The following is a 71,190-nucleotide window of genomic DNA, read 5'->3' on the forward strand; positions in this document are numbered from 1 at the left end:
CAGGACATTGTGACAAACGTTACAATAAACACATAATACGCTATATATATACAGATGGTTTACATGAAAATATATGAATATCTTAATTAGAGCGATGTCTTGTGCTTTCAGGTGGACCATGTGGTGAACGGACACGCCGCTTCCAGGCAGCTGAAAGAGCAGGCGGAGAAGAGGTGAGCATCAGTCGCTCTGATGCGTTTCTGTTCTCACTCAGTCTGATCGCTGAGCTTTTCTCTGCAGTGGGAAACACGTTTACTCCTGCCTGAACCTCCATCTGGAGCACATGTCTGGAGACGCAGCACAGCTGGAGCAGCTGACGGCCGGCCTGCACATCTGGCCTGATTTCCACGGCAACCGCTCTCCTCTGGCCGACCAGACGTCACGGGGATCGGTGAGGAACGCTGTGCTTGTTACTGTGCTGATGAAAAAATATAATAGTTTTCACACCAGGCAGTTGTTCGGATGTTGTGGGTGGTTGCTAGGGTTGTTAGTGTAGTTGGTAGGCAGTTGCTATGGTGCTGCTAGAATGAGAATATTGAGAATGAACTCCAAATTAACATTTATAGTAATGACAATCTTTTTTTTTAATTATATTTTTGGGCTTTTTTCCTTTATTTCAGAGGACATAAATGTGGATTTAACAGGGACATTTGCTTAATGTCATGAAAATAATGTTAATAGCCCTAGAAAGTACTTTTTCCTTTACGTTCTAGAAAGAAAGATTTTCTTTACGTTTAATATAATTTCTTATTTTTAACCATTAAGAAAAAAGACACATCAGATAGTTTTAGCTTTTATAACTAATGTTTGCAGTGGTGGAGAGTTGATTGATGATGTCACTGCTGGTGTGTGCAGGTTGTGGGACTCACTTTATCACAGACACTGGATGATTTAGCTCTGCTGTATCTAGCAACTCTTCAGGCCATCGCTGTAAGACACACACCACACACACACACACTCTCTCTCACATACACACACACAAACACACTCTCACTCACACACTAACTAAGTGTTCAGTATTACAGTGTTAATGTGATTGTGTGTCTCTGTTGTATGAAGCTTGGCACCAGACACATCCTAGATACCATGAAAGAGGCAGGATATGACATCACAACCCTCTTCCTGTGCGGGGGGCTGAGCAAGAACGCGCTGTTCGTACAGACACACGCCAACACCACGGGTCAATGCTCACTCACACACACGCTCATATATCTGACATGACATGACCAACACCACGGGTCAATGCTCACTCACACACACACTCACTCATTTATCTGACATGGTAGAGACCTGCGCGGGACGGATTTTATCCCGTTCCTGCAAAAATATATGTTGTTTTCTCCCGCTGCCGCCCGCAACAATCAAGTTTCGTCCCGCTGCCGCCCGCAAAATCCCGCGGGTAAACGTATAAGTACTTTTTTTTTTAAATACATTGCATATTCTGCCTGCTACTCTGTGATTTTTTTCACTTGCTCCCCTGTTGAATATAAAAAATAAAATAAAAAATAAACGGAAAATAAACAAATGTTTCGTTTTATTTGCGTTTAATTCAATGGATGAACAAGAACAAGGAACTTAGAACAAATAAATACAGTAAAAAAGTAAGAAATGTACATAAATAAAAATATACCATAATGATTATAGTATAGCCTAATAAATTATATAATAATAATAAACCTGGATTTCTTTCATGTTCAAAAGTAGCCTATATATAGGGCCTAATACTGCTTAAGAATGCCACCCTTGCTTTTAGCAATTCCTTCAAACATTAAACAAAAACTATCCTTATTCCTCAATAACAAAATATACCAATTTTAAATATTTAGCTAAAAAAAAAAAAAAAACTGAATTAACTAAAACAATTTAAAAAAAAAATGTATGACTACTTAATGTGCCCATGCAGGAATAGCATGTCGTTCACTGATGAGGGCTTCAGATTAATCCGTCTCTGCTCCAGTATGCGACCGCAAATACTGAAAGCCCTCTCCGATGGTGCGCTGGAAGCTGGAATGCAAAGTACATGGCGTGTGTCATGCGGTGCAGACATTTTGCCTCTGTGTGGTAGGCTTGGCTGTTCTGCGCCTATGAACCACGCGAGAGTTAGTTTCCGACCATGTGCCTGTAAATCGTTTTTATTTTAGTTATCCTTGTTGGTTGTGCATTAGATAAATAACGGTTTATTTGTTTCTAGTTATTTTATTTTGTTCTATATTTCCCACAAATAATTTTATTTTCCCGCAACCCGCACACAATAATATCTTGCCGCCCGCACCCGCATTCACCCATCAAATATTGTCCCGCGCCGCACTCGGTTGCGCTGGGTCCCGGGGTAGTCTCGCAGGAGTGCAGGTCTCTACACTCAGGTATCTGACATGACATGACCAACACCACGGGTCAGTGCTCTGAGGGATGTGTGTGTGTGTTTCAGGGCTGCCGGGAGATGGTTCTCACTGCGGAACATGAAATCCACGGGGAGGAGTCGGATCCACTCCTCCCACCTTACATACACCTAAACCTAGCCAACTCCGCCCCCTGATCCCTAAACACACCCCTAATCCCTAAACCCAACCTTAATCCTACCCATCTCCACCCCTTGGATCTTGATCCGACTCCTCCCCGTGGATCTCATGTACTGCATTGAGGTGCTACTGGCTGCCGGTGGTCCTGTCGGCCGAACCAGAGGCCGTTCTGTTGGGAGCTGCTGTGATCGGAGCCTGTGCTTCATCTGACTGTGGCTCCATACAGGTACAAAACACACACACACACACACACACACACACACACACACACACACACACACACACACACACACACTCAGCCGCTGTGATCGGAGCCTGTGCTTCATCTGACTGTGGCTCCATACTGGTTCAACACACACACACACACACTATGGGTGGAACGGTACACAGAAGTCACGGTTCGATACAAGTTTGGTACAATGGAGCGAAAAGCAAAACAAAAATCCAGAAGGCAATTTTTTTTTAATTGTGCATGTCTCAGGCTGTACCACCTAGTGTATTACTACATTTCTCTCTTTCTCTGTGTGAAAGTAAAGGCATATAACCAGTTTATTTGTAGTGCATTGACAATATTTATATATAATTCATTTATTAATTAAATTAATAAAAAGAAAAAAAAGACATTGATATGTTTGGTAATTGTACCTGAATGAATTTAAAATTAATTTGATATTTCAGTTCAATATATTTGTTTTCCTTAATTTTAATTAACACTAACATTATTCTCATCTGAATTATAAAAAAATATATATTTCTGTATAAAATAATACTACCATTAATAACACATTTGATTTTCATTTTTAATCAATGTAGAATGTGTAACTAAAAACTAAACAGATTAGTGCTCTGAGGACAAGAAATGAAAACCAATGCAATATGATGAATGTCCAAAAGATGGCACTGACAGATTGTTTTTAAATGGGTTGGATAAATAGATAAGATAACAGCTGTCATGAGTCATGAATGTTTTGCTGGTCAAAACGGAAAAGATGTATAGTTCTGATTTTCCCCCTCCCGTTTATCTACAGCTCATATCTAGAATTCTAAAGTGAAATAAAGTAGCGCTGTAATAATGTTTTTATGAATTAACCGGAGAAAGTGAGAGAGAGCGAGTGACCTAATAGTGAGTAATTGAGTAACCTAATATTGAAGCTTGTTGGTTTAATTAATTGTAACTGACTGGGAAACCGAAGTTTTCCTAAACTTGCGATCTTAAAGGAGTGGGTGAAATGCTATTTCATGCATAGTGAGTTTTTTACACTGTTAAAGAGTTGGATTCCCATGCTAAACATGGACAAAGTTTCAAAAATTAAGTTGTAGGTTTGATGGAGTATTTCTGTGCCACAAATACTCCTTCCGGTTTGTCACAAGTTTAGGAAAGTTTTTTTCGAGTATGGGCGTGTGTGACGTCAGATGCGCCGGAATTTCCTTATACGGGTCCTAAAGGCACTTCTCCCGGAAGGGCGCGCGCGCACCTGTAGCCTAGAGCGAGAGAGTGAAGGCAGTATGCCCATCAAAGCGCTGTGCTCGGCTTTTGCAGATCGTCTAATGCTTAAGGATGGAGCAGTCTTGATAAAGGTTCACGGTCGTGCCTTGGAACCGCAGGCGATGAGTAAAACTGCTTCAAATGTCGTGTGTTGTGAACTATCGGCGTGTAAGCGCAGCAAGTAAACAACATGATCACGTATAGTTAATGTATCTATGGAGCATGCGATGTATTGTGTGTGTGTGTGTGTGTGTGTGTGTGTGTGTGTGTGTGTGTGTGTGTGTGTGTGTGTGTGTGTGTGTGTGTGTGTTTAAATACATTTGTTTAGCTGGCCACTGTAGGTGTCTTGTTGTTTATTGTAAAACCAAATCATGTCCTCATAAACCACGAGTAAACACACAAAAATGTTGTAAAACTCGCGCATGACACGGTGTTCTAAAAACGCCAAGTTCAAATAATTTCTACTTTTAAAAAACTCTCGAGACCTTGCGTTTTTCCCCCATTTCACTGCCCATCTCACGGGATCTGATTCGGGATCAAAAATGTATGGCTGAATCTGATTGTTAGCCATGGTTTGTTTTGGGATGTCACAGCTTCCAGACGCTCTCAACACAAATGCTTTGCGCGCTCGTGATTATTTAGCTCCGCCCACACCCGCTCAGTTTTTTCCGGAAAGACTCGGTACAGCCTATCTTTCTTTTATAAATATAATAAAACTAAAGACTTTTTGGAGATATGAAGGATGCAATATTACTCTATAGGAACTCAAGATTAACATGAGATTGACTGAAACTGAGTGTTTCACCCCCCCTTTAAAGAGGCCGGCGGGTCCTCTAAAGGCCTCATTATGCTTCTGCGTCAACTCCAGGGCGTAGCTACGCCGTCACTCCTACGGCGTCATGGCCGTTTTATGGTTCTGCGTCAAGTTGCGTTGCATCGTGGTGCATCTGACCAATCAGAGCGGAGGGGTCGGAGAGGGGTTCGTGGCAACGCAGAGGGGTCTGCGGGGGTACGCCGCCGATTTGACGCAGAAGCATAAAACAGGCCTAACTCTTGTGGGTCGCCACCACTCGCCATACTCGTCCTTAGTGCTGCTGTCTGTGACTCACTCACTGGACAGTCGTCGACCTGACAAAAAACTGCCTAAGGCGCGGGGCTACAGATTATGTGTCCCTAAAGAACCCGCGTATGTAACAGTAGTTCCGCATTACATTAATTAATTTGCATTTATTTTTATACCGTGTATTCTCCGTGTAAATTCATGCACCGAACCTCTTGTCTCTCTTCTCAGGAAGCAATGATGAAGATGAGCAGAAGCATGTCGTCAGACCAAACCCTGCTCTAGAAAGGTGCTATCCAATGATGTTTCTCGTAATAAAGCATTAATCCACATAGCAGAGATTTAATACAGTCATAGATCAGGATTCATGTCTCCTGCATGAGTAATGAATGATTATTGGTCTCTGTGTGTGAAGCTTTTACAGAAGGAAGTACGCTGTGTTTCTACGTCTTTATGATCATCAGAAGGAGTGTGTGGCGCTGATGGAGGATGATGGAGTTTGACACACAGACGGCCAGATTAAACACTAGAAGAGTCTGCTTCAAATGACCAAAAACACTAGATTTGTATTCATCTTAACATTATGTGTTCAGCCTTTTACACAAATGAGCAGGAGTGAGGAAAATATCACCAGATGAAACCACTTTATAAACAAGTGTTCGACCATAATTAGAATCAGTGTTGTAATATGCATTTCAGAGCAATAAAAGGCTTTTAAAAAATATATACTTTTGCAATATTTATTATTTTGTGTGTGTGTGTGTGTGTGTGTGTGTGTGTGTGTGTGTGTGTGTGTGTGTGTGTGTGTGTGTGTGTGTGTGTGTGTGTGAGTGAGTGAGTGAGGTTGTGTGTTGTCTTTTTAACTTTAGGGTGGGGTTCCTCGCAGGAGAATGATCATATATGGGGATCTGAGGCATCTAAACGATTGAACAGCCCTGCTCTAGTAGAAAGGAGTCACTTGCGCTTCAGCCTAGTTAGTGCTCACAGAACAGGACACAAAAATCTGAGGAAAAGGACCCAAGGTCTAGCGAGGACCAAGGAGCAGGACCGGAGCACAGAACGTTTTAATATTTTTATTAGTATAGAATGACTAACGTTTCGACCAGGGTGCGAACTACGGGGGAGCTAGGGGGAGCTCGGCTCCCCTTAATAAGACATGGGCTCCCCTGAAAACGTGATTCATGAAATTTTGGGGGGGTCTCAAAAAATATTGACTGTTTCATTTTTACGTGCAATTTCAGTTTTGTGTAATGTGATCATCGTGGAGAATTATGTCTAAAATAGCAAAATATCATTCATTCATGCATGTATGATGGCGATTTAAACCTAATTCACTTCAATAAAGATAACTGTACATGCTATTCATGAGCATCAAGGTGTGGTGGCGCTGTGGTGCAAATTCCAATCATGGTTAGTAGGCTACATGTTAACTCAAAGATTCGTAGAAAAAATAAAAACTGTGGAGGCCATTGATCTGCGCGCGAAGTCCTTGAAATCCATTCTGTGTTAAGGTAAGGCATGTTGTTCCCAATTATGTTGTGGCTGGGTTGTTATAGGTCTGCGTGACTCTCGTTGTCTTAGGCCAAATAGAACGGAGGAATTATGCGATTCTGTAGCCGTACCGTACTGAGAGTAAGTCTTTGGCAGCTGAGAGACTGAGAAGAGTCAACCGTACTGAGAGTAAGCCTTTGGCACCTGAGAGACTGAGAAGAGTCAACCGTACTGAGAGTAAGCCTTTGGCACCTGAGAAACTGAGAAGAGTCAACCGTACTGAGAGTAAGCCTTTGGCACCTGAGAGACTGAGAAGAGTCAACCGTACTGAGAGTAAGCCTTTGGCACCTGAGAGACTGAGAAGAGTCAACCGTACTGAGAGTAAGCCTTTGGAACCTGAATGTATCGAATAGAATCGAATGTAGCTCTTTAATGAGATCTAGTAATGTAGCTAGTTTTATTTAAGTTACTTATAAGCCATAAGCAATCGTCGATTAAAAGAGTATTTGGGGATGGCAGTTTGCTGTTTGACTTATCAATTTGTGTCGATAAAGTATAATAGGGTGAATCATGTATATAGTGCTTGCATAGTGCATATAATTGTAGCTGTTATGTATCTTTGGAAGTCCTTGAAATTAATAGGTTTCAAAGCGCAGCGCAGCGTTCCGCGTCCTGTCTAAAAGGTGCTTCAGTCCTCGGCGCGTGCAAGTGCACGAACCCCAACCCCCCCCTGTATGTAGATAGATAGATAGCCTATATATACACACACACAAACATATACACAAAAAAAAAGTGTACATGCAGACCCGCTAACAACATGTCTATAATTAACTAAGAATGTGAATTATAAAAAACATGAATTATAGAAAGCATGAAAGGCCCAGTTGCTCATTAAGGCCATTTGGTTCTACTGTGTTAAGAGTGAAAATCCAGAAAGCGTCCCGTTGTAGTAGGGACTTCACTATGTCACCTCCTCGCTGGGAGGGTAGAATTTTTTCAATACCCAAAAATTTTAAGGACGCACTGGAACCATGATTAGCTTGTACATAATGCCTCGCAATTTCATAGTCCATATTTCTGTTACGAATTGCTGCTTTGTGTTCTGCAATGCGTAGTTTGAGGGGGCGTTTAGTCTGACCTACGTACACCAACCCACATGGACATTTCAACATGTAAATCACATGGGTGGTGTTACAATCTTGTATTTTTTACCTGACTGGGGATGGAAAAATTGCTTTGTGTCATTTGAGTTAGAGCAATGGGTGCAGTGCCCACATCTGTAAAAACCCAAAGGGAGGAGCCGGTAACCACGTAGGTTTTGGTGGAGGGCTCATGGTCTTGTGAACCAACCTGTCTCTCAGTGAGCGAGGGCGCTTAAAAGTACTACGTGGCGATTCTGCGCATATAACTGTAAGAGCTGGGTCACTCTGCAAAATGTGCCAATGTTTCTTAATGGCATGTTTTATTTCTCCGCCAATATGGGAGAAATCTGTGGAGAAGCAGAGTCTTTGCCCTGAGGCGCGTTTGGTTTTAACTAGGAGATGTGCTCGTTGCGTCAGTCTGGCTCGTTCAAATAGCTCAAACTCGGCATCACTACTACAGTTCCTTCTAAGCCGTAAAAATTGGCCAATAGGAATATTTTTAAACAGTTGTTTGGGATGATGGCTGTCAGCTCTGATGAGGGTATTCCTACTAAGAGGTTTACGATAAATCAATGTCTCTAAACCTCCTTGAGAATTTTTGTAAATAGTCAGATCCAGAAAGTTAATATTGTCTGTGGAGTAGTCTACTGAAAATATCAGGAAGGGTGTGGTAGAGTTAATATAGGCCATGCATTTATCCAAATCAACCGAAGTCCCCATCCAAATGAAGAAAACATCATCAATATATCTCTTCCAAAGCAGAATCTGGGGGACATAAACCGTGATATAAGATTTTGGCCATATTGCCCATTATTTATTTCCTGCGTGACCTGTAAAGTCACGTCCACAAACCTCTTGCGTATTGTTTGGTCACACCACAAGGTGTCACTGTGGCCTCAATGCTTCAGCACTGCAACTTTGAGATCGATTGCTATGTCTTAGGTAAAACACGCCCCCCTCATTAGCATACATAGCAATAAATGTATACATAAATAAATGCATAAATAAATAAATGTAGACATAAATAAATGTACAAATAAATAAATGTAGACATAAATACATATATACATAATGTGAAAATAAATAAAATTGAAAATAAATAAATGCATAAATAAATAAAAAATAAAAAGAAATGTGGACAAAATATAATTATACATAAATGTGGAAATAAAAGTATAAATAGTCATTTATTTATTTATTTTTACATTTATTCGCATATTTATTTGTTTATTTATTCATTTATCTATTCATTTATTCATTTTTAATTTCTGCAAGTTTGATCCTCCATATACTTTAAGCGAAGAGGAGAGATTCGCGATTGCACTGAACTCGTTTTAAGTGCAGGCATATTCTCTGAGCGAGCCCAGAGAAAAATTTTTTACAAGAGCAGAGTGTATCTGAGAGCGAGCGCCATGTTCCCGCACGTGAGCAGAGAGATTCGCGCTGGCGCATTATATTAATGTACTTTCGCGCTACAATAATGCGCTCTCGACATTTGACAGGAAAATACTTGTATTTACCTGTGTCAGCTGTGTTGTCGATGCCTCGAGAGAAAAGAAAGTGCAGAGCGCGAAAGCACCAAAGTGACTGAAGGATTGCCGTAAAGCAGTATCTGGTCGTACGATGTCGATGTGTATGACATCATTGACATTTTAAAACTTTTTAAAGCAAATAAGTGACTCTAAAAAATCTAACACCATGCAATGAGTAATTTCTTTGCATCTCCTTTCAAATACAACATTCAAATTACTAGACAAAAAATTATATCCTGAGAAAGGTGGATTTTGAGGGGTATAGCTCCGATAGACCTCCATTCATTCTGCACTCGTCCTGTGAGCGCCCTCATATGGAGCCAGAGTGGAACTGCAACCAGTTCAGAAGCCGGAAGTTTACTGAAAGTGAAATTCTCCCCTTATTAGACATTCTCTGGTTTCATGTTGTTTATTTTGTCATTTCTAACAGTCATTGTTCCTCTCTCTGTGTATAAGTAGCCATAATGTTGCCATTGTCTCTTGTGCAGCTTTGTTTGTTGTAACTGCTGTTTGTTGAGTTTTTTGTTTAATGATTTATGTTCAAGTTTATGTTGCCAAGTCTTTGTTTTCTTTTTGTATCTGTTTGAATATGTATCAGAGCTTTAGCAACAAAAAAAAAATCGTTCTGTTATTTTAATTTATATACTATTATTAGAACCGCATCTCCCATATCTACGTGCATCTCGAAGCCGTCCCGCCGGAGGTTTAAATAGCGGAAGTGACGCAGCAGGTTAGAAGCAGCCGTTGGTTGTGTTGACATGGAGGCGATCAAACAAAAGTCTCTCGTCAGCCTGTGCTCCTGTTGTCCGCGGCGAGTGAAAACCTTCCTTTAGTGAACTATGATAATATTTGTCAGAAGTTGCTGATGATCTGGGAGAAATGAGGAGGAAAGCGAGTGTTTTGAGGCTCAGTCTGAATTAGGAGGCGCAGCTGGTGCGCGAGGAGCTGGAGAGCCGGAGGAAACTGCGCCTGCAGCAGGTCAGAGGCATTTAAATATACATATAAACTATAAACACAACTCTGACACACACAACCAGTCCTATCGGTTTAGTTATCGCTTTATATCGAGTGTTGGCTTTGGCTTGAAAACTAGAGCAGGGCTTTTCAAACGCTTAGATGCCTCAGATCCCCATATATGATCATTCTCCTGCGAGGAAACCCATCCTAAAGTTAAAAAGACAACTAACGTTATATATTTATATCTATAAAGACCCAAAGTATACTGTGGAAGAAATACTATAAATGTCTGTAAAATATAATTTGGAAATGTATTTTAGTCCATTAACTTAATGCTCCCCCCCCCACCACACACACTCGCTCACACAGCGGCCTTAATTTGTGGACGGGTAAATTAAGACTAAGACATTTTAAAAGACTAGAAGAATTCCTGCTTAAACTCAAAATCAGTCTTCAAGAACAAAACATATAAAAATATATTTACACTAAAAAACACAAACAAAATAAGGAGCTGATACAACAAAACGGGATGTTTAAAACCCATGTCATTACCTTCCGCCCTGTAAAGGCCAATTTATACTTCTGCGTTGAGTGTGCGCCGTAGTGTACGTCGTAGGCTACGCACGTAGGCGACGCCGTCGTGAGCATTTATACTTCTGCGTTATGTCTGTGTTGTCCTGCAGTTACAGCGCCGAAACGCTAGTTGGCGGGGGAGGGTTGTAATGTTCCACTGTGTTTAGATTCTTCGCGGCTGTTTTGAGTTTAGGCTAGCCGACTACAAGCAATGGCGACTGAAAGAGAGCGGATCATGTTGGAGTTGGAGCTTATTGAGGTGGAAAAGAAGTTAATTTTAGTGAAATTACTAAAACTAAAAGGCAGAAAAGAAAGAAGACGTCGGAGGCGATGGTACGTGCAACCCGTGAATCGGTTGAGGCAGAAGGAGGGTGAATTTTCTATGCTTGTCCGCCCACTGAGAGACATGGACGAGAAAATGCACTTCAGATATTTCCGAATTTCGGCCGGTAAATTTGACGATTTGGTTCGTCGTGTGCAGCCATTTATCGTACATCAGTGTACGCACAGTATGCCTGTAGACATTATGCAGAGACTGGCAATCACCCTTCGAATTTTAGCTTCAGGTGGAAGCCAACAGGCTGTAGCAGCTAGCTACAAACTGTCGTCAAGCACAGTGTCTTCCATAGTGTCCGAGGTATGTAAATCTTTGTGGAAAGCACTGCAGCCAGAGTTTCTTCCCTGTCCTTCAGTCGCCCAATGGGCAAATATTGCTGCTGATTTTTGGCGACTATGGAACTTTCCGAACTGTGTTGGCAGCATAGACGGAAAGCATGTCAACATAAAAGCACCACCGCATGCCGGGAGCGACTACTACAACTACAAGGGCGCACACTCCATTGTTCTGATGGCTACCTGCGATGTAAGATATCGCTTCACCGTGGTGGATGTGGGGGGATACGGACGGGAAAGTGATGGTGGTATCTTCAAGGAGAGCCGATTTGGTTCTAGGCTTCTTGAATACAAACTGAACCTTCCCACACCAGCCAATCTTCCTGGAACAGGAGTCAAAATCCCACAGGTGATAGTTGGTGATGCTGCATTCCCCCTACACAACAACCTCATGCGTCCCTTTCCAGGTATGTCACAGACAAAAATTATTTAATGTAATAGTACTTTGTGTATATGTATATATTCCTGATCACAGCTGCATTGGCAGACAATGATTCCCTATCAATTAATACGGTTTTGTTTTGCTACATAGGGATGAACCTGCCCATGGATAAGCAGACCTACAATTACCGTCACTCCAGAGCCAGACGGGTGATTGAGAATACATTTGGCATTTTGGTTGCAAGGTGGCGAATCCTTGGGCGACCTCTAGAATGTCTGCCAGACAAAGCAGTTGACATTGTGAAAGCTTGTTCTGTTTTACACAACTTCCTGGCCTACACAGATGAGGTCAGCACACCTGTTAGCAGATACATCCCTGCTAATTTCACAGACACTGACACTACAGGGTCACCTCAGCCAGGGGAGTGGTGTCAGGGGACACAAATCTTTTGGAACCACTAGATCCATGTCACCTTTCAAGGGCCCGCTCCACCAGAGCTGCAGTTGGTGTGCGGAATGACCTGATGGCCTTCTTTCAGTCACCCCACGGAATTGTGCCATGGCAGAACAACATAGTGTGTCGTGGTCAACTTGATCAGTAAATTGCACTGGTGTAAAATATATGCACCTGTAAATGACATGCAACCATGTTAATAAAGACCAGTTTTAAAGTCACGTCATTGTTCTACTATTGTTTACAGTAACCTGCAAAATACGATGTGCAAACAGCAGGAATATACATTTTTTTAAAGGGCAAACTATACACACAAATAGTCAAACTATGTACAAGATTGTGCAACATGTAAAGGTGCAATGATCTACAATTATTTATATTAAAAATAGATGAAAAAGAGCAAACACACAAATGGGCAAACTGTACATTAATCTTTATTTGCAGTAACCTGCACAATACGATGTGCAAACAGCAGGAACAGACAATTTTTTAAATAAAAAGTGCAAACTATATACACAAACGGGCATACTATGTACAAGATAGTGCAACATATTAAGGTGCAATGATCTACAATTATTAACAATAAATATAGATAAATAGATGCACAAGAGAAAACTACACAAAAGATAAAAACTATATAACCTGCACATATTGGTGCAAACACAAAATATAAAAAAATGATAACTATATACAAAAATGTACAAAAGATAAAACCTGCACAAATAGGTGCAAACAAGCAAAATATTAATAGATGCAAAAGTGCAAACTATATACACAAATGTACTAACAGACAAATTACTAAAAGATGCAAACTATATACAGATAGTGCACAGAATTAAAAGGTGCAACGTTGTAGAAGTAGGCACAATTGTTTATTTTTCTGCTGCCACTCGAACATGACCTTGGACACATCAAACATTGCCTGCGCCCTGTGCTCCTCCGGCACCCTTCGCAGCATATCAGCAACAGTGTGCCCAAACCGGTCGCTCTCGTCATTTCCTTGACTCAGTCTCTGTCGCAGCTCCACCGCCGTTCCTCCAACTGAGCCTCCATCCGAGCAACCTGCATTTGGATCCAGTCATCTTGTTCCTTCCTCTTCCTTTTCTGTGCCATCCTTGGACTGGGGGACATAGAAGATGGCTGTGGGGACGGAAGAGATGGCTGGGGGGACGGAAGAGATGGCTGGGGGGATGGTGGACTTTGCTGGTGATGGGGGCTACAACTTGGTTGCTTGTCATTGTTGTTGGCTGGAGGTCTCACAACAGAGCTTGAATCACTCCCATCCTGTGATTATGAAAGAAATAGCAAATAGTATAAGTTAGTGTTATATACAAGCTGATGCATTCAGTGTTAATTCACAGATTGACAGAGCTATGAATACTGCATTTTCCTACATTGCAAACGCTATTATATCTGGCTTGCTGATATAATACAACAATAATACAACGTTTATTGTTGTATTATATCAGCAAGCCAGATATAATTACAATCTATTACATATAATATAAATACAACCCATTACATATAATTATTCCACATGCTTTTTGTTTGACAGAGATATTATTTTTGCATAAGTCAATTCTCCATTTACGGCATGGTAGCATTGCTAGTTAAGTTAGCTAACCTAAACACAACAGAGGTTCACAAAGGACGTGCATTATTTACCTTATCGTCAAAGTTTGACTCCGTAAGCCGGTGTTTCACGTGAGGTGCCAGCCAAGAAATAAATAAATAAAACGCCGGGACTTTTTTCCCTCCTGGATCCCCGCTCCTTGTGGCGAGTTTTTTACGGAGGCGAACGTACTTGTCTCGAGAGTTCTTCCATCTCTTCATACAATCCGCTACATCCAAACCGACGTTGGAGGAAATCTCTCTCCACGAATTCATTGCCATTTGGCAGTCTTTGTATTCTGCTGAAGACGAGTCATACAGATGACTGTATTTCCGCACCTCTTCAACCAATCGTTCGTTCACTTGGTCCATTTCCATGTTTCTTTCGCTGAACTTCTGAATTTAAAAATGGCGGGCGGTGCAGAAGAACCTATGAGAAGAACACACTGGAAATGCGTAGGAGGAAACACGATGCTACCAAGCCAACCAATCACAGATCTTGTGGTCCGCGTCGTCGCGACGTGTAGTTACATTTTTGATGAGGTGCGCGTCAGGTTACGGCGAAGGGTACAGCGTATGGTACACGTCTGTGCGTATGCTACGCCGTACCTACTACGCGAACCCGATGCAGAAGTATAAATTGGCCTTAACGTAGACTCGTGAGTTTCTAACGTACACCAATGACTGTTCAGAAAATGGCGGGGGAGGGTTTTCCGGCAGGACAAAGGGAAGAGGGGAGAAGCATACCTCCGCAGAAAACGGCTCTTAAAACATGATCACCCACCAGAAAATGACAAAAATCATTCTTATTGTCTGATAAAATAATGAGTTACAAATTGCAAATATTTGTTCTTTTTTAAGGGATATAGACATTCAATGAGGCACTTTTATCCGACAGCGGAGCATCACTGCACCCTCATTGAACCACCTCAAGTTAAATTAACGTTAATGTTAAATGCATATAAAGAAATGCGATTGAAGAAATAAATGAAATTGCGAGGCATTATGTACAAGCTAATCATGGTTCTAATGAGTCCTTAAAATTTTTGGGTATTGAAAAAATTCTACCCTCCCAGCGAGGAGGTGACATAGTGAAGTCCTTACTACAACGGGACGCTTTCTGGATTTTCACTCTTAACACAGTAGAACCAAATGGCCTTAATGAGGAACTGGGCCTTTCATGCTTTCTATAATTCATGTTTTTTATAATTCACATTCTTAGTTAATTATAGACATGTTGTTAGCGGGTCTGCATGTACACTTTTTTTGTGTATATGTTTGTGTGTGTGTATATATAGGCTATCTATCTATCTACATACAGGGGGGGTTGGGGTTCGTGTACTTGCGCGCGCCTAGGACTGAAGCACCTTTTAGACAGGACGCGGAACGCTGCGCTGCGCTTTGAAACCTATTAATTTCAAGGACTTCCAAAGATACATAACAGCTACAAGTATATGCACTATGCAAGCACTATATACATGATTCACCCTATTATACTTTATCGACACAAATTGATAAGTCAAACAGCAAACTGCAATCCCCAAATACTCTTTTAATCGACGATTGCTTATGGCTTATAAGTAACTTAAATAAAACTAGCTACATTACTAGTTCTCACTAAAGAACTACATTCGATTCTATTCGATACAATCAGGTGCCAAAGGCTTACTCTCAGTACGGTTGACTCTTCTCAGTCTCTCAGGTGCCAAAGGCTTACTCTCAGTACGGTTGACTCTTCTCAGTCTCTCAGGTGCCAAAGGCTTACTCTCAGTACGGTTGACTCTTCTCAGTTTCTCAGGTGCCAAAGGCTTACTCTCAGTACGGTTGACTCTTCTCAGTCTCTCAGGTGCCAAAGGCTTATTCTCCGTACGGTGAACTCTTCTCAGTCTCTCAGGTGCCAAAGGCTTACTCTCAGTACGGTTGACTCTTCTGAGTCTCTCAGGTGCCAAAGGCTTACTCTCAGTACGGTTGACTCTTCTCAGTCTCTCAGGTGCCAAAGGCTTACTCTCAGTACGGTTGACTCTTCTCAGTCTCTCAGGTGCCAAAGGCTTACTCTCAGTACGGTTGGTTCTTCTCAGTACAACAGGTGTAGGAAGCTTACGGCTGTGAAGGAGCGTCAACTGGACAGCAAGTAGGTACTCCACGTACGTTTGGTCTTCCCAATACGTCGGTGCAGTAGGCTTAGGGCTGTGAAGGAGCGTCGACTGGCAGCAGGTAAATCCTCTCAATACAGTTGGTTCTTCTTAGTTCAACAGGTGCAGAAAGCTTACGGCTGTGAAGGAGCATCGACTGGACAGCAAGTAGGTACTCCACGTACGTTTGGTCTTCCCAATACGTCGGTGCAGAAGGCTTGGGGCTGTGAAGGGCGTCGACTGGGCAGCAGGTAACTGGGTTTATTCCCACTCCCAAGAACAGCGAGGATGAGACGAGAATGCACCGGCCTCAGATGGAACACACTCCGAACAGCAGGTAACTGGATTTTCTCCGTCCCCCAGAACAGCATCAATAATGAAGCAGAGTACAACAGGATTTAGATACACAACACTCAGAACAACGGGTACCTGAGGTTTCCTCCGTTCTCCACAACAGCAACGATGAGACAAATGCAGCGGGCTTCAGATGGGACGCACTCAGAACAGCAGGTAACTGGATTTTCCCCGTCCTCCAGAACAGCATCAATGATGAATCAGAATACAACAGGCTTTGGATATTCAACACTCAGAACAGCAGGTAACTGGATTTTCCCTGTTCTCCAGAACAGCATCAATGATGAATCAGAATGCAACAGGCTTTGGATATTCAACACTCAGAACAGCAGGTAACTGGATTTTCCCCGTTCTCCAGAACAGCATCAATGATGAATCAGAATACAGCAGGCTTAAAGTCCGTTTTCACTTAATCTCTTCCTCAGAAAACTCCCGACTGTAACACAAGGCAAGACCGATGGACATGTGACAGAATTCTGTACAGTAAGCATTCAATAACTCCACTTCAACCACACACAGTGGGACACAGCATTAACTCACGTCACTCTCATCCACTCCGTGAAATTTAAGGTCACGGCCAACCTCCTCGCTCTGGACAGCGGGGGTAATTAGACGGAAGAATTCAGCGACTGCAATCACAAATCCTAACAGCTGTCTTCTCATTCAGACATCTGGACTCCGTTTTTTATGTCATTTCTCCTCATATATAATCTTTTTGTGTATAACCCACATATAATACAGCCAGTAGAAGGTTGGTACTTATCTTCACCCCAGTAAGTGGACTCGATAATACTTCATAGATGACTTCGCCCTCTGCCTCTCTGTTCTCCGTCACCCAGTTCTTCGTAGCGGATTCCCTTCCCACGGATCGATCTCGCCAGCCGATTTGTCCCACAGAAATCTCTCACTCTCTCTCAGCAATAAGAAAAGTTTGAACGCCGCAGCAATCCCACCCAACCCACTCAGTCTCTCAAAGTTTTGCTTTTGTCTGTTCCTAAAAGCGACATGTCCCAATCGTCACACAGTCACTTAATGCGCCGCACCTTCTGTCACTTTGCCATCAGCGGCTGCTGTTCCTATGGTAGCGACGCATCTGAGGCCGGCTTGGTGTTCAGTTGAAACCGCTCCGGGCGGAAACATCCCCCCGTGGGCTGTGTAGTTCCGTCTCTAGTTCGTCACCTTGTGACAACTTCACCAAGGATACGGCTCACTTCAGGACTCAAACGGTAAGTAAGAAGGTAAGAGTTCTTCTCAATACAGAATCCTTTCGTCAGTGCACAGTAGTGGGACAATGATTCAAAGGCTTACTTCACCAGCGATGCTGCATACTTCCAGACTCAGACGGTAAGTAGGAAGGTAAGGATTCTTCTCAGTATAGGATACTTTCGTCAGTGCACAGTAGTGAGACAGTGATTGAAAAGCTTACTTCACCAGCGATGCTGCATACTTCTAGACTCAGGCGGTAAGTAGGAAGGTAAGAATTCTTCTCAGTATAGGATACTTTTGTCAGTGCACAGTAGTGAGACAGTGATTTAAAAGCTTACTTCACCAGCAATACTGCATACTTCTAGACTCAGACGGTAAGTAGGAAGGTAAGAATTCTTCTCAGTACAAGATACTTTCGTCAGTGCACAGTAGTGGGAGACGGTGGTTTAAAAGCTTACTTCACCAGCAATGCTGCATACTTCTAGACTCAGACAGTAAGTAGGAAGATAAGGATTTTTCTCAGTATAGAATACTTTCGTCAGTGCACAGTAGGGAAACAATGATTTTAAAAGCTTACTTCACCAGCGATGCTGCATACTTCTAGACTCAGGCGGTAAGTAGGAAGGTAAGGATTCTTCTCAGTATAGGATACTGTCGTCAGTGCACAGTAGTGAGACAGTGATTTAAAAGCTTACTTCACCAGCAATGCTGCATACTTCCAAACTCAGCTGTATCACTCTGGGCTTCTGATGGAGAGCAGATATAATAACTTTTCACAAACGTGTAAGCAGGGGTTGGGGCCGCTTCGAAGTAGACTCAGACGGTAAGTAGGAAGATAAGAATTCTTCTCAGTACATGAAACTTTCGTCAGTGCACAGTAGTGGGAGACGGTGGTTTAAAAGCTTACTTCACCAGCCATGCTGCATACTTCTAGACTCAGACAGTAAGTAGGAAGGTAAGGATTCTTCTCAGTATAAGATACTTTCAGCAGTGCACAGTAGTGAAACAGTGACTTAAAAGCTTTCTTCACCAGCGATGCTGCATACTTCTAGACTCAGACCGTAAGTAGGAAGATAAGGATTTTTCAAAGTATAGAACACTTTCGTCGGTGCACAGTAGTGAGACAGTGGTTTAAAAGCTTACTTCACCAGCGATGCTGCATACTTCCAGACTCAGACGTTAAGTAGGAAGGTAAGGATTCTTCTCAGTATAGAATACTTTCGTCAGTACACAGTAGTGAAACAATGATTTAAAAAAATTACTTCACGAGCGATACTGCATACTTCCAGACTCAGATGGTAAGTAGGAAGGTAAAGGATTCTTCTCAACATAGGATACTGTTCGTCAGTGCAAAGTAGTGAGACAGTGATTTAAAAGCTTACTTCACCAGCGATACTGCATACTTCCAAACTCAGCTGTATCACTCTGGGCTTCTGATGGAGAGCAGATATAATAACTTTTCACAAACGTGTAAGCAGGGGTTGGGGCCGCTTCTCAGTAAAAGCACACCACACTCGTGTTCACTTCAAATCCACAGCCATGAATCAATGTATATAAATAAGGCAAAAACACTGCAATTCACTCACACGATAGGGCTGATCAGAGGCCTCAATCCATTCGTTACACTCCCGTGGGGGATATTTAATCCTCAGTTCCTCCTCAACACACTCTGAAACACATAGCTTCCCCAACAGTCAGATTTACATTCACTGCATCCTCTTCAAGCTTTTCGAATGTTCATAAGATGAAATCAATTCACTTATCTTTCTCTCTTCCCCACATCCAGACAACTTCCCCGAGTAAAGCTTGAGCCCCAAACTGCTCCAAAAACAAAACAGACCACATCCACGTCCCGTTCCCCGAAACCTCTCTGGATAGCCCTTTTATCTTTGGCTTGTGAAGCCGGACACCTGTGTGAACGCCGCTACTCTCTCTCTTGCACCTGCAGTGCATTAGCGCTAATCAGGCCGGGCAATGTTTCTGCCACACCTGGAACTGGAGTGGGATGTGTCGCAAACAAATCGTTCCCTCGAGAAACTCGTGACTCACCAAGAGGGTTCCGCTCACTACGCGTTTTTGTCACCCGTGACATCCCCCCCGCCAATCGGTTCTAGTCCCGAGAACCGGTGTTCTTCAATTCCATTCGCCATACCTCTCAGGAGGCTGTCCTCGGGTGTCCCGCTGAGACCGTCGGGGTGGCGAGGGCGGAGCCACTCTTGCTTCAACTTCAGGGTCCCTCGGGACCACAGACCACCCTACCATGAGTACCTCTGGGGCGGGTGGCGCACTTGGGGCCTCGGCCGCTAGCTGCGAATAGTTCGGACATGGACGGAGCAAGTTTCGATGGAGCACCCGTATCGGTCCTGGTTTCCCCTCGGGTCGTACCGAGTAAACTGGAGCATCAGGCCCTTGTCGTCGTTCCACCGCATATGGCGTCGACTCCCAGCGATCGCGGAGCTTCCCCTTCCCTGAGCGACGGTTGTCCCTTACCAGCACTCGCTCCCCTGGTAACAAAGGGGCCTCTCGGGCAGTCCGGTCGTATAGCCGCTTGTTCTTGGCGGCTGCTGCACTCAGATGATCTGAGACTCGTCGGTAGGCATCGAGCAGTTGGTGGTGGTGCCGATTCACCCAGTCAGTGGTACTATACCCTCTTTCTGCAGCCTCGGTCCCCAGGAGCAAGTCCACAGGTAAGCGGAGATGGCGCCCAAACATAAGGTAGGAAGGAGCATACCCGGTGATACTGTGCACACTATTGTTATAGGCTTGCAACAGAGAGGGGAGACTCTCGGCCCATTGGCCCTGTTGTTCACTCTCTAGGGTCCCCAATAACCCCAACAGGGTCTGGTTCAACCTTTCGCACCCCCGTTACCCTGAGGATGGTATGAGGTCGTATGGGTCTTCCGGCACCCATAAAGGTGGCTCAGCTCTTGGATCACTCGGGACTCAAAATTTGAACCTTGGTCTGAGTGTAGGGTCTCTGGGGAGCCAAAAGGTTGTATCACTGCCCTCCAAAGGGCGCTGGCTGTGGTAACTGTCGTCTGATCTACAGTGGGGATGGCCTAGGCGTATTTAGTTAATAGGTCAGTCATCACCAGGATATTTTGAAATCGATCCGTCGGCCGACCTAAAGTCAGGAAATCGATTCCTATGATGTGCAGAGGTGCTTTGGGCCACAGGGGGACCAATGGGGCTCGGACTTCCTTCCTGCGTTTGAACAACGTACACAGTGGACAACTCTGAACGAACTCCTCAACTTTCTTTTCCATCCTAGGCCAGTAGAAATACCTCCTCAGCAGAGACAGCGTCTTCTCTTGGCCCTGATGGCCAGTATGGGTGTGGAATGCAGTCAATAGCTCCGAGACTTGGCCCTCCGGTACCACCACCTGGTGTACTGTCTCCTGTGTTCGGGGATCTTGCATCGAACGGCAGATTACCCCTTCTCTAAGTCGCAGCCTCTTCCACTGCCTTAGGAGATGTTGTACTCCCACCGTCTGAGCCCGCTTTCCTCTGCTCTCGGCATGTATCCCTGTCTAAGGTACAACGTAACCTGACACAGGTCTGCATCTCCCAGCTGCAGCCTTCTCCACCGCCCGGGGTCCCACCCCCAACTAGACGGAACAGCCCTCAGGGTCCTGGGAGCTTCCACCATTGCCATCAGCAACTCGTCTTCAGGGCCAGGGGTACAAAGGGGTGTTTGGTTGTCCCTCCGGATGACTGGGAGTCTGGACAGGGCGTCCGCATTTACGTGTTCTCTGCCGGGTCGGTATTTAAGCTGTTAATCATAATTTGCTAGTTGTGCCACCCAACGCTGTTCTACTGCCCCCAACTTGGCGGTCTGCAAGTGTACTAATGGATTATTATCCGTAATCACCGTCACCTTGGCTCCCAACAGGTAATCTTTGAACTTCTCCGTCATGGCCCACTTCATTGCCAGTAGTTCGATTTTGAAGGAACTGTAATTTGCCGCGTTCCGCTCTGCGGGATGTACACTTTGACTTGCGTATGCAATCACTCTCTCCACTCCTTGGTGCTCTTGGGCCAACACGGCTCCCAAACCTGCATTGCTGGCGTCAGTGTACAGAAGGAACGGCTGGGTGAAGTCTGCGTAGGCCAAGATAGGGGCCCTCAGAAGTTCCTGCTTGAGGTTCTGGAAGGTGGTCTCACAGGTGGAGTCCCAATGCACTGACGGGGAGCCTTTGCCACGGGGGCAGTCATGGCCTAATGGTAACAGAGTTGGACTGGTGACCCAAAGGTTGCTGGTTCGATTCCAGTACCGGCAGGAATATGACTGAGGTGTCCTTGAGCAAGGCACCTAACCCCCAATCGCTCCCCGGGCGCCACTCAAGGCTGCCCGCTGCTCCGGGTGTGTGTATCCACGTTTGCAGTGTGTGTGTGTGTGTGTGTGTGTGTGTGTGTGTGTGTTCACTACTCACTACTCTGCTCCTAATGTGTGTGCACTTACTTGGATGGGTTAAATGCAGAGGTCAAATTCCAAGTATGGGTTACCATACTTGGCCATCACGTGTCACTTTCACTTTCACGTCCGGAACCAGCAAGGAGTTGGTTCAATGGCCTAGCAAGCCCAGATAATCCTTTTATAAAGCGTCGACAAAATCCCACAAACCCCAGGAACGACCGCACCTGTCTCACTGCCCGGGGTGGCTCCCACCCCTGGACAGCCGCCACCTTCTCCGGGTCGGGGGATATCCCTGCAGCACTGACACGATGTCCCAAGAACTGTACCTCCTTCCGCAATAACTGGCATTTGTCTGGCCTAAGCTTTAGCCCATATTTCTCCATGGCCCTGAACACTTCCTGTGTTCCTCCTCCTCCCTAGGTGGTCCTCCTCCCACCTAGATGGTGCAGGTGAGTGCGGAAGTCAGGGGAGAAGACGATCACATCGTCCAGGTATACCGGCGTTGAGTCGACCAGTTGTCCCCCTAGACAGTGCTGCATCAAGCGCTGAAAGGCCACACGAGCATTGCACAGGCCGAACCGCATCCGGTCCCATTCAAATAACCCAAACGGGGTGGTGAAGGCTGTCTTCTCTCTATCTCGGTCGTCTACCTGCACCTGCCAGTATCCACTCGCCAGGTCCAATGTGGAGTACCACGCCGCTTGTGTGAGACAGGTGAGTGAGTCTTTCTATCCGTGGCAACGGGAATGTATCTTTCTTCGTTACACTGTTGAGTTTGCGGTAGTCAACGCAGAACCTCCAAGCTCCCGTTTTCTTCTGAACCAGAACAATTGGCGCTGCCCACGGACTACTGCTCTCTCGAACAATTCCTCCCTCCAGCATCCCTTTCAACAGGGCGCGGACCTCGGCATAGAGGGTGGGTGGCACCGGACGATACCGCTCTTGGCTAGGCATCACCTCACCGGTAGGTATTTGATGCCTCACTACCCCTGTGCAGCCATAGTCTTCTTCGTGGGTCGAGAACACATGTTGCCATTTTCTCAAGAGCTCCTGGAGCTGTAACACCTGTTCCTCCTCCAGATTTTCACCCTTCAGGGACTCTCCCATCAAATGGGTCGGCACCCCTCCTCCAACAGAGCCTGGTTCTGCCTCAACTGGGCGGACGGCGACTTCCACCACCGCAGAGCTCACCTGCCTGAAGCAGACGTACTGATGCTTGTGAACCTGGGCAGAGCGTACCGAGGAAACTCGAACCAGACGTTGGTGTCGACGAAGGAGCACGGAGTAGGGATTGGCATTCCGCACCTTTACTGAGACTCGCCCACGGTGGATGGCCGTCAGCCCGTGAGCCACTTCAATGGGTTGACAGTCCTCATGGGGCTCTACCAGGACACAGGTACCCGTCCCACAGGGTCCTGCAGGTACTCGGACCCAAAGCACGGTCTCGCTCTGGGCTGGGACAGACAAAGCGTACCGACGGCTACTCGACCGATGCCTTCTCTCTCCTTCACTTGACTAGCCACGTGCACTCTTCGGCAATCGGCCAGAATCCGGTCCCTGTCCTGCTTCGCCGATGACAGAGAAGTCCGAGCTGGCCGGCCCAGAAACAATTCCTCCGAGCAATCCAGTATAACGTTCATCCCTAGGAGTGCTCGATGAATGCCCAAGCAATGATCTCGGACGATAACGACCCCTTTCTGTTGGACGGGAACCCCTTGGACCAGAAAGTCTACCACGATGTACCCAGTGTAAGGGATGTCCAGACCATTTGCCCCCGTAAAGTCAGACTAGAAGCGTCCACTGCTTGGAGCCGATGATCTGCAACCAACTCCTGGGCCAGGCTCTCCGAAAATAACGTAACTTGAGAACCTGTATCGACCAGACAATCTATCGTGACTCCGTTAGCTTGAACCTCCACGGTGGGACAGCACCCAACCCTGTCGTCTCGTAAAACAGGAACAGAAGGAGGGTCACACAAAGGGGTCCCGGCCACTTGACCCACAGTAGCCGGTGGGACTAAAAACCCCCTTGAGAACCCCGACGGAGCCCACACTGACGACTGATGTGTCCCGGGTCTCCACAATTAATACAGATGGGCCTTCCCTGGTCATCCCACTGGAACCGGGGGCCCACAGGACGTAGGGGGCGGCGCACAGGAGCTCGCCCCTTCTCCGAATACGACCTCTCTCTCACCATCGATCCGCCCTCGACTCGACCCCGACGAAGTTCACCCAACTGCCGGCCAAACTGCTCCCACAATTTCAAGGAGTATGCCCGAAGAGTCTGCTTAGGCCCCTGTTGATAGTTAAAGAACTGGGCACGAAGAGTGGCCACCGGGGTAGAGTCTCCATATAATCCGGACAGGAAATCGAAGATAGTTTTCGCGGTAGCCCGTGTGGCTTCTGATGCAGCAAGAACTTCTCTTTTGGCTTCTCCTTCCAAAGACCCCAACACAAACTGTACTTTCTGTGATGCACTCAGTCCCTGTAATCCGGCCAGATATTCCGTCTGCGCCTTCCAATCGTGCAAGCCCAAATCCGATCCTGGCCCTCCATAGCGCTGTGCCCAGGGAGCTCCCATAAAGATCGGTATGACTTTTGAGACAGGTGAAGGCCATTGTACCAAGGAGCTGTAGGCAGACTGCCATGCCGAATGACCTCTGTTCTGTTGTTTGTGGAATTTACAGCCTGTCCACCACCGGTCCACCACCACCAGCCTGTCCATCCAGGGCCCTATGGGCAATGCAATGCATTCATACGCCTTACACCCCAAAAACGCAAAGTGTCCATTTCACCATTAACTTAAGTGGCAAATGGGCGTCCATTTGGAGCAGAGATCCCTCCGAGTGCTTAAGCGTCCAATGGCAACTTAAATTAATAGGGATATTTCCATGAACTACCTAATTTCCCTTACTTTTGAGACAGGTGAAGGCCATCTTACCAAGGAGCTGTAGGCAGACTGCCATGCAGAATGACCTCTGTTCTGTTGTTTGTGGAATTCACAGACTGTCACACTGCTTGCAGAGCAGATTATGGGAAGGAGCCATCTTCTAAAAAGCACATGTGCCTCATCAATAGGTTTCTGTAGTGTAGTGTTCATCACGTTCGCCTAACACGCGAAAGGTCATCGGTTCGAAACCGAGCAGAAACAGTGGTTGGATTCTGACAGAAAATTTAAACTGTTTGCCACGCTAGGTGGGTGCAGCGATCATTTCCTTTATATGCTTTTTAATAAGCGTGCACCTAAAGATTTATGTCTGCAACCTGAATACGTGTTTCCGTAGTGTAGTGATTATCACGTTCGCCTCACACGCGAAAGGTCCCCAGTTCGAAACTGGGCGGAAACTGTGGGTGGTTTTTGCAAAAATTTCGTATGCGATTTTCTGTTGAGCAGGTCAGTACACTTGCAGGGATGTTTGTGGTTTAATCTCTTTAGAAAAGGACAAAAATAAAACAAATGACCATTGAGGTTTCCTGTACAGTAATATAAAATGTTCGGTCTGCCAACAAAATTAGCAGCATTTTGCCATGTTAAAAACACTGGGCAGTCTATAGTTTCAGTCGCTTTTGAACAAGCGTACCCTAGAAGCGGTGGGACTGACGTCCAAATCAAGTTTCCGTAGTGTAGTGGTTATCACGTTTGCTTTACACGCGAAAGGTCCTCAGTTCAAAACTGGGCGGAAACAAGTGGAGGCATTTTAAATGTAATGCTCCCATTCGCTACAAAACCCTTGCTTTTGAGACAGGTGAAGGCCATCGTACCAAGGAGCTGTAGGCAGACTGCCATGCCGAATGACCTCTGTTCTGTTGTTTGTGGAATTCACAGACTGTCACACTGCTTGCAGAGCAGATTATGGGAAGGAGCCATCTTCTAAAAAGCACATGCCATGATATCACGTTCGCTTTACACGCGAAAGGTCCTCAGTTCAAAATTGGGTGGAAACAAGTGGAGGCATGTTAAATATAAATGCTGCAATTCGCTACAAAACCCTTACTTTTAAGACAGGTGAAGGCCATCGTACCAAGGAGCTGTAGGCAGACTGCCATGCCGAATGACACTAGGTGGGTGCTCTAAATCAAGTTTCCGTAGTGTAGTGGTTATCACGTTTGCTTTACACGCAAAAGGTCCTCAGTTCAAAACTGGGCTTAAACAAGTGGATGCATTTTAAATATAAATGCTACAAAACCCTTACTTTTGAGACAGGTGAAGGCCATCGTACCAAGGAGCTGTAGGCAGACTGCCATGCAGAATGACCTCTGTTCTGTTGTTTGTGGAATTTACAGACTGTCACACTGCTTGCAGAGCAGATTATGGGAAGGAGCCATCTTCTAAAAAGCATATGCACCGCATCAATAGGTTTTGTAGTGTAGTGGTCATCACGTTCGCCTAACACGCGAAAGGTCCTCGGTTCGAAACCGAGTAAAAACAGTGGTTGGATTCTGACAGAAAATTTAAACTGTTTGCCACACTAGGTGGGTGCAGCGCTCATTTCCATTATATGCTTTTTAATAAGCGTGCACCTAAAGATTTATGTCTGCAACCTGAAGATGTGTTTCCGTAGTGTAGTGGTTATCACGTTTGCCTCACATGCGAAAGGTCCCCAGTTCGAAACTGGGCGGAAACTGTGAGTGTTTTTTGCAAAAATTTCGTATGCGATTTTCTGTTGAGCAGGTCAGTACACTTGCAGGGATGTTTGTGGTTTAATCTCTTTAGAAAAGGACAAAAATAAAACAAATGACCATTGAGGTTTCCTTGAGGTTTCCTAGGTGGGTGCAGCGCTCATTTTCATATAATGGAAATGAGCGCTGCACCCACCTAGTGTGGCAAACAGTTTAAATTTTCTGTCAGAATCCAACCACTGTTTCTACTCGGTTTCGAACCGAGGACCTTTCGCGTGTTAGGCGAACGTGATGACCACTACACTACAAAACCTATTGATGCGGTGAATATGCTTTTTAGAAGATGGCTCCTTCCCATAATCTGCTCTGCAAGCAGTGTGACAGTCTGTCAAGTTTCCGTAGTGTAGTGGTTATCACGTTCGCTTTACACGCGAAAGGTCCTCAGTTCAAAATTGGTTGGAAACAAGTGGAGGCATGTTTAATATAAATGCTGCAATTCGCTACAAAACCCTTACTTTTAAGACAGGTGAAGGCCATCGTGTCAAGGAGCTGTAGGCAGACTGCCATGCCGAATCACACTAGGTGGGTGCTGTCCAAATCAAGTTACCGTAGTGTAGTGGTTATCACGTTTGCTTTACACGCAAAAGGTCCTCAGTTCAAAACTGGGCGGAAACAAGTGGATGCATTTGAAATATAAATGCTACAAGACCCTTACTTTTGAGACAGGTGAAGGCCATCGTACCAAGGAGCTGTAGGCAGACTGCCATGCCGAAAGACACTAGGTGGGTGCCGTCCAAATCAAGTTTCCATAGTGTAGTGGTTATCACGTTCGCTTTACACGCGAAAGGTCCTCAGTTCAAAATTGGGTGGAAACAAGTGGAGGCATGTTAAATATAAATGCTGCAATTCGCTACAAAACCCTTACTTTTAAGACAGGTGAAGGCCATCGTACCAAGGAGCTGTAGGCAGACTGCCATGCCGAATGACACTAGGTGGGTGCCGTCCAAATCAAGTTTCCGTAGTGTAGTGGTTATCACGTTTGCTTTACACGCAAAAGGTCCTCAGTTCAAAACTGGGCGGAAACAAGTGGATGCATTTTAAATATAAATGCTACAAAACCCTTACTTTTAAGACAGGTGAAGGCCATAGTATCAAGGAGCTGTAGGCAGACTGCCATGCCGAATGACACTAGGTGGGTGCCGAATGACCTCTGTTCTGTTGTTTGTGGAATTTACAGACTTTCACACTGCTTGCAGGGCAGATTATGGGAAGGAGCCATCTTCTAAAAAGCACATCCCTTTCAACAATAGGTTTCTGTAGTGTAGTGGTCATCACATTCGCCTAACACGCGAAAGGTCCTCGGTTCGAAACCGAGCAGAAACAGTGGTTGGATTCTGACAGAAAATGTAAACTCTTTGGCACGCTAGGTGGGTGCAGCGCTTATTTCCTTTATATGCTTTTTAATAAGCTTGCACCTAAAGATTTATGTCTGCAACCTGAAGACGTGTTTGTTATGTAGTGGTTATCACGTTCGCCTCACACGCGAAAAGTCCCCAGTTCGAAACTGGGCGGAAACTGTGGGTGATTTTTGCAAATATTTCGTATGCGATTTTCTGTTGAGCAGGTCAGTACACTTGAAGGGATGTTTGTTGTTTAATCTCTTTAGAAAAGGACAAAAATAAAACAAATGAACATTGAGGTTTCCTGTACAGTAATATAAAATGTTCGGTCTGCCAACAAAATTAGCAGCTTTTTGCCATGTTAAAAACACTGGGCAGTCTATAGTTTCAGTCGCTTTTGAACAAGCGTACGCTAGAAGAGGTGGGAATCAGATCCAAACCAAGTTTCCGTAGTGTAGTGGTTAACACGTTCGCTTTACACGCGAAAGGTCCTCAGTTCAAAATTGGGTGGAAACAAGTGGAGGCATGTTAAATATAAATGCTGCAATTCGCTACAAAACCCTTACTTTTAAGACAGGTGAAGGCCATCGTACCAAGGAGCTGTAGGCAGACTGCCATGCCGAATGACACTAGGTGGGTACCGTCCAAATCAAGTTTCCGTAGTGTAGTGGTTATCACGTTTGCTTTACACGCAAAATGTCCTCAGTTCAAAACTGGGCGGAAACAAGTGGATGCATTTTAAATATAAATGCCACAAAACCCTTACTTTTGAGACAGGTGAAGGCCATCGTACCAAGGAGCTGTAGGCAGACTGCCATGCCGAATGACCTCTGTTCTGTTGTTCGTGGAATTTACAGACTGTCACACTGCTTGCAGGGCAGATTATGGGAAGGAGCCATCTTCTAAAAAGCACATCCATCTCATCAATAGGTTTCTGTAGTGTAGTGGTCATCACATTCGCCTAACTCGCGAAAGGTCCTCGGTTTGAAACCGAGCAGAAACAGTGGTTGGGGTCTGACAGAAAATTTATACTGTTTGCCACGCTAGGTGAGTGTAGCGCTCATTTCCTTTATACGCTTTTTAACTCTCTTGGGTCGTTGTTTTTCCACATAGCAGCAACATAGACTTAAAATACTCCGTCATTTTTCGTCATATAAATAAAATCAATACATGATTATAAACTATAGAGGGTCTTCTTTTTTTGTGTACACTCACATTAACATCAAAACCGTGTGCTTTTGTAAAATGAAGAAAATAAACAGGGTGTGCTTTCTGCCTCTCTGTCTCCGTTAAATTTTTTTCTGGTGCACGTCTCTAAACTTAAACAATGCTCAGCGAATACTATTCACACAAGCACGAGCAATATATCTTTATAATCATTTAAGTTTGTACTTTTAAAATATCTAATTCAAAACTAAAATAAATATTCTCTGTTTATGTAATCTATTAAAAAAGAGATAGGTGTCAGCCGATCTCATTATCGTTCTCTTAGCTCATTATTCTGCTAATCTGACACGCCCACGGAGAGCGCGCGGTATTCAAACGCAAATGATCTGAAGCAACACATGCAAAGTGTCAACGCCCCTCATAAACGCGATAACACAACAAATGTAATCATCAGATTAATGTAGCCTACTATTTCTTCTTGCGAGGCTGTGTGAGGAGTAATCCTGGGACATTTACCTCAGAACATGTGCTGTTTTTTTTTCATTCCGAGGAGCAACGGATCCATCTGATAAGTAAGTTCTATTTCGTTCTTCCTGACCGCCAGAGGCAGTGCTTCACACTGGATACTATCTCTCGTTGCAATGCATAGGTCGAGTCTAATACAAACAATGTCCCTCGTGACCAGGATGACTCGGGGTGCTCCTCTATTTAACCCCGTGACTTCCTGCAGACTGTCCCTATAATCTTCTCGCGTGCACGTATGCAGGTCGTAGATTATGTAGAAAAAAAAAAAAAAAAAAACTCGAATCCGTTCTTCACAGCTTCGCAACAGAAAACCATTGTTGGTGTCTCGCGACTGCGCGTCCTCCAGTGGCTGCAACGGATTCATTGATTACGAAATAAGCAACACGGCTGGTGAGTTTGTTTACATTGATGCTGGGGTTCGTTCTCGTTTTCCTGGCATTGTGTTGGTCGCTAGACAGAGTGTTTTCGCTCGTTGAAAGGGCCATAATAACTTGCAGCTGTTGGTAAGTTAGTAAGACCACGCTTGGAGGGTGTGCACTCTGTATAGCGATTGGTATCTGAGCTACAATAGCTGCATACTCACCTATTGTGTTATTGAATGAGTCTAGCATTGCTGTAAAAAAAAAAATAAAAAAAAATAAAGGGGTGCCCCTTGTGTATGTATATATATATAACAATATAAACACAATAATTATAGGATTTTATATATATATATATATATATATATATAATTATTATTATTTATTTTATTTTTATTTTTTGGTATATTTACATGTACGCTTCAATAATTGGGTGTGTGTAATATATTGTATTGAATTTATTCTCTAGTAAGTTTTATGGCAAGGCTTGCTTAGGACAGTGACAGTCAGAGTGATTCCGCTCGACCTACCAAATATCTTCCGAAACCAGCATGGAAAAGTTACCTCATACTTGCACATTGTGCATGGCTGTTCTCCAGGCAGATGATGGGCATGACTGCTGCCCTTCCTGTTTAGGCCTAGAACACCTTAAACAGAGCCTCACGGAAGATGCCTGCATGAACTGTAGTGTCATGTCTTGGGAGAGGAGGACTTCGAGGATAACCATGGTGGAAGGGCTTTTGGGGGAGTCGCTACCTCCACCCCCACCACGTAAAACAACAAGTAAGCGTAAAAATACTGAAAGTACCAGTGCTTCCGCTGGTAAAAGACCCAAGGAAGACCCTTTAGGGAAGAAGGTGGATGTGCTGACGGCTGAGTTTGCTCAGATTAAGGCTTTGCTTATGAAGTTGCAACCGGGCGAGAGACTAGTATCTTCAGTCGAAGCCCCTGCTATGGAGTCGCCCATTGGGGAGGAGGATATCCTTTCAATGGTGGCTTCTCAGAGCCAATTCTATGATGATGTTGATGGAGAGGTGCAGGTTTTATCTGATCATCAATCCCAATTCTCCCATGATGGCTCCCAGGAAGCTGGTCATGGATCTGCAGAAGGTCCACAGTCAGAGCAAGAGCTAGTGAAGCAGGCTCTTCAGGCTGCATTGGCTCGCTTGGGTCTTGACACAGCCCCTGCTGTGGTAACCTCTTCTAGTGCTTTTTTCAGAGGTTCAGCGCAACCCTCTCCTCTTACAATTCCACCATCAAAGGATTATATCGAGGAGTTGCAAAGATGCTGGGCTAACCCTAGGTCGCTTACGCACCCCACTAGTGCAAGCAGGGCATTGGCTGCGATGCAGGATGCAGACACTTATGGCTTGGGTCAGATGCCTAAGGTTGATCCACTTATTGCCTCTTTTGTTCTTTCCCCAGAGGAGGTATTGAGGCCTAATGTTCGGTGCCCCGGCCTCAATGTAGGATTACAGATGACCATCTTATCCAGGCATATAACACAGCAGCACGAATGGGTCGCATTGGCAATTCTCTCTCCCATCTCATGTTGGCCCTGTCTCAATCCCTTCAATCATCAGGGAGTGATCCTTTTAACCAAAACTTAAGTGATGCCTCCCTTCAGGCAATAGCATTCATGACAAGAGAGCTGGGAAGGCTGATGTCAACGCTCACACAAGCACGCCGCCAAGTCTGGCTTGCACAATCACCTCTGTCTGAGGCATGTCGGAGAACACTAAGGGACCTTCCAGTAGTTCCAGGGCAACTCTTTGGGCCAGCTGCACAGGAGACACTGGAGCGTAGTGTCCAGGTGAATCAGACCAGGCAGCAGTTTGCTGACCTGAGGAGAGTTCCACAGGCTCACTTAAATTACCGTCAGCCTTCTAGGGGGTATGAACTACCACGCTCTACGGTTTCAACACGCTCAGGTGATGTTCACAGGGGCCAGCCTCCGAGATCACTGCGAGTAGGGAATTCTGCTCAGCGGCCCCGGGCTCGGGGTCAGCAAGTATTTCAGGCCCCTAGGGGTAGAGCACCTGGCCAACGGCCCACCAGGGATGCTAGAGGCCATGGACGTAGGTCCTGAAGGTCCGCGGCCGGCCGTCGGACAGTTTTCTTATCAGCAGCTCAGTTACTGGGAAGCAACAACTTCCGACCCATGGGTTATAGCAACACTAACCCAAGGGTACAAGCTGCAGTTCCGACGGCGGCCACCCGCCTTCAAAGGGGTCAGGATGACTGTAGTCTCAGACCCCAACAGTTCACTTGCCTTAAGACAAGAAGTAGCACAACTCCTGGAGAAAGGTGCCATCGAACCAGTAGATTGGTCAGAACGGCTAGGTGGGTTCTTCTCCATTTACTTCATCATTCCAAAGAAAGATGGCGGTGTAAGGCCCATACTCGACCTTCGCGGCCTCAACAAGTTCCTGAAGGTCTTACCATTTCGTATGTTGCGCATAACCGATGTTCTTCAGGCGGTCAAGCAGCAGCACTGGTTTACTACGGTAGACCTAAAGGATGCTTACTTCCATGTTCCAATTGCTCCTCAACACAGGCCGTTCCTCCGATTTGCATTCCAGGACCAGGTCTATCAATTACGTGTCCTCCCATTCGGCCTTTCTCTATCGCCACGAGTCTTCACGAGATGCATAGCGGCCGCACTGGCTCCAATCCAAGCCACAGGGCTACAGGTGCTTCCATACTTGGACGACTGGCTCCTTTGCTCCCACTCTCAGGAGCAGGCAGTGTTAGAAATCACACAGCTGCTCGCACATATTACTCGACTGGGCCTTTCTGTGAATTTCAGCAAGAGCCGATTAATTCCAAGTCAGTCTGTGAGGTTCCTAGGTCTCACGCTGGACTCACGGTCAATGAAAGCCACTCCATCAGAACAACGAGTGGACAATATACTACTCCTCCTTCAACGGTTTCGGAGGCAGGCCAGACTTCCATTCAGGTGCTTCCTCAGGCTCACAGGTATGTTGGCGGCAGCAGCGGCAGTCATACCATTGGGCCTCCTTTCACTACGCCCCTTTCAAATATGGGTGAACAGTCTCCACTTGAACCCCAGTTGGCACAGGAACAGGTTGATCAAGGTGACACAGCAATGCCTTCTGGCCCTGAAGTCTTGGAGGAGCAGATTGTATCTGACCAAGGGGGTTGTTCTGGGCATGATTCCCTCTCGGAGGGAGATAGTCCAGACCGATGCGTCCCTTACTGGCTGGGGGGCAGTCTGGCAACACAGAGCAGTCACAGGACAGTGGGGTCCTCGGGAAAAAGGCGAGAATATAAATACCCTGGAACTTCGTGCAGTTCTGCGAGCTCTGAAGCACCTCGCTCCGTTTTTGAAGGGCAGACATATCCTCGTCAGGTCGGACAACAAATCAGTGGTTTATCACATCAACCATCAAGGGGGCACAAGGTCCAGCCAATCCCTTCAAGTATCACAGGAACTGCTGACTTGGGCCTTCCCTCACTTTGCAAGCATCAGAGCAATGCATATCCCAGGGGTATCAAACGTGGTTCCAGATTTCTTGTCGCGCCACAGAATTCCATCGACGGAGTGGAGGCTCAACCCGTAAGTGGTAGAGATGATATGGCAGCGGTTTGGCAGGGCAGAAGTGGACCTATTTGCCTCGGCGACAACGACCCACTGCCGTCTCTGGTTCTCTCTTGCGGAGGAATCCAGTCCGCTGGGACAAGATGCTCTAGCCCACGCCTGGCCAGATCGGTTACTCTATGCCTTTCCCCCGATACCGATGATCGGGGTGACTGTTCACAGGGTTCTTCAAGAGCACCACAGGCTGCTGCTAGTGGCGCCAAACTGGCCGGGGAGACCGTGGTTTCCAGTGATGTACAGGCTCCTAGACGGGGATCCTTGGACCCTTCCCAGGAGAAAGGATCTCCTCCAGCATTTGGAGGGTCAGATTTGGCACCCGAACCCAGACCGCCTGAAGCTCTGTGTGTGGCCTCTGAGGGGCCGGAACCACTCTTTGGAGCCTGCGATCAAAGGGTCCAAAACACCATATTGAACTCTAGAGCACCTTCCACCAGGAGTGCTTATGCCTATCGATGGAAGCTTTTCTCTGAGTGGTGTTCGGAGCAAGCAGTGGTCCCAGAGCACTGCCCTGTTCCTCTGGTTTTACGTTTTCTGCAGTCCCTATTAGAAAATAATAGAGCAGCTGCTACTTTAAGAGTTTATGTGGCTGCAATTTCAGCACATCACGAATAGATGGTCAGCAATTGGGTTCTCATGCTTTGGTAACTCAGTTTCTTAGAGGTGCTCAGCGACTGCGCCCCCCTCAGTCCATTAGGGTTTCTTTATGGGACCTGGGCCTAGTCTTAAAGTCTCTTACATTGCCCCCGTTTGAACCTTTAGAGCAGAGCGATCTGAAGTGGATCTCATTGGAGGCAGCATTTCTCTTGGCCATTGCTTCGTCTAAGCGGGTGAGTGAACTCCACGCGTTATCAGTTAACGCATCCTGTATGCGTTGGAACGCAGATGGCTCAGTTGTGACGTTATGGCCCAACCCAGCATTTCTCCCCAAGCGGCTTTCTGCCCTTTTTAGAAACCAGGCTATTGAGCTGGCAGTGTTTAATCCTCCAATGTCAAACGCGCTGGAAGAAAGTGGAAGCAAACTGCTGTGCCCAGTAAGAGCTCTCCGAGGCTATCTGAGAGCCACGGAAGTTTTTCGAAAATCAGACCAACTTTTTCTCTGTTACGGGGGCCCGAAAAGAGGTCAGCCCCTCTCAAAGCAGAGATTGTCGCAATGGGTAGTTGAGGTTATCACCCACGCTTACACATCTAATAAATATCCAGTGCCTTTGGGGGTGAGTTGCCATTCGACAAGAGGAATATCAACGTCTTGGGCTGCATTAAAAGGGGTCCTTCTAAGTGACATCTGTGCAGCAGCTACGTGGTCATCAACAAATACATTTGCCAGATACTACAGGGTAAATGTGGCTGCTTCCGGTAATATTGGAACAGCTGTCCTCTCCGGACCCTCAACTTCCTCTTAACGGTGAGTAGGACCTCCTCGTGACCTTTTTGTTATAAGTCATCCAGTGTGAAGCACTGCCTCTGGCGGTCAGGAAGAACGAAATAGAACGAGAGTTACGTATGTAACTGCGGTTCTATGAGTTCTGGATGACCGCCAGAGTTTTCTGTCACTCGGAGTCAGGCGAGAAGATTCCGTAGGGACAGTCTGCAGGAAGTCACGGGGTTAAATAGAGGAGCACCCCGAGTCATCCTGGTCACGAGGGACATTGTTTGTATTAGATTCGACCTATGCATTGCAACGAGAGATAGTATCCAGTGTGAAGCACTGCCTCTGGCGGTCATCCAGAACTCATAGAACCGCAGTTACATACGTAACTCTCGTTCTTTATTATTATTGTTCTAATCGCGATATCATAGTGTATGTAAACCGCAAAAAGACTGTTTAAATATGAATCGCGTCTGTGTGTGAATGAATGAACTGAACAGTTTTTACCAAACCCTATTGCTATACTGAGATGAGTGAAAATCGACTGAAATATGTTGAAATAACGTTAAAATGTCTTTGTATTAGCAACGTATTAAACTGCAAATTAAAATGTATGCCCTAATATAGGCTCATAAAAACAACAAACGATATGCCTATGTTACAGACGAAATATGAAAGACAACATTTTGTTGACTAGTTTTGGATAGATTATTAACTGTTTAATGTAAAATATGCTACTGCCACATTGAATAAGCTTTTGTTCACCAATTTCTGCTCAAATGTTATATATTAGGCTATGTTTGTTTTGTCAAAAATAAAGTCATCAAGTAGGATGCTATTATAGTGTTTGTTCCAATGTAGGCTTTATTCAAACTAATGAATCCTTAACTTTGAAATATGTATGATAAAATGTATAATTTAGTTTTTACAAAGAAATATGAAATATCCATCTGAGAAGTAAGTTTTTTTATTATTGTTCTAATCGCGATATCATAGTGTATGTAAACTGCAAAAAGACTGTTTAAATATGAATCGCGTGTGTGAATGAATGAACTGAACAGTTTTTACCAAACCCTATTGCTATACTGAGATGAGTTAAAATCGACTGAAATAGGTTGAAATAACGTTAAAATGTCTTTGTATTAGCAACGTATTAAACTGCAAATTAATATTTATATGCCCTAATATAGGCTATCATAAAAACAACAAACAATATGCCTATGTTACAGAAGAAATATGAAAGACAACATTTCGTTGACTAGTTTTGGATAGATTATTAACTGTTTACTGTAGCCTAAACTATAGACTACTGCCACATTGAATAAGCTTTTGTTCACCAATTTCTGCTCAAATGTTAAATATATTAGGCTATGTTTGTTTTGTCAAAAATAAAGTCATTACTAGGATGCTATTATAGTGTTTGTTCCAATGTAGGCTTTATTCAAACTAATGAATCCTTAAATTTGAAATATGTATGATAAAATGTACACTTTAGTTTTTACAAAGAGATATTACACTTGAAATATTGTTATTTTAATTGTTGCTGTAATTGTAACCTTTTTAATAAAATAGCAAATAATATATTTACAAGGTAGATGTAAACAAAATCTTAAAAGGTCAATATAAGCCTTCTCTTCAAATTATTTGTATTGTGTTTTATTAGTGACAAATTTGGGGAGAGGATACATATTCAAAACTTTCTGAAAATACAGTATGAGAATTAACTACACAATTACTAGAAATGTTCACCTTGGATATTATACAATTTGCAAGCAAAAATACAAGTGGAAAAGTACTATTTTTTTTATAGATGTTTCCAACTGTGAACCAATTTTGTAGTATATATACACATTTCTTTTCTTGTGTCCTTGTATTCTTTCGTGTGGCTCAGTGACACACCTGTGAAAAGCTCATTATGCAGGCTCATTAAGCAGGTCTTTTGTCTTCACAGGTGTGAATCAGACCATTATACATGAGTCACGCCCATTTCGCATATTGCCTTTCCAAACAAAAAGTGTTTTACTAAATTTAAATCAATGTATTGTTTTATGTGAATGATTTGGAAGGATGATTTTCAGATCATTTTGAAGCAAAAATCCTAGGCGAGAACATCAATTAGTCAAAAGTCTTGTGGACACATATTTAGTATGTGTTTTGTGGCCTTATTTCAGAGACTTTAAGTTTTAGTTTTTTCAATAACCATGCATAAACAATATTCTCTCAAAAATACAAACATGTACATACATCTTGCTAACATATTATGGTAGCCCTGTTTGTGCTATATAGAGTGAATTTACACCTTTACCATTAACATGTTTATAAATAACTGAAAAAAGCTCAAATGTTAGAGCATGTCAGAACACCTCCAGAACCCCAAAAAAACTTTGGACCCCAGAGGGTTAACAAGCGTGCACCTAAAGATTTATGTCTGCCACCTGAAGACGTGTTTCCGTAGTGCAGAGGTTATCACGTTCGCCTCACACGCGAAAAGGTCCCAAGTTCGAAACTGGGTGGAAACAGTGGGTGGTTTTTGCAAAAATTTCGTATGCGATTTTCTGTTGAGCAGGTCAGTACAGTTGCAGGGATGTTTGTGGTTTAATCTCTTTAGAAAAGGACAAAAATAAAACAAATGACCGTTGAGGTTTCCTGTACAGTAATAAAAAATGTTTGGTCTGCAAACAAAATTAGCAGCTTTTTGCCATTTTTAAAACACTGGGCAGTCTATAGTTTCAGTCGCTTTTGAACAAGCGTACCCTAGAAGCGGTGGGACTGACGTCCAAATCAAGTTTCGGAAGTTTAGTGGTTATCACGTTTGCTTTACACGCGAAAGGTCCTCAGTTCAAAACTGGGCGGAAACAAGTGGATGCGTTTTAAATATAAATGCTGCAATTCGCTACAAAACCCTTACTTTTGAGACAGGTGAAGGCCATCGTACCAAGGAGCTGTAGGCAGACTGCCATGCCGAATGACACTAGGTGGGTGCCGAATGACCTCGGTTCTGTTGTTTGTGGAATTCACAGACTGTCACACTGCTTGCAGAGCAGATTATGGGAAGGAGCCATCTTCTAAAAAGCACATGCACCTCATCAATAGGTTTCTGTAGTGTAGTGGTCATCACATTCGCCTAACACGCGAAAGGTCCTCGGTTCGAAACCGAGCAGAAACAGTGGTTGGATTCTGACAGAAAACTTTAACTCTTTGCCACGCTAGGTGGGTGCAGCGCTCATTTCCTTTATATGCTTTTTAATAAGCGTGCACCTAAAGATTAATGTCTGCAACCTGAAGACGTGTTTGTAGTGTAGTGGTTATCACGTTTGCCTCACACGCGATAAGTCCCCAGTTCGAAACTGGGCGGAAACTGTGGGTGATTTTTGCAAAAATTTCGTATGCGATTTTCTGTTGAGCAGGTCAGTACACTTGCAGGGATGTTTGTGGTTTAATCTCTTAGAAAAGGACAAAAATAAAACAAATGACCATTGAGGTATCCTGTACAGTAATATAAAATGTTCGGTCTGCCAACAAAATTAGCAGCTTTTTGCCATGTTAAAAACACTGGGCAGTCTATAGTTTCAGTCGCTTTTGAACAAGCGCACCCTAGAAGCGGTGGGACTGACGTCCAAATCAAGTTTTGGAAGTGTAGTGGTTACCACGTTTGCTTTACACGTGAAAGGTCCTCAGTTCAAAACTGGGTGGAAACAAGTGGATGCATTTTAAATATAAATGCTGCAATTCGCTACAAAACCCTTACTTTTGAGACAGGTGAAGGCCATCGTACCAAGGAGCTGAAGGCAGACTGCCATGCCGAATGACACTAGGTGTGTGCCGAATGACCTCTGTTCTGTTGTTTGTGGAATTTACAGACTGTCACACTGCTTGCAGGGCAGATTATGGGAAGGAGCCATCTTCTAAAAAGCACATCCGTCTCAACAATAGTTTTCTGTAGTGTAGTGGTCATCACATTCGCCTAACACACGAAATGTCCTCGGTTCGAAACCGAGCAGAAACAGTGGTTGGATTCTGACAGAAAATTTAAACTCTTTGCCACGCTAGGTGGGTGCAGCGCTTATTTCCTTTATATGCTTTTTAATAAGCGTGCAGCTAAAGATTTATGTCTGCAACATGAAGACGTGTTTTTAGTGTAGTGGTTATCACGTTCGCCTCACATGCGAAAAGTCCCCAGTTTGAAACTGGGCGGAAACTGTGGGTGATTTTTGCAAAAATTTCGTATGCGATTTTCTGTTGAGCAGGTCAGTACACTTGCAGGGATGTTTGTGGTTTAATCTCTTAGAAAAGGACAAAAATAAAACAATTAACCATTGAAGTTTCCTGTACAGTAATATAAAATGTTCGGTCTGCCAACAAAATTAGCAGCTTTTTGCCATGTTAAAAACACTGGGCAGTTTATAGTTTCAGTCGCTTTTGAACAAGCGTACCCTAGAAGAGGTGGGACTGACGTTCAAAATAAGTTTCCGTAGTGTAGTGGTTATCACGTTCGCTTTACACCCGAAAGGTGCTCAGTTCAAAACTGGGCGGAAACAAGTGGATGCATTTTAAATATAAATGCTACAAAACCCTTACTTTTGAGACAGGTGAAGGCCATCGTACCAAGGAGCTGTAGGCAGACTGCAATGCCGAATGACACTAGGTGGGTGCCGTCCAAATCAAGTTTCCGTAGTGTAGTGGTTATCACGTTTGCTTTTCCCCATTCATTTAAGTTGCCATTGTCAGCACCGACACTTCGAGGTCCGCGTGCTCGAAATGGACGACACGAGCTGCTTATTCAGTGGTGACGTGTCACTTTTCCAAAATCGCATATAAAGAGGCCAAGATTAGCATATATTACCATAGGCTCTCTGTGGACGCCTCTGGGGGTGCCATTGCACCACGTGGGAGTCCACCAAGTGCTTTTGGGGTACACCAACTACCTACTCTTCAACATAGTCCTCCTCAGTACCACAAAGTGCCTATTTTGACCCCTAACCACCTATTTTCTTCTTCATTGCCACGAAGTGCCTATGGGGTCCCCTAACCACCTAAACTTCACCATAGTCTTCCTCAGTACCACGAAGTGCCTATTTTGACCCCTAACCACCTATTTTCTTCTTCATTGCCACGAAGTGCCTATGGGGTCCCCTAACCACCTAAACTTCACCATAGTCTTCCTCAGTACCACGAAGTGCCTATTTTGACCCCTAACCACCTATTTTCTTCTTCATTGCCACGAAGTGCCTATGGGGTCCCCTAACCACCTAAACTTCACCATAGTCTTCCTCAGTACCACGAAGTGCCTATTTTGACCCCTAACCACCTATTTTCTTCTTCATTGCCACAAAGTGCCTATGGGGTCCCCTAACCACCTAAACTTCACCATAGTCTTCCTCAGTACCACGAAGTGCATATTTTGACCCCTAACCACCTATTTTCTTCTCCATTGCCACGAAGTGCCTGTGGGGTCCCCTAACCACCTAAACTTCACCATAGTCATCCTCAGTACCACAAAGTGCCTATTTTGACCCCTAACCACCCGTTTTTTGTCTCAATTCACTGTGTCTCTAACTCTGAGCCGAAAAGTCACAGGGCCTCGAAATTTGGCGTGAGGGTAGCCCAGCGGGCCCCGGGGCGAGATCCTTAGTTTCAAGGTTCTACGTGGTTCCCAAGTGTGCGTTTCGGTGGTTCGGCCTGATCCACACATGGTTCAGCTTTCTCCATCCCCCAGGGTCTTTCTGGGCCCCAGTGACAGTAGGCAGATTAAGTTTGGGGCCGCCAGGGCCCCCGGGGGCCAAACGGCAAAGCGTCCCACGTACAACTTATCCCATTGATTTTCATAGGTGTTCTGTGGACATTGGGCAACAAGTATTTTTTTTGTGCGACTAGACGTTCCCCTCTCTGTGTGCTTTCCGGGGCCGAGTGACGCAGCTTTCCAAGAAGTTTCGGGCCCCTAGCACCTCAAGGGGCCGAACGAGGTTCAGTGACACGTGCAACTTATTCAATGCGATTTCACAGGTACTTGGTGGACGGTGGTCCGATTGGCCCGAAATTGACACGTACGTCCCGTCACGGGCCCCTGGGACGGGTTCTAGAGTTCCGCGTCCCTCTGAGCTTTTTTCGCGCTAATTGGCCACCAACAGCCCCAGGGAACAAGTTGCACGTGGGACGTCAAAAAAACAGGGGCCAAAACGGGTCGAAAGGTCGCAGCGGCCCCAAATTCGGCGCGGCGGTGGTCCGGGGGCCCCCGGTTCTAGATCACGGGTTTGATGGTTCTAGATCGGTTCCAAGTATGTGTTTCAGCAAAACGGTTAGAAGGAAACGCCCGATCGGCCCGAAACTGACGTATGCGTCCCGTCACGGGCCCCTGGGACGGGTTCTAGAGTTCCCTGTCCAAAGCTGCTCGTTTGGCCAAAAAACACCCCCTTGACCTGGAAGCGCCTGTGAAGTTTGAACTGAACAAGTTGCACGTGGGCGGCCGGAAATACAGGGCTTGAAAGGTCGCACCGCCTCCAAATTCGCCGCCCTGGTAGTCGAGGGGCCCCCGGTTCTAGATCCCGGATCGCAGGGTTCTAGATCGGTTCCAAGTGTATAATTTTTTTGTGCAAAAATCTCCTCGCTTTGGTTCTACTGAGCATATTTCTTTCTGTGTGTGCAAGAGGGCTGCCATTAATTGGACCATGTGCTCGGTGAAGGGTGGACAGAAAGGTCCGATCGGCCCGAAACTGACACGTACGTCCCGTCACGGGCCCCTGGGACGGGTTCTAGAGTTCCGCGTCCCTCTGACCTTTTTTCGCGCTAATTGGCCACCAACAGCCCCATGGAATAAGTTGCACGTGGGACGTCAAAAAAACAGGGGCCAAAAGGGGTCGAAAGGTCGCAGCGGCCCCAAACTCGACGCGGTGGGTGTTCGGGGGCCCCCGGTTCTAGATCCCGGGTTTGGTGGTTCTAGATCGGTTCCGAGTGTGTTTTCAGTTTGACCCTTCAAGAGGGAATGCCAGTCTATGAGCTGACTATGAGTGCAAGTGGCATTTGAAGAGAAACTTGAACAAATGTGGAGAAAAAATTAGCCCTGAGCTCTAGAGACTCGTCCACCTGATATGTCGTTCGGGGGCCTGAGGGGCCCCGGCACGCAGTGTTTAGGGCCCGTGGGACCTCCGGGGGCCGTACAGGGGCCACTGACACGTGTGACTTATCCCATTCATTTCCACAGGTGTTTGGTGGACGTGTTTCAGAAAGGTCCGATCGGCCCGAAACTGACGTATGCGTCCCGTCACGGGCCCCTGGGACGGGTTCTAGAGTTCCGCGTCCCTCTGACCTTTTTTCGCGCTAATTGGCCACCAACAGCCCCAGGGAATAAGTTGCACGTGGGACGTCAAATAAACAGGGGCCAAAAGGGTCGAAAGGTCGCAGCGGCCCCAAATTCGGCACGGCGGTAGTCCGGGGGCCCCCGGGTCTAGATCACGAGTTTGGTGGTTCTAGATGGGTTCTAAGTATGTGTTTCAGCAAAACGGTTCGAAGGAAACGCCCGATCGGCCCGAAACTGACATATGCGTCCCTTCACGGGCCCCGGGGACGGGTTCTAGAGTTCCATCCCAAAACTGCTCGTTTGGCCGAAAAAAGCCCACCTTGACCTGGCAGCGACTGTGAAGTTTAAACTGAATAAGTTGCACGTGGGAGGGCGGAAATACAGGGGTCGAAAGGTTGCACCGCCTCCAAATTCGCCGCCCTGGTAGTCGAGGGGCCCCCGGTTCTAGATCCCGGATCGCAGGGTTCTAGATCGGTTCCAAGTGTATCATTTTTTTGTTCAAAAATCTCCTCACTTTTGGTTCTACTGAGCATATGTCTTTCTGTGTGTGCAAGAGGGCTGCCATTAATTGGACCATGTGCTCGGTGAAGGGTGGACAGAAAGGTCCGATCGGCCCGAAACTGACGTATGCGTCTCGTTACGGGCCCCTGGGACGGGTTCTAGAGTTCCGCGTCCCTGTGAACTTTTTTCACGCTAATTGGCCACCAACAGCCCCATGGAATAAGTTGCACGTGGGACGTCAAAAAAACAGGGGCCAAAAGGGGTCGAAAGGTCGCAGCGGCCCCAAATTCGGCACGGCTGTGGTCCGGGGGCCCCCGGTTCTAGATCACGGGCTTGGTGGTTCTAGATCGGTTCTAAGTATGTGTTTCAGCCAAACGCTTTGAAGGAAACGCCCGATCGGCCCGAAACCGACACGTGGGTCTCGTCACGGGCCCCGGGGACGGGTTCTAGAGTTCCGCGTCCCTCTGACCTTTTTTCGCGCTAATTGGCCACCAACAACCCCATGGAATAAGTTGCACATAAGTTGGAACAAGTAGGCCGTCTAATCCTAACTGCTGAATTAACCCTTGCAGACACATGCTCCCATAGAGATCAATGGGAGACAGAGAGGTGCATAAAAAATAGCTAAAAATAAACTTGGCATGTCTCGACCTAGCCTGCTCTGTCTGTCGCAGAGGGCCACGTGACGCAACTTTTTGTAGAGTTTGGGGCCCCTCGGACCCCCGGGGGCCGCGCGGGAGCCACTGACACGTGCAACTTATCCCATTCATTTTCATAGGCGTTTGGTGGACATCCCCACGCAACGGTCCCAATAGCTCCGAATGGCTCCGATTTGAAATCTGTGGCCCCTCAGGGTCCCCTCAGACGGTCCGCAAAGACTGGGGTCCGTAGTACCCCGTTAAGTTTGTTACAGTCAAAAACAGCATTCCATCTGTAACCTATTTGACGGGTGCCCTAAATGCTGTCCGTGGACAGTCCATTTTTAGGCTAATTATGCATAATTATTAGCTTTAATGTACATCAGTGTGTTGTATTGTGTCCCCTGTGTGGTGTACAGTAGGTTTCACCTCATAAAACCACTGTAATTATGAAATATGAGCTGTAAATGCATTGACCACGGACAGCATATTTGGACCCCGTCAAATAAGTTGCAGGTGGGACTTCACCACATGTGATAAAATCGCCTAATCATTACGGGGATTCACCCGCTGAAAATGTCTAAGTTAAAAACAGCATCCCACCTGTAGCTTATTCGACAGGGTCCGAATAGGCTGTTCATGGACAGTCCATATTTAGACTAATTATGCATAATTAATAGCTTTAATGTACATCAGTGTGCTGTATTGTGTCCCCAGTGTGGTTTACAGTAGGTTTGACGACATAAAACCATTGTAATTATGAGATATGACCTATTAATGCATTGACCACGGACAGCCTATTTGGACCCCGTCAAATAAGTTACAGGTGGGCCCTGTTTCAGGTTTCAGCTCCAAATTGTGTCCAGAGGCTGAGATCTGGACGTCCCACCTGCAACTTATCCCATTCAAAAATTTAGGCTGTTCGTGGACAGTGGAATTTCGGGGTTCTGAAGGCTGCTAATTGCTCAGGGGGGCCCAAAGATGAACCTAAAATTGATATTTAATCATTTTTATGCATTTTTATCAATCATGACAACAAAATATAAAAAAGATCCCACCTGTAACTTATTTGACAGGGTCCAAATAGGCTGTTCGTGGACAGTCCATATTTAGGCTAATTATGCATAATTAATAGCTTTAATGTACATCAGTGTGTCGTATTGTGTCCCCAGTGTGGTGTACAGCAGGTTTCACCTAATAAAACCACTGTAATTATGAAATATGACCAATTAATGCATTGACCACGGACAGCCTATTTGGACCCCGTCAAATAAGTTACAGGTATACTTTGCCCACTTGTAACTTATTTGACAGGGTCCAAATAGGCTGTCTGTGGACAGTCCATTTTTAGGCTACAGTGGGCCCTTAATTTGCCCACCTGTAACTTATTTGACAGGGTCCAAATAGGCTGTCTGTGGACAGTCCATTTGTAGGCTACAGTGGGCCCTTAATTTGCCCACCTGTAACTTATTTGACAGGGTCCAAATAGGCTATTCGTGGACAGTCCATTTTTAGGCTACAGTGCGCCCTTAATTTGCCCACCTGTAACTTATTTGACAGGGTCCAAATAGGCTGTCTGTGGACAGTCCATATTTAGGCTAATTATGCATAATTAATAGCTTTAATGTACATCAGTGTGTTGTATTGTGTCCCCAGTGTGGTGTACAGTAGGTTGCACCTAATAAAACCACTGTAATTATGAAATATGACCTATTAATGCATTGACCACGGACAGCCTATTTGGACCCCGTCAAATAAGTTACAGGTGGGCCCTTACTTTGCCCACCTGTAACTTATTTGACAGGGTCCAAATAGGCTGTTCATGGACAGTCCAGTTTTAGGCTACAGTGGGCCCTTAATTTGCCCACCTGTAACTTATTTGACAGTGTCCAAATAGGCTGTTCGTGCACAGTAATTTTTTAGGCTAATTATGCATAATTAATAGCTTTAATGTACATCAGTGTGTTGTATTGTGTCCCCAGTGTGGTGTACAGTAGGTTTCACCTAATAAAACCACTGTAATTATGAAATATGACCTATTAATGCATTGACAACGGACAGCCTATTTGGACCCCGTCAAATAAGTTACAGGTGGGCCCTTACTTTGCCCACCTGCAACTTATTTGACAGGGTCCAAATAGGCTGTTCGTGGACAGTCCATTTTTAGGCTAATTATGCATAATTGATAGCTTTAATGTACTTCAGTGTGTAGTATTGTGGCCCCTGTGTGGTGTACATTAGGTTTCACCTAATAAAACCACTGTAATTATGAAATATGACCTATTAATGCATTGACCACGCTCAGCCTATTTGGACCCCGTCAAATAAGTTACAGGTGGTTCCTTACTTTGCCCACCTGCAACTTATTTGACAGGGTCCAAATAGGCTGTTCAAGGACAGTCCATTTTTAGGCTAATTATGCATAATTGATAGCTTTAATGTACATCAGTGTGTTGTATTGTGGCCCCTGTGTGGTGTACAGTAGGTTTCACCTAATAAAACCACTGTAATTATGAAATATGACCTATTAATGCATTGACCACGGACAGCCTATTTGGACCCCGTCAAATAAGTTACAGGTGGGCCCTTACTTTGCCGACCTGTAACTTATTTGACAGAGTCCAAATAGGCTGTCCATGGACATGCCATTTTAAGTCTAATAATGCATAGTTCTTCTGATGGGACACATAGGCCATTCGTGGCCACACAGGCGGTCAGTGGGATGAATAGGCCGTGGTCACATAGGTGCACAGTGGGATGAAAATGGCTGTTCGTGGTCACACAGGCGGTTAGGGGGATGAATAGGCTGTCCGTGGTCACTGGGCGGGGCCACGGGCCGTCACTTAGATTGGCCATGGACAGACGGGCCGTTCGTGGTCAAACAGGCTGTCAGTGGGACGAATAGGCTGTCCGTGGTCACTGGGCGGGGCCACCGGCCATCACTTAGATTGGCCGTGGACGGACGGGCCGTTCGTGGTCAAGCAGGCTGTCAGTGGGACGAACAGGCTGTCCGTGGCCAGACAGGCGGTCAGTGGGATAAATAGGCGGTTCGTGGTCAAACAGGCTGTCAGTGGGACGAATAGGCTGTCCGTGGTCACTGGGCGGGGCCACGGGCCGTCACTTAGATTGGCCGTGGACAGACGGGCCGTTCGTGGTCAAACAGGCTGTCAGTGGGACGAATAGGCTGTCCGTGGTCACTGGGCGGGGCCACGGGCCGTCACTTAAATTGGCCGTGGACAGACGGGCCGTTCGTGGTCAAACAGGCTGTCAGTGGGACGAATAGGCTGTCCGTGGTCACTGGGCGGGGCCACGGGCCGTCACTTAGATTGGCCGTGGACAGACGGGCCGTTCGTGGTCAAACAGGCTGTCAGTGGGACGAATAGGCTGTCCGTGGTCACTGGGCGGGGCCACGGGCCGTCACTTAGATTGGCCGTGGACGGACGGGCCGTTCGTGGTCACATAGGCTGTCAGTGGGACGAATAGGCTGTCCGTGGTCACTGGGCGGTCGGTGGGATGAATAGGCCGTTCGTGGTCACATAGGTGGTCAGTGGGATGAATAGGCTGTTCGTGGTCACACAGGCGGTTAGGGGGACGAATAGGCTGTTCGTGTCAGTGGGCGTGGCCAGGGGCCGTCACTTAGGTTGGCCGTGGGCGAAAAGGCCGTTTGTGGTCACACAGGCGGTTAGGGGGACGAATAGGCTGTTCGTGTCAGTGGGCGGGGCCAGGGGCCGTCACCCAGGTTGGCCGTGGGCGAAAAGGCCGTTCGTGGTCACACAGGCGGTCGGTGGGACGAATAGGCTGTTCGTGTCAGTGGGCGTGGCCAGGGGGCTGTTCGCAGGTCACAGGTGGGACGGACGGGCGCTCCGTGGTCGGTGGGTGCGGTCAGGGAATTTCGCGAAAGGGCGGTCAGGGGGACGCGCGTGCGCTCCGTGGACGCCCACCCGCAACCTGTTCGGCGCCTGTCGAATCGACTGAGGGCGGTCGGCGAGTCGCCCCCCTGTGGCCGATGCCCGGATCGCGGGCGAGGGGGCCGGATTTCGTCGGCGCCGTTGGCCGGTCCCCGAAAAATCACCTAGGGGGCGTCGCGCGGGGGTCCCCTTCCCTAACCCGGTGGCCTAAAGGGCGAAAGGTCCTCGGTTCGAAACCGAGCAGAAACAGTGGTTGGATTCTGACAGAAAATTTAAACTGTTTGCCACACTAGGTGGGTGAAGCGCTCATTTCCTTTATATCAGTGGTCTCAAACTCAATTCCTGGAGGGCCACAGCTCTGCACAGTTTAGCTCCAACCAGCTCAAACTCACACCTGCAAGGAAGTTTCTAGCAATCCTGAAGACCTTGATTAGCTGAATCAGGTGTGCTTGATTAGGGTTGGAGCAAAACTGTGCAGAGCTCTGGCCCTCCAGGAATTGAGTTTGAGACCACTGCTTTATATGCTTTTTAAAAAGCGTGCACCTAAAGATTTATGTCTGCAACCTGAAGATGTGTTTCCGTAGTGAAGTGGTTATCACGTTCGCCTCACACGCGAAAGGTCCCCAGTTCGAAACTGGGCGGAAACTGTGGGTGGTTTTTGCAAAAATTTTGTATGCGATTTTCTGTTGAGCAGGTCAGTACACTTGCAGGGATGTTTGTGGTTTAATCTCTTTAGAAAAGGACAAAAATAAAACAAATGACCATTGAGGTTTCCTGTACAGTAATATAAAATGTTCGGTCTGCCAACAAAATTAGCAGCATTTTGCCATGTTAAAAACACTGGGCAGTCTATAGTTTCAGTCGCTTTTGAACAAGCGTACGCTAGAAGCAGTGGGACTGACGTCCAAATCAAGTTTCTGTAGTGCAGTGGTTATCACGTTCGCTTTACACGCAAAGGTCTTCAGTTCAAAACTGGGCGGAAACAAGTGGAGGCATGTTAAATATAAATGCTGCAATTCGATACAAAACCAGGCACAGACAAACCCTTTGTCCTTGAACATTATAAAGAGGCCATTGGAAAGTCTTACCAGAGGATCGTACTGTACATCTGCCCCCTTCAGGATTCGAGTAAGTATTGAAGTACATGTATGTAAAATAATAATAATAATAATTGATAATGGTTGGTAATTAAGTGAGTTCTTAATTTAATTTGAGCTGGTTGTAAAATTGCCATATATTTTGCATATACCTAGCCTAATAATGATGCATCATTTTCTCTTTCCAAGGTCATGGAGATGACTCCTCTTCAGAATCCGATGATGAGGCATTTGCTAGCCTTCCACTGAAAATGTAAGTTTCTCCCGCTAATTTGAGACCTGTGCTAGTGGTTTTTGATTATCCACGTATTTCACAGCATTCATTTATTTTTTCTTTCAATTGCGAGAAGGAATAGATCGAGCATGTTGTGCTCTTTAAATCATATTAACAAATATCTATATTATGATTTAAATTAAATTATTCAAATTATTTGTTTGTTTTAGTTTACCAAAACAATGTCCACCAACAGTGTCCAGGCCATCTGATGGGCAAGTATGTATTATTCTGTAATGTTATTAAGTTTATGTTAATGATGTAATTATTGTTAATTTGTTTGGTGTTATCTCTACTTTCATAAACAGGCCAATGGAGCAGGACCAGGACCCAAAAACACCACATCATGTGACTTCTACAAGTAAGTCACAATGGATTCAAATTGTTCGTTCATTGCACTAATACTTTTGGCTCTGGGTTTAGCATGAAATATTGACTGCTGAATGTAATGCATTACAGTACCAAGTATAACACTTTTTACTGTAATTTCACAACCATCTTGTTTTAGTATTTCATTGTTCCTTTAATCCACAGCACATATACCAAGATCTATGCACCAGTTGTCATTGACAGCAGTTGCTCTGATGTTGAGGACGTAGACAATTTTCAGGAGGAAGACAGGTACTTTGATAGAAATAATGCTGTCAACCTTTGTTGTTGTTTTTTTGTTTGTTTCCTCAGATATATTACATAGTTCAAGCTACATTTGGCATTTTACATGGTTTCTGTTGCCATACAATTATTAAAGCAAATATTCAAATTGTATATATTTTTTTACTTACCCCTAAACCGAAACAAAATCTGGCAGAAATTATTGAAAGCTTGCAATGTGTGCTTAATGCTTATGCCCATCACATTTCATCACACACATATGGTGTTCTCACTATAATGGGACCATAAAATATTTATATTTTAATTATCCAAATAAAAGGCAGTGTTAATGTTTCTCTTTCTTGTGTTGCAGAGACGCAGATATTGGACTGACGGCTGCAGACGTTCTGTCAAATCTGTCATACAACATTAACACAAAAAGCTGTAGCAGGTTAAATATAAACCGTGCTAATGTCTGGGATGGTGCTCTGAGGGGATTCAAACGTTCCTCATTGGACCCCACCTGTAGCCTTTTGGTCAAATTCACTGATGACATCGGGCAAACAGAGGAGGCTGTGGACACAGGAGGGCCTACACGGGAATTTCTGACACTCTTGATGGACGCCATTAAAACCAGTCGATTTTTTGAAGGCAAAGAAGATGGCAAATACCTGTCATTTGATAGCAAAGGTAATTCACTTTTTGTCAAATTTTGACAGTATTATAAATCAATTTGAACTAACCGTGGAACATTGCCATTGTTAGCTGCAGAAGGTGATGAGTATTTCCATGTTGGAAGAATGGTTGCTGTCTCCATTGTACATGGTGGTCCAGGGCCTCGATGCTTTTCCCCAAGCTTCTACCAGTACCTGGTTGGTAAAGTTAAGACCATTGAGGCACCAATTGAGGATATACCTGATACTGAAGTCAGGAATGTTCTCCTTGAGGTAACTGTAATTATGTGTTTCTAAGAATATTCAAGAATTTTTTTTTTTTATATTTTGATGAACAATCAACAATTTGGACACCCCAGTAGCTTCAAAAACCAGTGTGATATTGGAATAAAACCAGTGACTTCCATGCTTTGTCACTAATATGTAGTCTAAATTCCAACCAATACTCACTTAAAAAAGTTGGGTTAAAATCGACCCAACAGCTAACCCAATGGTGGGTTGATATAGCACCGACCTATTGTTGGGTTATTTTAACCCAATAAATTAGGTAACTAGTTTTACCCAATAAATTGGGTTTCAAAAAACGAATCTGTTGGGTTATTTGGCCAAAATGCTTTAATCAAACTATTATTAATATTAATTATAATTACTATTATTTCCATGAAAATAACTCACTCACTCACAACTTAAGTATATTAACAATGCTTTATTTACATCCAATTAGACATTGCATTCAAAAGTTATTGTTGCAAGTGTTTCAATAAATAAAATAAAAAAAGTAATGCAATTATAAACTGCCTCATAAGGCAATGTGTTGAAGGGAACACCTCCAGGCACAGAATATTAATGTTAAAATTAATTAATTTAGAGTTATGTTTTAAGTTCTAAGAAACATGGATCACAAAAACACAAATAAACAGTTGTAAACATTACAAGTTGTAAACATTTTCATTAAGTTATTGTTTGCAATTGCTTTCATTTACTTCCTTAAAATAAGAAATTCTTTCAATAAATAAATAAATAAATAAATAAATAGAAGTAATGCAATTATAAACTGCCTCATAAGGCGACAGTGTGTTGAGGGAACAGCTCCTGCCACAGAATGCTAAAATTAATTTAATTACAATTATGTTTTAAGTTCTAAGAAACATGGAATACAAATACACAAACAAAACAAACCAAAGCTTGTCCAGCTTATCCAATTATAAACTGCCTAAGTAGGCGACAATGAGTTGATGGAACTCCTCCTGGCACAGAATATGATGTTTTATTAACAAAGTTCGGGAGAAGCACGTTCAGATAATTAACACGGGTGGAGAGCACTCAGCAATCATGATTAAAACGTGTATATATAGACTCAGCACTCTCACCTCATTTCTCTGACAGTTTAGCAGCGTCCCTCCACCACCCCTTCTCCACTCTTCTAGTCCTAAACCACTTTACATACAGGGGGGAGTACTCTGGGTTCGGGCCGAATTCCGAGCTCGGAGCCTTCCCCCCGTACAGCACGCCAAATACGCATTATACTTTATTCCCTTTAATTGTATGTAAGTGTGAACTCGTGAAATATTGTGTGTTGTAGCAACTGCCAAACAGCTGCCGCAGGCGTTGGATACTCAATGTCTAAAACATAAAATAATTTAAAGCATGTATCCACAGCTTGTAAAAGGCTGTCTTGCTCTAGTGCCGTTCCTCCCACAATGACGAAGGCTTGTGAGCAGTTGAATTTGTCCCCAAGCTGCAGGACATGAGGGAATTGCCTCCGTTGCTCCTCCGCCTCCAAATACTTGATGATGTTTGTTCCAACCTTTAAATAGAAATTTTAAATGGTAAATATGCACAAATGGATCAAATATTACCCCAAATGTGTTGTCATAAATGATGTACCTACAGGCTGTAAATCAACAAATGCTTGTTTTGCCTCATGGTAAGAGGGCCGAGCCATCTTGCAGCCTGTTTTGTGTGGCAATGGAGGAAGGATAGCTGGCAGGGTTTTTAAAGCAACATCTCCAAGAGTGTCTTTACATAAAACAGAAAGAACAATGGATTAATCTTTAAACAAGTGCATTATATCATAGACAAAATATTATAACTTGACATGAAAGTACAGAGCTGTTGTGCAGGATTTTCTCACCAGAAGAAATGTTATTGGGTACACAAAATAACCCAACATTTTTTAGAGTGTACAGACAGTGTTTTTATTTTACTCTAGATTAAGAATGCTAGGACACTGGAAGAACTCGTGGAACTCGCAGATAAGCACTCCAACATGCTTCAGACAGCAGGATGCTATAATGCCTGAGGACACTGGAGGATAAGGAAAAAGTTGTGGATGGTTACATCCAGTGGTACTTCACCCACCGCAACCATGTTTCCTTCCAGAGGTAGGTCACTCTGACTACTTTGTAAGAATTCAAACGAGAATTTGAATGAAACTCAAATGAGTGTCTAACAAATGTGAGTCCTACTGGCAATAGCATTAAGAACTTACCATGATCTGCCTCTTCCCCTCACCCACAACCCAACCCGGTAATAGGTTCAAGGATGGCCTGGCTACCCTCAACTTTTTCAACGCTCTGGAACAGCATCCCTCCATTTTCCTGCCCTACATGTGTTACAGTGCGGAAGACCTGACAGCCGAGAGTGTAGAGTCACTGTTCCGTCCAGAAATGAGCCCAACTGGTAGCTCAAATCGCCATGAGGAGGAGAGAGTGCTTGGCTACTGGCTGGACTACTTAATCGCTGTAAAAGGTATAATTTTCTGTATGTTGTTTGAAGTGAAGTTCACAAATGGATGATAAATCTCAATGTGTTTCTTTACTCCCAACCCCCACAGAGGAAGGGTCAGGGATGTCCTTGCAGGACATTCTGATGTTCGCCACAGGCCTGAAAGAAATCCCAGCAGCAAAATTAATACCACAGCCTCAACTCACATTCCAGAAACACTCAAGGTTTCCTGATTTCCATTACACGAGAGTAGATGTTAAAACTTCATGCTGATTTGTACTCTGCTTTCGCCAAGATAATCACCAACTAAGACGTAGCTTTACAGTAACCTATGCTTCTCCATCCATTTACGCTTCTTTCCATCTAGTGACGTGAATCTCTGTCTGGTGTTAATACAGTGTATTGCGCGTCAGCACACACAACGGCTGCAACCACAGTGCGGTCCCCCATAACAACCCTCTGGATTGAGCGGAGTAGGGAACATCTCTAGGGTCTTCAAGTGGGCACCTTCCGTCCTCAGTGTTTCGTCGACTAGCCCACGACACCTCAAGAGGGCTCGACAGTGACTCTGGCGTCCCAGAGTCACCCCCCTCCGTCCCCCACTCAACTCAGCCCAGCTTACTGACCTCTACTTCCCTCTTGCTGCTGAGACCTAACCACAATCTCACAATCTCTCCGCAACCCAACCATACGCGCCAACCCGTTTGACTAAGGCTGTCGAGCCCCACTGGTGCGTTAATATGCAGTTTCAGTGGCAACGGTTCCGTATGGCATACCACCTACCGCAAAACACAATATCTGCCCAACCACCCGTCATTCACGCAATATACACAGGAACGTAATGACTGTAAATACTATACAACCTATACAAATAAACCAACAGACCTTTCAAGTTTTCAAGAATTCTACGAAACCGTAGCATGGCGGCCTGTACACAGCCAGCTAGAATCTTTCCGTCTCAACCACAGCCAGTTGCTGCTCCTTTCTGCTGCTTCAGATAAGTTCTTTACTGTACGACGCAACTCTTGGCCACTGAATCCGACGTCTCTGAGGAACCGGGTTGTAGAGTGTGCCACAAAACCACGACAACCCACTTCCACTGGATAAACCTGGAATCTCCATCCTCGCTGTTCTGCTTCAGTGGCCAGATGAGCATACCGCAGTTTCTTCCTCTCATATGCCTCATCTACCGCATCCTCCCATGGCACTGTTAACTCTATCAGTTGAACAATGCGTGCTGATCCAGACCAGTTAGTGGTGGCAATCTCAGGTGGAAAAATAAGCCGTTGATCAAGATCAACCAGCATCTTCCAGTCCCTAGCAGCTTCCAGTTGTCCTGGGCGAGAATTGGTGTTAGCACCTTTTCTTGGTGGTTGCTCGCCTGGGCGGAGGAATATTGTCTTCTGCGTGTAATGTTTTGCTAGTACAGGCGGCAATTTATTGGTCATACTACGCTTGCCTTCCAATGCTAAAGCCAAACATCGCAATACTTGGTCATGGCGCCAAGTAAACCGACCCTGGCTAAGAGCCACCTTACATCCTGTCAAAATGTGCCTTAATGTGGCAGGTGATGAACACAAAGGACAAGATGGATCCTCTCCTACCCAGAGGTTTAGGTTCTGCGGTGATGGGAGAACATCATATGTTGACCTAATAAGGAAACTGATCCTACTCTCTTCCATTGACCAAAGGTCTTGCCAGCCCATTTTGCGTTGTTCCACACTCTCCCATCTCATCCACTCTCCCTGCTTGGCCTGGGAAATGGCCTTTATACATCTCATCCTCTCCTCCTGCTTTCGCACCTCGTTGACTACCAGCTTCCTCCTTTGGGCTGGGCCTGCCTTGTGCCATTTAGGAGGAGCTAAACTGAGCCCAAAACCCCCTCTTCCATGCTGTACCTGTCCCACGATATCCCCAATTTGAAGGTCAGCCTTTGCTTCTACTACAGATTTCTTTGCTGACCACTTTCTACCAGTTTTTACCATAGGGGCTGTCTCCCTTACACATTTGTCACGTGACTCTGCTAAAGTCATTTCCAGTCTGACCTTGGCACACTTAAACTCCTCGGTTAAAGCAGAGACTGGCAGCTGCAATACTCCTTTACTATAAAGTCCCACTCTGCTGAGGCAGCGTGGAACTCCCAACCATTTCCTGATGTATGAACTTATTAACGCTTCCAGCTTATCCACTGTTGTCAAAGAAACCTCATACACAGTCAGTGGCCACAGCAACCTTGGCAGTAGACCAAACTGAAAGCACCAGAGTTTCAGTTTGCCTGGTAGAGCACAGCTGTTTATGCTCTTCAACCCTTCCACTGCTTGTCGTCTAACTTCTCCCACTCGAACTGTGTCCTTTAGATCCCCATCGTACCATCTCCCTAGACTCTTCACTGGATTCTGAGAAACTGTTGGTATTGCCTCACCATTAATGAAGAATGTTTTATCTACTACCTTGCCTTTAATTATGGAGATGCTCCTTGATTTAGAGGGCTTAAATTGCATTCGTGCCCATTCAATATTATTTGTTAACTTCCCCAATAACCGATTAGTGCAGGCTACCGTTGTAGTCATGGTTGTCATGTCATCCATGTATGCTCTGATTGGTGGTAGTCGCATCCCAGAAGCCAAGCGCTCTCCTCCTACTACCCATTTTGATGCCCTAATGATTACTTCCATTGCCATGGTAAAAGCCAGTGGAGAAATGGTGCATCCTGCCATTATTCCAACCTCTAAGCATTGCCATGTAGTGCTGAATTCTGGAGTTGAGAAACTAAATTGCAAATCTCCAAAATAGGCTTTCACTAAATTTGTTATCGACATCGGTACCCTGAAAAAATCAAATGATGCCCAAAGAAGCTCATGTGGCACTGAACCATATGCATTAGCCAAATCCAGGAATGTCACGTGGAGCTCCTTCCTCTCCTTTTTAGCTGATTGAATTCGTTGCCAGATAACACTGATGTGTTCTAAGCATCCTGAGAATCCTGGAATGCCCGCTTTTTGAACTGAAGTGTCAATGAAGCCATTCTTTAATAGGTAGGTTGACAATCTCTGAGCAATAATGCTGAAGAAAATCTTTCCTTCGACGTTTAATAGTGAAATAGGGCGAAACTGACTGATGCTTGTAGCATCTTTTTCTTTGGGTATAAAGACTCCCCCTGCTCTGCGCCATGCTCTAGGTACAACCTGCTTTTCCCAAGCCACTTTTATCAATTTCCACAGAATTCGTAGAACTCCTGAAGCACTCTTGTACACTCTGTACGGAACTCCATTAGGCCCTGGAGATGATGAAGCCCTTGCCTTTCTCACAACCTGCTCTATCTCTTTCCACTTAGGTGCACAGACCTCCATTTGGTATTCTGGTGGATTGACAGGTGGGATGTCTGATGTCTGACGGAATAGACATAGGCTTATGCCTTTTTGCATCTGTATGTGTTTCCTCCAAATATCTCTCTAGCTCAACCCTAGATGCTTCTAAAGTGCCATTCTTCTCACTGGTGAATAACTTCTTTGCGAATTTGAATGGATCTTTATAGAAATTAGCCCTCGCACGCTCCTTCTTTTTGTAGCGTTTCCGTAGGCGCTCAGCTCTGCGTAATGTTGCAAGCTTATCTTTTATGGCCCTTTGTAAGAGATTGAGTCCCTCCTTCTGACTTTGTTCCGCTCTTTTCCATTGCTTCCTCAGCTGTCTCCTTTCTCTAACTAACCCTTCAATTTTCTGCTGCCGTCTAGACAATCCAGGAGTAGTTTGTACTTTTTCCTTCCTTTTTTCCACACCAAACCTCTCACTTCCATATGCGTAAATGATGTCCCCAAATTTATCCAGCTTCTTTTCAACTGTACCAGTTAATCTTTCTAATGCAAAGCATAGATCTGTGTTTACCGTGTCCCATGCAGTTTTCTCACAAGCTCTTGGCCATCTAACTCCAGGCCTATGCCCGTTGAGGTTCTTTTCTCTCTTATGCTGGTTAGTCTGACCGGGTTCACAAGAATCAATGTGTTCATCACTAACTGTGCAAACCCTCCTCTCCTCTATGACAGGGGTGCTGATATCCTGCGAACTGTGGTTTGCTTCCTGTCGCTGGATTTCATTCGACTGACTTGACTGACTTCGTAAGAAGTACTGATCAATGCGAGGCCCTTGTCCCTTCTCCCTCAAGCATTTCATTTTCCCTTGATGAATCTTCAAACCCCTGACCGTTGTCGCCTTGCTCCAGCCACAGACACAAGCTTGGAGTTCAATGGCTTTGCTAACTGCAGAACCTGAACTAGTCTTTTGTGAAGTACTCTCTATACTCATATCCGTTTCCATTCCAAAGTCGTTAACCATGTTGTCCACCATTGAGTCATCTTCCGCCCCTGCTCTCGCAGACTCTAGGGGTATTTTCCTCTTTCATTTTTCAGAAGCCTTGGGCGGGTGTCTCCAGCATCCTGTAAACACAGAGCTGGATACTGCCGACAAGGGTAGCTAACCCTTACCAGCCCCATTGGGGTCTCTTTCCTCCTGTCAGCTGTCTCTCCAGGCTGTCACAAGGTCTTTCCCTTGTTGCCAGCAGCACTATTCACAGCAGTCACTGGACGTATCCAGATCTTCATGATTTCCATTACACGAGAGTAGATGTTAAAACTTCATGCTGATTTGTACTCGGCTTTCGCCAAGATAATCACCAACTAAGACGTAGCTTTACAGTAACCTATGCTTCTCCATCCATTTACGCTTCTTTCCATCTAGTGACGTGAATCTTCTGTCTGGTGTTAATACAGTGTATTGCGCGTCAGCACACACAACGGCTGCAACCACAGTGCGGTCCCCCATAACAACCCTCTGGATTGAGCGGAGTAGGGAACATGTCTAGGGTCTTCAAGTGGGCACCTTCCGTCCTCAGTGTTTCGTCGACTAGCCCGCGACACCTCAAGAGGGCTCAACAGTGACTCTGGCGTCCCAGAGTCACCCCCCTCCGTCCCCCACTCAACTCAGCCCAGCTTACTGACCTCTACTTCCCTCTTGCTGCTGAGACCTAACCACAATCTCACAATCTCTCCGCAACCCAACCATACGCGCCAACCCGTTTGACTAAGGCTGTCGAGCCCCACTGGTGCGTTAATATGCAGTTTCAGTGGCAACGGTTCCGTATGGCATACCACCTACCACAAAACACAATATCTGCCCAACCACCCGTCATTCACGCAATATATACAGGAACGTAATGACTGTAAATACTATACAACCTATACAAATAAACCAACAGTTGCTGCTGAGACCTAACCACAATCTCACCGCAACCCAACCATACGCGCCAACCCGTTTGACTAAGGCTGTCGAGCCCCACTGGTGCGTTAATATGCAGTTTCAGTGGCAACGGTTCCGTATGGCATACCACCTACCATGGCATACCATTAGCCGTATGGCATACCACCTGAGGCTAATGTCTGCGCGAACACATTAAAACTCCCGATCTTACCCTCATATGAAATCTTTGAGGAAGCCATGAATTATGGAATCAAGAACGCTCCAGGATTTGGGCTCCATTGATGTGTCAATCAGAAATTAATTATCAGTGGCAAATTTGCATTACTTTTGTTACTGTTTGCATTGCACTTTGCACTGTTACATTGTTTACAGAAATCCATTTTTTTTTATAAGAAAAGGTGCAAGTTTCTCTATTTGGAAACTTTTCATGGCAGATTTACATTGCTGTTACTGTTCGCACTTTACTATTTGTATGGTTACATGGTTTACAGAAGTCCAATGATTTTTTTTATAAGAAAAGGTGCAAGTTTCTCTATTTGGAAACTTTCCGTGACAGATTTACATTGCTGTTACTGTTCGCACTTTACTGTTTGTCAGTATTTTAACAGTTAAAAGAAATAAAATAATTTTTATAAGAAAATGTAAGTTTGTCTATTCTGAAACATTTTGCAAGAGCCATCAGAATGAAGTTTATTTGTTGTTGCATAAATTGGTCATGAAATGTTACCGATCTAGCATGAAAGTCACCATTAGCTTCAGCATACCATATTTATCAACACTGTTAACACCAAAAGCATACATTGTGATGGTGGAAAAAGTAAGGGAAGTCATTGTAATCGATTAATATCTTTGCTTTTAATTTAACCTTTAATTTAAGGTGTCCATATCAGTACACCACACTGGAGGCAATGCTGTCTGAAAGAAAATAAAATGCCTACACGTCTGTTAGTTCTCTCTCTCAAAGACCAGCCATTTCCTTAAGTCTAATGTAGTTGTCAACAGCAGCTGGCCAGTTGATGGGTGGAGCGAGCTGGCTCTGTCTCTCCAAGTTGGCAAAATATGCTTGGAGGTTAGCATCTCCACACAAACTGTTTGTGGGTGGCAGAAGGTCTTTGAACTCCTGTAACACTTGGGGATCCACTGGGAATCCACAATCCCTTCCACCAAACCTAAGGCCGCACAGAAAGCACAACAGTGAACTCATTTTGAATAGTGTTTAAATCTCAAAGGGAAACCAACCAAACATTTATTGAAAATGACAATACAGGTGTTACATACAAACCTGTGAGGCAGGTTGTAAATGGTATCAGGTTTCCCAGATGGACAGAGAGACTGCCGGACGGGTCTGATGGTATGGTTATTCCAAAGCTCTCGGTGTTCATCAAGCTCTTTCTGAAAGATGCCCAGGAACACATACCGTACAAGGCACTTGTGTTCATGGGTGCCATTGAAGTAGTGTCTCTCTCTCAGGTCACTGAATAAATCCATCCAGAACTGTGTCCTAATAATGGAGTACAGTGATTTTAGTTTTGTATAAATGTTTCTAATACAAATACTTAAATTATGTGACAGTCTTGGAAAACAACATTCTGCACTGCATTCACCAGTGCAGAATGGACTGTCAACACTTATTACAATTTGAAACAGTCAACCATGCACACTAATCCTTTTACTTATCATAACTATTGCACAATCGGCAGTACACAGCCTGATCCATGTATGACGCTCATATAAATAAGCCTACATTTTCAAAGTCAGCATTGTATGGTGCCAACCCAGCATAATATTACGAAAAGATTACAGAAATATGAAACAGTATTGAAAAATATGTGAGTAACAGTATTGTTAAACGTACCTCTGTTTCCTGAAAAAGGACCACCAACTTTCAATCCTTTGATTGGCAGTTGAAGTGCCATACATGTGGCTGAGAGAACCTGCAAAGTCATCGGTGTGGTCCTCTCTTAAAGAACAGTGGATGGCAGCCATGTCTCCATTTTCTGTCCCACAGTCTGTCCTAAGACGAGCCGGAAGGCCACAGCTCGAAACACACTGCAGGTAATGGTGAGCTATTACTGCAGGGTCGTTGTTGGTGCTGCCACTACTGAGCCACATAACCCGCCTTGAATACCCATCGATACAGCCACTGATGGCAATCCCAAAGGGCTTGAGCTTGTCATAGCGATCCACGTGCCACACCTGATTGGGTCCTGCAGAGCAATAGGATCGCCTAACAAACCTGCACCTATGACGGAGAGATACTCCTGTTGGATTTAATAATCTGAGGGCTTGCATGACATCGTCTTGTTTCACTGTCAGTGAATGTTTCTGTCTCAGGGTCTGCCACATAGCCCTGTAGCCCAACAGCTGTCCTGAGCCGTTCAATTCACTAGTGATGGCAGCATTCACAGTCTCCAGTGGACTGTAATTTGCTCTCCGTCTTAGATTTAGCCGTTTCAGCCTTCTTTTTTAGAGTTTTCAGGCTCATTACAATACCATGCTTTGACTCCAAAAAATCTCGAATAACGTCGTTGGAGTGGTCCTTTCTAAAGTAAGCACGTATTAGGTCATCCTCTGGACCGACACAACACACACACACACACACACACACACACACACACACACACACACACACACACACACACACACACACACACACACACACACACACAGAAAGATTAATTTTAAAAACTAATATGCTTTAATGGGGTTGATATATTTATAAATAGGAACACAGTAAGGGGATGTTACCTGTAGGCTGACGCTCCGTAAGGAACCCCACGTTCAGACCACACGACGTGCAAAACTTGGGAGCGTCCCCCAGTTGCTCGGCACAATACGGACAGAACATTTCAAACTAAAAATTAAATAAATAGTTCAGATATCAGGACAACATTGTACAAACGCCAGTAATGCATCTATTTAATGGCCAGACGCGAGCTAGCCAGCTAACTTAGTTTCCAGCTAACAACGTTGGCAGATTAATACGTTATGGGGACAATAACTTAATATGTTAAAAACACACAAAACCACTTCGGTATCAGAGCACATCGACAAGTCTGTCATAATGAAAGAGAAACACTTACCTCTTGAGACAACAAAAGCACAGCACACATTCAAAAAATAGCGCTAAGACAACCGGATGCGGGTCCGTCACTGATTATGGCCCCCCCGGAAACATTTCCGTTGTGTTTTTGCAGTTTGCAGTTCGTTTCCCTATTTGCTCGTGCTGCGAATATTTGCAGCGAATGTGAAATCGACAAAGTTGTTTTCTGAATTTGCATGTGTTTTCTGAATTTGCATGTGTTTTCTGAATTTGTATGTGTTTTCTGAATTTGTATGTGTTTTCTGAATATGTAGTTGTTGTGGCGTTGTTTGCATGTGTTTTCTGAATTTGTATGTGTTTTCTGAATATGTAGTTGTTGTGGGGTTTGTATGTGTTGTGACCCTTCTCGGCCACCGTAGTAAAGACTGTTTTGAATACATCCAGAGGCTGGATCTCAACAGTAGGAAGTAGCAGATTCTGGCCTAAGCCAGTGGTTTTCAAACCATTCTCGAAACCTCCCAGACGCTATACATTTTCGTTATCTTCCTTATTTCAAAAGGGTTAATTGAGCTACTTAGCAGAGTACTCAATGATCTGACGTGGGTGTGTCCAATAAGGGAGATGAGCAGAATGTGAAGGGTAGGCTTCTGAAGTAGTTTGTGGACCCCAGTTTTAAACATATGTCTGACTCACAGAGACATAAGAGCAAAAGAGGCCACTGACTATTCTGGTGGGACTCAAAACCACAACCAGGGAATTTCTCCATTCGCATCCTAGAAGTCCAAAGTTCTATCCACTGTACCATAAAATGACACACTTCAGGGAAGTATTGCATGCGCAGCACTTCTTAGTTTTTCCAGTTTTGTGCAGGTAAACACAGTTCGTCATGCAAAGACTTTCATATGTGAAAAGGTTAAGCACTCCCATATCCTGTGCCAAAGGCACTCCTGGGATTTGAACCCAGGATCTCCTGTTTACAAGACAGGCGCTTTGACCAGCTAAGCCACAGCGCCAGATACGGTGAAATTTGTTGGTAAAACAAGTCTAAAAGAGGTACCACATCAGGAAAACAGCTGATCACGTCATGAACGAGGTCCCTTAGAGGTAAGAGGATTGTTTCCAAAACACGAGGGCCTTTCACGCCTCAAGGGAATGTCTGAACTCATTTAATTTTGGCTCTACACTCTCGATAGTCATGCCTAAAATGTTTCCTGAGCCTTCTTCTGATATGAAAGGGCAAAATCCAGAAAGATATCCATGTATTATTCTTCATATATGTAAAGACTTTGTTTGTACAAATATCCATAGGCTTGACCATATCAATAGGTAGTAGCAGATTTCAGGCCTAAGCCAGGAGCTTGCAAACCATTCTTGAAGCGCATCTGCACCACATATATATATGTCTTATTATCTCTCTCATTTAATATAGGTGAATCAAATAATTGATTGATAAGTAACGTACTCGACGATCTGACTTGGGTGTGCTCAATAAGGAAAAGAAGAAAAATGTGTTGCATAGGCTTCTGAAAAAGTTGGAAAACCCCAGCTTTAAGCAAATGTCAGTCTGGTAAAGACGTCTGTGCAAAGGGACACCATTCGTGACTCTGGTGGGACCCAAAAAACGACAACCTTTTTAAAACCTTCATTTGCAACCGAGAAGTCCAGATTGTCTTTCCTGCCAAGACTTTCACATCAGAGAAGGTTGAATGACTAATCTTAAAAGCCACAGATTAGGCACTGCTGGGATTTGAACCCAGGATCTCCTGTTTATTAGACAGGCGCTTTGACCAACTAAGCCACAGCGCCAGTTACTGTCACTGGTTCGATGCTTTTGTATACAATGTCTAAAAGAGGTAGCATGTCAGGAGAATAGCTGATTACATCATGAATAGGTCCCTTTGAAGTTACAGGATTATTTCCAAAACCTGAAAGGTGTGCAGGCTTCTGTTGAGGGACAAGGGAATATCTCAAGCCATTTATTTCTGGATCGAAACTCTCAGTACTCGTGTCTCAAATGTTTCGGGAACCTCCAGTTACGATACATCTAAATGCTGTTTCAGCTTGGAGAAATGGAAAGCGTGTTTTTTTTTCTTCTTTTTTTTCTAGGTAGGTGGCCAACAATAGGTTGTTGCAGATTTTGGCCTAGGCCAGTGGATTTCAACCTATTCTTATTTAAATAGGTGACTTAAGTTAATTAGTAGAGTACTCTGTGATCTGAGTTGGGTGTGTCCAATAAGGGAAATAAGCAGAACGTGAAGGGTATGCTTCTGAAGTAGTTTGTGGATTCAAGTTTTAAGCATATGCTTGTCCAACACAAAGACATCTGAGCAAAAGAGGGTATGCACTACTCTGGTGGGACTCAAACCCACAACCTTTGAATACCTCCATTCACAATCTAGAAGTCCAATGCGCTATCCATTGCGCCACAGAGCCACAAAAGACAAGCTTTAAGACGCTATTGCATGCACATCACTTCTTAGATTTCCACATTTTGTGCAGATGCACACTGTTCAGCATGCAAAGATTTACATATGTAAAAGATTAAGTGAGCGGTGCCCACATCCTGTGGCATAGGCACTGCTGGGATTCGAATCCATGATCTCCTGTTTACTAGACAGTTGTTACAATGTTTTGTTAAGGCTTATATCATTCTTTCATTCTAATGGCATGTCTTGTTAATGCTAATGTAATGTTTTACATGACTTTCCTTGAATCTTGTGTCATGACACTCCACCCCATGCCCCCAAACCCATGACATTTCATTCCAAGAAATTTCCAAGAATCCTTGCCATGAAATTCTACTGCATCTTCTTCCGGTAAACGTCACAACATGTTATTTCGTGAAATTCAGTTGAATCCGATTCAATCAACATGTCCATTTTTTTCTGAAATGTCATGACTTGAAATTCCAAGTGCCATAGAATCACATACATTGCACTAAAGTGTTACTATAAAGGTCATGTACTGCAGGTCAGTGTTACTTTAATGTTTGGTTAATTCTAGCATGAACTGAATTGCAGTGCTTTGTCAAAATTACTGCATTTCTGGATAAACTTGCCAGAGGGTTAAAGACTCTAGCTTGAGCCCGCAGCCAAAGGTTAGGTTTGTCAGAAGTGGGATTCGAACCAACGCCTCCAGGGGAGACTGCGACCTGAACGCTACCTGACAGCCGTGCGGCTGTTTCACAACAGCCAATCAAGCGCGAGCACTCCATCATTGTTGAGCGAATGGCGTTCTCGGACTTCATCTTTGTCAGAGTTCTTCGGCCAATCACGCGTCGTATCTTCATCTTTGCTTGGCGAATGGCGTTATCAGGCTTCATCTTTTTCAGAGTTCCTTGGCCAATCACGTTTCGGATCTCCATCTTTGCTGAGCCAATGGCGTTCTCTGGCTTCATCTTTGAGAGGATTCTTTGGCCAATCACGCATCGAATCTTCATCTTTCAGGCGCCGTGGAGAGACGGGCTCTTTTTTATTCTCAGGTATACCCGCGCCGAAGTATTGCCGTTCATTCATCGAATGTCAACAAGTAAGATAAACTACATTAACAACAATACAATAATACATATTTCATTTTCTTCTCGTATTTTATGACCCATTAAGGTGTTTATTGTTACGATCTATCGCGATCTTGATCTGCTGGCAACCTCAGCATTTCATCTTAATGTGTTGATGAACTACATTAACATCAGCAACATATTTTTCATATATTGCTAACTTTTTCTCGTATGTTATGCTGCATTAAGGTACTTTTTAATGTTATGATCTATATATCTTGATGAGCTAGTATATTGCAGCACTTTTCTATTACACTATTTTTTGATAAACTACAATCTACATTAACAACAACATATTTTAATTTGCATTTTAAAATGTAAAGTTGTTTAGTGTCATGATCAGTCTTAATGTAGTATACTGCAGCACTTCTCATGTTATTGTTTCCAATGATGAATTACATTAACAATAATATATTCGTGGATTTTTACCTTTCAGTGTTATTTAAGGTGTGTTTAAAAATGTCAATATCGATCATGATTCTGGTATGTTATTGTTTAGTGTATAATTATAGTAGTACTGTATCAAATACAGTAATAAGTAGTAAAGCGTTAGTAATACGTAAATGTAATTTATGTTTTAGCGAAAAAGACTAAACATGTTTCAAATGTTCCAGAGATGTCTAAAAAGTCACACAAGGCCATGGGGGACGATGAGTGGATGTCCCGTCTGCGGCGGTTTGCCAGCACAGGGGTTTGGAAAATAAAAATAAAAATTTTGCTTTTTATTTATAAAGCTTGATAAAGTGATACCACCTTTTACCGTGGATAACAATGTTGGCTATATCTAGTCCCATAGCTCCTCCAACGATTAAATAGGCAGAGACAATTTCTGATAGGCTTTGGTTTTTGCTTATTTATTCAAAAAAGTATTTTGTATAAAGCTTTTAAATCTTACCTCAAACAAAGTTGATGTGTCAGCAGTCCATTACCATTACCTATATCAATAATATTTATGTTAGGATTAATTTAGGATCAATTACATGGATTAATATATCCATGTAATTGACTATCTAATTCTAAGCTGCAAAAAAAAAAAAAAAAAAAAAATATATATATATATATATATATATTTGTTTGCATCTTAGAATTAGACAGTCAATTACAATTTCATCTGCGATTTGCAGTTAGGCTCCATTAATTAGTGTATAATTGTAAATAAATAAAATATATATATAATGTGAATATAATTAATTTGTGGCCACTGTGTGTATTTCTCCAAATATCAAAATATACGTATCCACAGATTACGAAGCACAGGTTTTATTTGTGACCTCATTACAGATATAAAAACACAAGCAAACAAAAACAGTTAGAAATGATTTGGATTTTAAAAATTGCCAAAGAGACCAGTTAGTATTGATTTTATTTTTATTGGGTGTTATATTTATTTTTATACAGCTTCTCCTTGCTGTTTCTGCTCTCAGACTCTTGCTGGTGTACAGGGACGGATTGTCCTGATTAAATGTATAAATGTCTGTGAATGTTAGATTTTGGCATGCCTGTGCGTAATTAGATCGGTAAAATGTACCACGAATGAAAGATGAATACAACCTGTTTTCCTCATTCTTGATTGTTCTTTTACCAGACCACAAGTGCTCCACCTGCATCCACTCCTACCGCTGTCCCAACCTCTACCTCAGCCCCGACCTTTACACGGCCTGCACTTAACTTATCAATGGTAAAGCATTATTTTAATATTTGAGTAGATTACCTCCTCCACAAGCAATGATCTCCGGAATTTCCCAATGCCTTTTATTGGTAGGCTGGAAGATTATATGTGTATTCTTCAATAGGGAATTCATATCATCAAATTTCCAATGCATGTATGATATTACATGAATGTCAATCTGTTCAATAATCTCCTTCTTTTAGTTTACAAAGCCACGATTTGGGGGATCCATTAGTTCAGCAGCCAAACCCAGCCTAAATGTACAAAGGCGGATTCAGGTAATTTAAAAAGACCTTAATATGTTTCATCATCATCATCTTTATTATGTTTGTTGATAATGTACAATATGTATCTTTATAGCCTGGTAGTCACAGTCCGCCTCCTTCAGCCAGACCCAGTCTTTCACCTTCATCCAGTCCTTCTCATTCAAGCATTCGACCGGCAGCCAGTGCTTCTCCTTCTGCAGCCAGACCTCGTTCAACCAGTCCGTCTCCTGGACCCAGACCTGCTTCTGCAGCCAGACCTCCTTCTGCAGCCAGACCCCCTTCAGCCAGTCTGTCTCCTGCAGCCAGACCTCCTTCTGCAGCCAGACCTCCTTCTGCAGCCAGACCCCCTTCAGCCAGTCTGTCTCCTGCACCCAGACCTGCTTCTGCAGCCAGACCTCCTTCTTCAGCCAGACCCCCTTCAGCCAGTCTGTCTCCTGCAGCCAGACCTCCTTCTGCAGCCAGACCTCCTTCAGCCAGTCTGTCTCCTGTAGCCAGACCTCCTTCTGCAGCCAGACCTCCTTCAGCCAGTCTGTCTCCTGCAGCCAGACCTCCTTCAGCCAGTATGTCTCCTGCAGCCAGACCTCCTTCAGCCAGTCCGTCTCCTGCAGCCAGACCTCCTTCAGCCAGTCTGTCTCCTGCAGCCAGACCTCCTTCAGCCAGTCTGTCTCCTGCAGCCAAACCTCCTTCAGCCAATCCGTCTCCTGAAGTCAGACCTCCTTCTGCAGCTAGTCCGACTCTTACATCCTTGGTGAGTGCCCATCTATTTTTTGTGGCATCTCTTACTTCCTGTGTGTGAAGTACATGTACATGTGGCTTATTCTAAAAATTGGGGGGTACATTACAAAAATTACTGTTGGTTTATGTTTCCCTGGTGAATTTGTCAACCATTACAAACAAATTGAATGTTAAACTTCAAGTAAAACATGTATATGAGTGTTCTTTTTTTCCATTTAGCCATGTATACAGTGATTTTTTTAAAAATCATTTGAGAACCAGTTCTCAAATCTGCCTTAAATATAATTTTGTTTGAAGAAAATATAGGCTAATTATCATAAATGGACATGAAATGTCCCCTAATGCCCCTTTGTAGAATTACTTGTATGCAAACTTGAGAGAAACAATGTTTTAATATTACATCTCTAATCTTTCATTGCTTTTGAATCAGGAGGAGCATGTTGCCCCTTCTATGCCCGGACCTGCTCCTGCATCCGAGCCAGATCAATTTTGGCTGCCCACTAAAATGAGGCAGACAATCCCCTCACAGGATCAGAGGTGGATTGCTTCTGCGATCTTTCACTCTGGCAGACTTAGGACAGACTTGAAGCTCTGGTATGAGCCACCCGTCCCTTCCCTCATCTACCACCAGGCTCCATCTCCAGATCGCTTTTTTAATCACAGGCTTCTGGTGTGGATGCCCTACCACTTGTGGAAGTTCAGACTGTTCTGTCCTGCATGTGGGAAGCAGCTGACTGGATATGGCCTCCACAAGAGAGCACGGAAGGTCCTGGACATCGACAGGTACTACCTTATGGTAACAGAGACTCTCAGGTGTACTGTGTGTTGCCTGAGTTACCTGTCTACCAGTCAGACTGTCCTGGACCAGCTCGATGTGCCCCATAGAAGACTTTTCCGTCTGATTTTGACACAGAAGTGAGTTAAAATCTACACGCCTTGTACAGAATTTTGTAATGTGTTTATAATAAAGACAATCATATTTCAAAATTAATAATTTATTTTCTGAAGCAGAAATGTGTAATATGAAGTAAATGCAAAATAAAAGTGTTTTTTATTTACCATTAAATAAATTACATAAGCAAATCTTCTCTTTTACACAAAGGTATGCTTGTGACATTCGTGTCATACGCATGCTGAGGGAACGGACGCTGGGCAACAGTCCCACAAGACTTGTCAAACAGCTGAGGGAGAACCACGGGGAGGAGTGGCTTGACCGTTTGGCGCACTATATGGAGGAGTGTGCTGGTTTTATCAACAGCCCCAGCCTCTTACCTGTCATGTGCCAAAAGCCTCCAGAGCCCATTGATGTCCCTACTAGCAAGTGGCTGCTGTCAGTTTATGGGAGGGACATTATCAGTCGCATAGACCACATCAAGGCAAGCATAACCTCCACGTTTGGGACCATTTTGAAAATGGACTCAACCAAACAGGTAATTGTTTGACATTATTACTGATGTTTTAACTGTTGTGAAGTTTGAAAATTATTTGTGTTATGCTTTATTAATATTTTTAATTTGGTTGATTTTAGATCACAAAGAAGTTGGCAGGCACAGCCAGGGGAACAGCACAGTGGGTGACTTCTGTTGGCAATGAGACAGGACAAATTCTTATCAGTGTCTTGACTGCTCAGGAAGGTCCAGCACTGGACACCATGGTCTCCGGACTGATTAACAGGTACAGCCAGGCGGCCGTGGCTCCACCACTGCTGCTGTACGTGGACTGTGGCTGCTGCATAGAGAAGGGGCAGAGCAAGCTACAGGCCAGATTTGGAGGATGGCCTGACCTCAATATCAGGCTGGACATCTGGCACTTCATGCGTCGGCTGGCAGTGGGGTGCACCACTGATGCTCATCCTCTATACCCAGCCTTCATGTCACGTCTCTCTGTGTGCATTTTTTGAATGGGACCCAGATGATGTGGCTTTGTTGCGGCGGGCAAAGAGAGAGCAACTGCAGGAGGAAGGTGTGCCTGTCATCACAGATAACCTTGTGGACCGACGCATCACCAAGAAAGAGCTGGCGCTCTATTGCCGTTGGAGGACTCGTGGGGTGGAGTCCACAACCCGCTACCTTGACAGGCTTCTGCAGGAACTGAAGGGGGATAAGGGGAGAGATATGATGGGGGTTCCTTTGCTGGACACAGTGAGGATAGAGCACATCTGGCGTGTTTGAGATGAGGCATGTTAAGTGCATCCAGGATCCGCCAGGTGTGTTTCTCTACACTGTGACGGGCACCACCACCACCAAGGGAGGATTAGTTCTCATGAAGTACAGATGTGCTAGGGGCTCGACCTCACTTGAATCTTTCCACTGCCACCTAAACAGGTTCATTCCAGGTTTGTGGCTCATTGTGTTTGCAGTATAGTATATATTCAACACAATAGAACATCTAATATCACTTTATATTTTCTGAAGGAACTCATTATCCCAGTTTCATGATTTTCATTGTTCACTTCTTTACAGGAACCAGTGCTAAAACACTGAATTTTCAGTTGTATCTCCTGGAAGGCCTGAACAGGTGGAACCAAGACCGGGCAGCAGCATCAATTTCCACAAAATCCTCCCCTCTTCTCACCTACGTAGGGCAGGTGGTGCAAAGCATCAACACCAACAGCCTAAAGGTTTTTGGAGAGAAGCTTGTCCCCACCTTCCAACCTCCTGCACAGTACACTGGTAAGACTCTCACTGTACATTTTACAGCACATGGTTCTTTGCTAATGCAAGGGCTATATGTTTAACACACTGCATTCTGTTTTTAGGGGAGCTAATTGGAGTGGACTATCTACTTAGTCAGACAGGGCAGCCACTTCAGTCAATAGATGCTGACAATGAGCAGGCAGACCAGCTGCTGGAGGAAGTAAATGTAGATGAGCAGGATGAGGGATTTGAGGAGGACATCAATGAGGACCCTACACTGAGTTTCCTCCTTGAAGATGAAGCTAACTATAACCCACCTACAATTCAGCCTGTTCATCCCTCATCTCAGTCTTCTTCTGCCTCATCATAGTCTGCTGCTGCCTCATCCCAGTCTGCCTTCTCCCAGTCTGCTGCTCCCTCATCCCAGTTTGCCTTCTCCCAGTCTTTTGCTGCCTCATCCCAGTCTGCCTTTTCCCAGTCTACTGCTCCTTCATCCCAGTCTGCTGCTCCTTCATCCCAGTCTGCTGCTCCTTCATCCCAGTCTGCTGCTCCTTCATCCCAGTCAGCTGCTGCCTCATCCCAGTCTGCTGCTCCTTCATCCCAGTCTGCTGCTCCTTTATCCCAGTCAGCTGCTGCCTCATCCCAGTCTGCTGCTCCTTCATCCCAGTCAGCTGCTGCCTCATCCCTGTCAGCTGCTCCTTCATCCCAGTCTGCTGCTCCTTCATCCCTGTCTGCTGCTCCTTCATCCCTGTCTGCTGCTCCTTCATCCCTGTCTGCTGCTCCTTTATCCCAGTCTGCTGCTGCCTCATCCCAGTCTGCTGCTGCCTCATCCCAGTCTGCTGCTGCCTCATCCCAATCTGCCTTCTCCCAGCCAGCTGCTGCCGCCTTCTCCTCTCAGCCAACTACATCCATAGACCAGTATGCACCAGGTTCCCCCACTCATGTGCCTGAAGAGCTTTTGGTATGTAAATTTCACAATAGGAACTTGCCACGAGCAAATTAATTTGTAATTCGACAAACTGATTAATACTACCATTAAGATGTAATTTCACTGATCTCTTTTTTTCTTTACCATTTAAAATGATACTGTTTTAGGCTGTGGATGACCAGAACATTCCAGGAATGGACCGGGTGGACAGACTGGCTGAGTATTTGGTAGAGCTGAGGACAAGCACAGGGTTAACACTGAGCAGGCAGCAGGTATGTAAACATTTTGAATGTTTGTTAACTTGGAAAAGACCACACAAAACACAATGTGACTGTAAAAACAGTGTTACTGAATTATG

General features: G+C 44.6%; 1 protein-coding gene, 1 long non-coding RNA gene and 14 other non-coding genes across 16 annotated transcripts in view; 13 read left to right on the top strand and 3 right to left on the bottom strand.

Moving 5' to 3' along the window:
* Positions 1-1,221, top strand: part of LOC143707657 (FGGY carbohydrate kinase domain-containing protein-like) — a 45,476-nt gene extending 44,255 nt beyond the window's left edge. The window contains exons 8-11 of the mRNA XM_077200044.1: positions 112-173; positions 241-391; positions 856-930; positions 1,060-1,221. Of these exons, the coding sequence (XP_077056159.1) occupies positions 112-173; positions 241-391; positions 856-930; positions 1,060-1,221 (450 nt within the window). The remainder of the gene's footprint in view (positions 1-111; positions 174-240; positions 392-855; positions 931-1,059) is intronic.
* A 24,039-nt stretch (positions 1,222-25,260) lies between these two features.
* On the top strand, positions 25,261-25,333 carry trnav-cac (transfer RNA valine (anticodon CAC)). The gene has a single exon. It is a non-coding gene; the product is annotated as a tRNA-Val (tRNA).
* Positions 25,334-25,599: 266 nt separating this feature from the next.
* Positions 25,600-25,672, top strand: trnav-uac (transfer RNA valine (anticodon UAC)). Its single transcript has one exon. It is a non-coding gene; the product is annotated as a tRNA-Val (tRNA).
* A 670-nt stretch (positions 25,673-26,342) lies between these two features.
* On the top strand, positions 26,343-26,415 carry trnav-aac (transfer RNA valine (anticodon AAC)). Its single transcript has one exon. It is a non-coding gene; the product is annotated as a tRNA-Val (tRNA).
* Positions 26,416-26,538: 123 nt separating this feature from the next.
* Positions 26,539-26,611, top strand: trnav-cac (transfer RNA valine (anticodon CAC)). Its single transcript has one exon. It is a non-coding gene; the product is annotated as a tRNA-Val (tRNA).
* A 597-nt stretch (positions 26,612-27,208) lies between these two features.
* Positions 27,209-27,281, top strand: trnav-uac (transfer RNA valine (anticodon UAC)). The gene has a single exon. It is a non-coding gene; the product is annotated as a tRNA-Val (tRNA).
* A 127-nt stretch (positions 27,282-27,408) lies between these two features.
* Positions 27,409-27,481, top strand: trnav-uac (transfer RNA valine (anticodon UAC)). Its single transcript has one exon. It is a non-coding gene; the product is annotated as a tRNA-Val (tRNA).
* A 137-nt stretch (positions 27,482-27,618) lies between these two features.
* Positions 27,619-27,691, top strand: trnav-uac (transfer RNA valine (anticodon UAC)). The gene has a single exon. It is a non-coding gene; the product is annotated as a tRNA-Val (tRNA).
* Positions 27,692-27,916: 225 nt separating this feature from the next.
* On the top strand, positions 27,917-27,989 carry trnav-aac (transfer RNA valine (anticodon AAC)). The gene has a single exon. It is a non-coding gene; the product is annotated as a tRNA-Val (tRNA).
* A 670-nt stretch (positions 27,990-28,659) lies between these two features.
* Positions 28,660-28,732, top strand: trnav-uac (transfer RNA valine (anticodon UAC)). The gene has a single exon. It is a non-coding gene; the product is annotated as a tRNA-Val (tRNA).
* A 9,406-nt stretch (positions 28,733-38,138) lies between these two features.
* Positions 38,139-38,211, top strand: trnav-aac (transfer RNA valine (anticodon AAC)). Its single transcript has one exon. It is a non-coding gene; the product is annotated as a tRNA-Val (tRNA).
* Positions 38,212-47,960: 9,749 nt separating this feature from the next.
* trnav-cac (transfer RNA valine (anticodon CAC)) lies at positions 47,961-48,033 on the top strand. The gene has a single exon. It is a non-coding gene; the product is annotated as a tRNA-Val (tRNA).
* A 4,302-nt stretch (positions 48,034-52,335) lies between these two features.
* On the top strand, positions 52,336-52,982 carry LOC143707665 (uncharacterized). Its single transcript, XR_013193193.1, has 3 exons — positions 52,336-52,406; positions 52,559-52,773; positions 52,859-52,982. It is a non-coding gene; the product is annotated as an uncharacterized LOC143707665 (long non-coding RNA).
* Positions 52,983-61,981: 8,999 nt separating this feature from the next.
* Positions 61,982-62,055, bottom strand: trnat-ugu (transfer RNA threonine (anticodon UGU)). The gene has a single exon. It is a non-coding gene; the product is annotated as a tRNA-Thr (tRNA).
* Positions 62,056-62,774: 719 nt separating this feature from the next.
* Positions 62,775-62,848, bottom strand: trnai-aau (transfer RNA isoleucine (anticodon AAU)). Its single transcript has one exon. It is a non-coding gene; the product is annotated as a tRNA-Ile (tRNA).
* Positions 62,849-63,386: 538 nt separating this feature from the next.
* Positions 63,387-63,475, bottom strand: trnar-ucu (transfer RNA arginine (anticodon UCU)). The gene is given in 2 exon segments: positions 63,387-63,422; positions 63,439-63,475. It is a non-coding gene; the product is annotated as a tRNA-Arg (tRNA).
* Between the last annotated feature and the right edge of the window lie 7,715 nt (positions 63,476-71,190).

The sequence above is a fragment of the Siphateles boraxobius genome, unplaced genomic scaffold (genome assembly GCF_051911475.1).
Source record: "Siphateles boraxobius isolate OS27281-9 unplaced genomic scaffold, OSU_SipBor_1 42, whole genome shotgun sequence".
In the NCBI taxonomy this organism is placed as follows: domain Eukaryota; kingdom Metazoa; phylum Chordata; class Actinopteri; order Cypriniformes; family Leuciscidae; genus Siphateles; species Siphateles boraxobius.